This window comes from Hemiscyllium ocellatum, chromosome 35 (assembly GCF_020745735.1).
Source record: "Hemiscyllium ocellatum isolate sHemOce1 chromosome 35, sHemOce1.pat.X.cur, whole genome shotgun sequence".
NCBI lineage: Eukaryota > Metazoa > Chordata > Chondrichthyes > Orectolobiformes > Hemiscylliidae > Hemiscyllium > Hemiscyllium ocellatum.
This window is the reverse complement of record NC_083435.1, coordinates 9,161,434-9,233,522: the sequence shown is the minus strand read 5'-3', so window position 1 is coordinate 9,233,522 and position 72,089 is coordinate 9,161,434.

Genomic DNA, 72,089 nt, shown 5'->3' with positions numbered 1-72,089 from the left:
ATTTTCCAGGATGTTGCCAGGACTCAAAGGACTGGCTTATAGGGAGAGGTTGGAAAACTACAACATTATTCTTTAGAGACTAGGAGACTGAGGGGGGATCTTGTAGAAGTGTATAAGGTCATGAGAGGCATGGATAGGGTGAATATACTCAGTATTTTACCCAGGGTTGGGGAATTGAGGACTAGAGAGCATCAGTTTAAGTTAAGAGGGAAAAGAATAAAAGGGAACCTGAGGGGCAACTTTTTTATACAGAGGGTGGTGTGCATATGGAATGAGCTGCGAGCATAAGTCATTGAGCTGGTACGTTAACAACATTTAAGAGGCATTTGGACAAGTACATGGATAGGAAACGGTTAGAAGGAAATGGCCCGATTGCAGGGAAATGGGGTTAGTGTGGATTGTGGTCAGCATGGAGCAGTTTGGGCCAAAAGGCCTATCTCCATCTTGTAGGACTCTCTGACTCAGCTATTCAAGCTTGCTCCACCACTCAGTAAGAACGTGGTTGCTCTGATTTCAACATCAACTCTACATTCCAGCATATCCAAGAATCTTCCATGCCCTTAACAATCAAATATCTGTCTAACTCTGTCTTAACTTTACCTGAATGCTCATTGAAAAAAGGTAGATGAGTTAACAGCACAAATTGTTGGGAATGAATATAATTTAGTAGGCATGATTGAGACATGGTTACAGGGTGATCATGACTGGGAGTTAAATATCCAGGGTACCAGCCTATTCAGAAGGACATACAGGAAGGTAAGGAAGGTGGTGTAGCTCTGATATTCAAGGACAGCATCAGGGCGGTGATGAGAGATGATATTGGTTCTCTGGAGAATAAGGTTGAATCTATTTGGGCGAAAATGAGAAATTCTACAAAGAGAAAATCACTGAAAGGCATAGTCTGTAGGCCACCAAATAATAATATCACACTGGGGCGGACAATAAGCAAAAATATAACGAATGCCAATAAAAATAGTACAACAATTATAATGGGGAGTTTACCTACATGCCCCATGGGGTGGCACAGTGGTTAGCACTGCTGCCTCACAGCGCCAGGGACCCGGGTTCAATTCCCGCCTCAGGCGACTCTCTGTGTGGAGTTTGCACATTCTCCCTGTGTCTGCGTGGGTTTCCTCTGGGTGTTCCGGTTTCCTCCCATAATCCAAAAATGTGCAGGTTAGGTGAATTGGCCATGCTAAATTGCCCATAGTGTTAGATGAAGGGGTGAAATGTCGAGAGATGGGTCTGGGTGGGTTGTGCTTTGGCGGGTCGGTGTGGACTTGTTGGGCCCAAGGGCCTGTTTTCACTCAGTAAGTAATCTAATGCCGATTGGTCAAACCAGCTCGGTCAGGATAGCCTTGAGGAGGAGTTCGTTGAGTGTATCTGTGATAGTTTTCTTGAAGAGTATATAATGGGACTGACGAGGGAGCAAGCTATCCTAGATCTGGTCCTGTGCAATGAGACAGGAATAATTAATGATGTCATAGTCAGGGATCCCCTTGGAAGGAGCGATCACAGTCTGGTCGAATTTTGAATACTGATGGAAAGTGTGAAGATAAAATCCAATACCTGGGTCCTGTGCTCAAACAAAGGAGACTACAAGAAGATGAGGGAGGCCCTGGCTAAAGTAGACTGGAAGCAAATATTTTATGATGGAACAGTTGAAGGACAGTGGAAAACTTTCAAAGCAAATTTTCAAAGTGCTCAGCAAAAGTATATCCCACCAAAAAAGAAGTTCTGCACAAAAAGGGGTGATCTGCCATGGGTATCTAAGGAAATAAAGGAGGCTATCCAATTAAAAGAGAATGCATACAAAGTGGCCAAAAACAGTGGGGAACTAGATCAGTCTTCACAGTGGGGGACACGAATAACATGCCAGTGATTGACAAGGAGATGAAGGTAGGTAAGGACCTGGAAACAATCATTATCACAGAAGAGGTAGTGTTGATCAAGCTCATGGAGCTCAGGATAGACAAGTCTCCTGGCCCTGATGGAATGCATCCCAGGATACAAAAGGAGGTGGCAGGATAACGCACTTGTGGGAATTTTCCAAAATTCACCTGACTCTGGAGCAGTTCCAGCAGATTGGAAAACAGCAAATATAATGCCACTATTTAAAAAAGGAGGAAGACAGAAGATGGGATTTTATAGACTGGTTAGTTTAACTTTTGTAGTGGGGCAGATGCTTGAATCTATTATCAAGGGAGAAATAGCAAGGCATCTCGATAGGAATTGGCCCATTGGGTAAACACAACATGGGTCATGAAAAGCAGGTTGTGCTTAACTCATCTACTGGAATTCTATGAAGACATTGCAAGCACGATGGACAATGGGGACCCAGTAGATGTGCGGTATCTAAATTTCCAAAAGACATTTGACAAGGTGCTGCACAAAAGGCTGCTGCATAAGGTAATGATGCAAGGCACTACAGGCAATGGATTAGCGCGGATAGAGGATTGGTTAACTAACAGGAAGCAAAAAGTGGGGATGATTAGTGCTTTTCTGGTTGGCGATCAGTGACTAATGGTGTGCCTCAGGGATCAGTCTTAAGACTGTAGTTATACACAACTTATCTGGATGATTTGGAGTTGGGGACCATGTGTAGTGTGTCAAAGTTTGCGGATAACACTAAGATGAGTGGCAGAGCAAACTGAGCAGAGAACTGTGAAACTTTGCAAAGGGACATACATAGTTTAAATGAGTGAGCAAAGGTCTGGCAGATGGAGTGTAATGTTAATAAATGTGAAGTCATCCATTTTGTTAGGAGTAACAGTAAAATGATTATTATTTGAATGGTAAAGAATTGCAGCACGTTGCTGTGCAGAGGGACCTGAGTGTCCTTGTGCATGAATCACTGAAGGTTGGTCTGCAGGTATAAAAGGTCATTGAGAAGGCAAATGATATTTTGTCCTTCATTGCGAAAGAAGTCGAGTTTAAAAGCAGAGAGGGAATGTTACAGCTGTACGAGGTGCTGGTGAGGCCACACCTGGAGTACTGTGTGCAGTTTTGGGCTCCATACCTGGAGAGGGTGCAGAGGGGGTTCACTAGGTTGATTCCAGAGTTGAGGGGGTTGGCTTATGAGGAGAGACTGAGTAGACTGGGATTATGCACATTGGAATTTAGAAGAATAAGTGGTGATCTTATAGAAACATATAAAATTATGAAGGGAATAGATAAGATAGAAGTAGAGAGGATGTTTCCACTGGCAAGTAAAGCCGGGACAAGAGGGCATAGCCTCAAGATTAGGGAGAGCCGATTTCAGACTGAACTGAGAAGGAACTTCTTCACCCAGGGGGTTGTTAATCGATGGAATTCCTTGCCCAGGGATGGAGTTGATGCTACTTCACTTCAAGCTTTTAAGGCTAAGGTAGATTTTTCTTGAAAAATAAAGGAATTAAATGAAATGGTGAGAGGGTGGGTAAGTGGATCTGAGCCCATGAAAAGATCAGCCATGATCTAACTGAATGGCGGAGCAGGCTTGAGGGGCCAGATGGCCTACTCCTGCTCCTGGTTCTTATGTTCTTAAATAAAACACAATAAAGACAGCAGGGAGGTGTTGTGTTACAGCTGGAGTATGTGGGAACTGGTGAGTATGTGTGTGTTCCCCAACCATATCTGCAGGAAAGGCACAGAATCACACAATGGTGACAGTGTGGGAGCTTATTCCATACGTGTTGTTCTCCAGGGGAGAACTTTACCTGGTGCCAGCTCCATCTACCTTCCCCACAGTAAGGTTAATTCAACTTGTTTCCTGAATATTGTCAGGCAGTGAATTCCAGAACTAAACCACTCACTTGGTCAGAGCATGTTCCCTCGTGACATCAATGCTTCTTTTGCCAGTCACCTTCCATCTTTGCTCTCTTGTCCTCGATACATCCACCAATGAGAATAATTTCTTCTTATGATTCTGAAGACTTCCAAAAAATCTCCTCTCCTCCAGAGAAAACAGTCCAACTTCTCCAACCTGCCTCCATCGCTGAAATTTATTTTCCCATTTCCTCTGGAACCATTTTGATGAACTGCATCTGCACTCGCTCCAATGGTTTCACATCATTCCGAAAGGGAATGCCCAGAACGGGACACAAGACTCCAGGTGCACTCAGTGTTTGATCCATACTTGATGTCATTTCCTTGTCTTGATTCCCTCTGTCCCTCTGATGTGTTATGAATCACACTCTCAATCTGCCCTCCCAACTTCAATCATTGGTGGACACATACACACAGGACCCTCAGCACCTGCAGCAGCATCGAAAATGTACCTTTCATTAAATATTCCCTCTCTCTCAACATTCTTCATGGAGCATCAGCCCTTTGTGCAGAAAGGAATAGTTAGGTTCAGAGGCAATAAAAATTAGTGAGTATTTCAGACAATGAAATATGAAAACGTTGAAAATAGAAGAAGGTTATCTGGACAATTGAGCCTGCTCTGTGATTCTCTCTCACAATCTCTCCAAATTCAATTCTGTATTTAATGTCCAGAATTTGGTATGTTCCTTTTTAAAAATATGTTCAGTTACTCAATGCCCACAGCCTTTTGTGTAGAGAATTTCACAAGTTCACCATTAACTGAGTGAAGACATTTCCCCTCATCTCAGTCTTAAATGGCCTATTGCATATCCTTAATCATAGCCTCAAACAATCAACCTCCTGATGTACCCTGAGAGAGTGATTAGCAGGCTCTGGAGCTTCCAATCCCATTCATTTCTCCAGCACCATCCTTTCACCAACACTAATTTTCTTTAATTCCTCCCTCTCAGTAAACCCCTGGTTCTCCAGCATTTGTGAGAAGTGATTTGTTTCTTCCTCCATGGAGAGAGACCAAAGTAGTCATTGAATAGCACTGCCATTTCCTGTTTTTCATGATCAATTCTCCTTTTTCAGTCTGCAAGGACCTTTATTTGCCTTCACTAATATATTCCTTTTCGCAAAGTTATGGAAGCCCCAACAGTTCATTTTTATACTGCGTGGAGTTTTACTCTATCTCTCTCTGCTCCTTATCAACCTCTCAGTCTTCCTTTGCTGAATGCTTTCATGCTCCCAATCCTTAAGCTTGTTATTATTTCAAGGAACTTTATCTCACTCCTGTTGGGATCTATTAGCGTTAGTTTATTTGCTTGTCTTCCTTGGGTCAGATTTCCTGTTGTGTTTTTGCACCAGAAAGAAAAGTATAACTGCTGCAAGGAATAAACTTGTTCCTTTAAAATGGACCATTGCCTATTCACTGCTTCAGAAGCAATTGAAGCAGAGCTGGACCCAGGTAAAGTGGTGCAGGTGGATAGACGGTGATTTTGGTTATGGTCAGGATGTTTGGTCTGAAACTCTGCTCACGTTTAAATAGGATCCGGTGACTGGAGACAATCTGATTCAGAGTATGAGGAACAGAGTTGGTGGGAAGCAAATTAAATAACTTTGGCTTTTTTGTTGTTTAACAGTGAGAGTTTTAATTTACCCAAAAGTGTGTATTGCATACACAGCTTCACAGCTGCAGAGCTGGTGGTGAGGTAGAACTGGCTGTGCTCAGTGTTCACCAGGACCATGGTTTCTGATGACATTGTAATGGGACAGCAAGTGGATGGGGAAAACAAAGGGAACTTTCTGACCTTCCTCAAAACTGTGTGTTCCTGTTATTCTTCCCCCTAGGCTGCATATTCCAAAGGACCATTAATAAACAATCAGATCAAACATTAACCCGTAATTTCCTGTCAGTCTCCTCTTCCCCATTTCCCCAGTTTAGTTCCAGTGAACTGTTTCCAGTTCCACTTCCTAATTGCAGTTGGTGAATAAGTGGTGGAATATCATCACCAGCACCCCCATCCCCCCCCACCCCATTTATCTCTCCACCCTGGAGGCTTCCTGCCTCTATTCCTGATGAAAAGATTTTACCCGAAACGTCGATGTTCCTGCTCAGTCCTCACCTTCGCCTCCATCCCAGATCCACCTCCAGGCTTGTCTCCCCAGCTGGCCCTGGGCTTGCTCTGCTCCGACTCCCACTCAGCTCCAGTGAAGATGGTGCCAGACTGAGACCTTTCAGTCAGTGTCCCCCTGCTCACCAGCTCCTTTTCCTTCCCCCTTCCCTCACCAACTATTAACTTCAGAAAGTAGCCTACCTGGAGGGAATGCAGAATGGAGTGTGAGACTCTCCCACTGTGGGAGACAAGTCACGGCTGGAGCCTAGAGTGGGAGCAGGGTGAGCCCAGGCCGGCTGGGGAACAGTCCTGGAGGTGATTCGGGACACAGGTTAACGTGTGGAGATAGTGCTCTGAAGGCCAGCAGGAATGGACTCAGTGACAGAGGACTATAATGGGAGCATACAATTCCTATGGTTTTGAAAATGTCTGCAAAATTTCCTCTTAACTTTCTCTGCTCCAAGGAAAAAAGTTCCAACTTCTCCAGTCTGTCTCTATAACTGAGGTTCCTCTTTCCTGTTTCAGTGTATCCATTAGTGTGTGTTGAACAGACAGCTTCACAGGTGAAATTGACAGAGGTGGTGATAAGGTGGAACTAGCTGTCCTCAGTATTCACCAGGAGTTAGACTCATGTGATCAGATGATATTTTAATGGAGCAGTTAGTGTGTGAGAAAAATCAGAGGAGATTCCCAATTTTCCATTCTTCCCCTTAACAGTGTGACAGTTGTTCTTACGCAAAGCTGTAAATGTTAAAGGGTCAATGATGAGTATTTCAGATCAAATCTAAACCAATAATTTCCTGGTATCTCCCCTTCTCCAGTTCCAGTGAACCTTTTTCAGTGTAAACCAAGTTGATGAATAAATAGTGCAATACTACCACCTATTGGTGTTAAGCCGTATTGCAACCAATAATATGTTTCGCTGACGGTACATTTACATGGTACAATACTGCGATGGCTGGCAGCAAACGGTACTGCAGCCACATGAAATTAATTTCCATAATATACATGTAAAATACCGAGAATGGCAGAAAACTGAAATGCAAACAAAAAGTTCTGGAGAAATTCAGCAGGTCTGAAAGCGTCCATTTAATTCACTGCCACGGAAGGCTGTGGAGGCCAGGTCCATTGAGATCGGTAGGTTCTTGTATATCAAGGGATTCCAAGGGTTACATGGAAAATGCGGGAGAATAGAGATGAAAAACTTATCAATCATGATTGAATGGCGGAGCAGACGTGATGTGCTGAACGGCTTCATTTCTGCTCCTGTGTATTATGATGTGTGATGGGATGGAAGGGAGGACAGGTTAAATAGTGAAAAGGCTGGTGGTTGTTGTGGTTCTGCTCGCCGAGCAGAACCACAACAACGGATACCCGAGCTACAAATCTTCAATCAGATTTTAAAGGCTAGTGGTGCAAGACAAAACAACATGGCAATGGGACAAAGAAAAAAGGCCCATGCAAAGATGCGAATGGGAATCATGGAATCATCATTAATAACATAAAAACTGTACTCTAAAATTGATGTTCAGCCTGTAAGGATGATAAATGCCTGACCGAAAGATGAGATGCAGTACCTCAGGTTTCCGGTTCTTCCACGTTGACTGGAACACTGCAGAACGCCAGGCAGAGAAAGGTCAGGCCAAGACTGTGACAGAAATAAAATAAAATGCTCAAAGTCAGACGAACAATTTACCATTTGATAATCTGCATTTAGTCTCCTAAATGAGCCACGTTAAAAATCTCACAACACTCGGTTATAGTCCAACAGGTTTAATTGGAAGCACTAGCTTTCAGAGCGCTGCTCCTTCATCAGGCGGTTGACAACCTGCTGGAAGATAACCTGGGGATGTGTGATTTTTAAAAACTTTGTACACTCCAGTCCAACACCGGCACGTCCAAATCATAACTGAGCCACAGCAGCAGCGAATATAGAATACCAAATTAAAACGAGCACAGCAAATCACTGTTTTTTCTGGAAGCAGAATTTGGAATCTTGGAATTTAATTTTTAATTTGATTTGCTGTTTTACAGGAACCGGGAAATATGTTGCTGCAGTATCACTAGAGGCCTTTGGGTGGCGGTGCTGCACTACTTTGGAAAATAATCCTGCTTTATCCAGGTAATACTGTTTGCAACCACGTGGTGGTGATATTTCACCGTCCAGTTTTCATTCTCACTTATTGCCCAGATCTGACAGCTCGACATTCCAGAGTGCAGGATGTTCAGGGAAGACTGAATGGGTGTGGGTGCTGTAAAACGGGAGGTGCTGTCTCAATATTAAGTAAGAAGTGAATTACTGCAGCGAGAATGGCTGATGCTTCTGAAGATTCCGCGAATTATGCTATATGGGTGGAAGTGAAAAACTTAAGGGGGCAATCATTTTGCTGGGGATGTAGACCCCACGAACAGTCAGGGGAAGATAGAAAGACACATGATTTGGTCAGTCTCAGCATCACACCTCTTAGATTCACAACCTCGAATTCAGTCAATGGTTAGGGATAGGAGGGTGTGACGATGAGCGAGGCAGGTTTAGGGATCCAGGAGATAGTCCTGAAGGAGCTGCAGCCTTCAGCTTGTCGAACAGGTTTGAGATTCTTGCTCCGTGTGAGGATGAAAGTGGGGTCTGTAGGGAGGGTGAGAAAACTGACCCCAGCACTGTGGTACTGAATGAATGAATGAAAGAATGAATGATTTCATTGCCACATGTATTTGGGAAAATCAGTAACATGGAAAATTAATTGTCCCAAGGAACCATGAAAGTTGTGGAAAATTCAATAACACAACAAACTTAAAGTCTTTCCATTTTAATGGATGCAGCTTTTGGAATAAGGTAGACAAACTAATGGTACAAATCAAGGGAAATCAAAATAACCTCATAGCCATTACAGAAACACAGTCACAAGGAGAGTAAAGCTGGGAAATTAACATTCAGGGATACTTGACGTGTAGGAGAGAGTGCAGGGATGGAAAGAGAAGTGGGATAGCATTGTTGATAAGAGATGAAATGAGGACAGTTGTGAGAGACGATCTCGACTTGGATGATGTCAAGTTCATTTGAGTGAAAGTAAAAAACCGTGAGGGAAAGAAGACTTTGACTGGAATAGTCTACAGACCCCAAACAGGAGCCAGTCTGTGGGAAATCAATCAAATACCAGCAGCAAGGAAATGGAGTGTGTCATGGAAAATTATCCATTTACTGTGAAATTTAAAAGAGATGTTTTTCTTCAATTCAATGTTGTACTGAGCTTTGTAAATGATACTTTGCTGAAGGTCTGTAGTTAGCTTATCTCGGTTTGAGTTCTGTAAACATTCGACTCCACCTTGCGATAGTCTAACCCAGCGAAAGCTGAAGAGCTGTTCTGTCTAGGACCAGGGGATTAGAGAATAATAACTTGAGTTCTCCCAGTCTCTGCCCTTGAGAGTGTGATAAGAAACAGTATAAGGCCAGCGCCTGAATAATGCTCAGTACTCCTTACATTGAGGCATCTGGTTTACTGTAATGAGCCAATCCTGCAGGATTAAGAATAAAGCTCCTTTCTTTGCTCTTGCTAATAATTGAATCAAGTTGATTTAATTTCCACTACAGAGTGCAGCAATAATTATGGGTGCCTTTCATCTTCTTGTTGACTGGGTTACACACACTGGAAAAGGTAGCTACAGCATCAAATGTAGCGAGAGCAATGTATTCCTAAAGCCAATGAAGGAGCAGGCTACCTTGGATCTGGCAATGGGTAATGATGCAGGTTAATAAGTGAATTCCAAGTGAAGGAGCCCCTCAGAAGTCGTGATCACAACATGATGGAATTTCATATTCAGTTTGAGAGTGAGAAATTTGGATTGGAAACAACTCTGTTTAATTTAAATATAAGGAATTACAATGAAATCGCCATGGAGTTACTTAAAGTGAACTGGCAGATAGATTAGCAAGAGTGACAGGAAGCAAGCAGGGGCAGACATTGAAGGAGGTCATTGTTGACTCTCAGGTAAAATACATCCCAGTAAGGAAGAAAGATTCTAAGATTGATTTCTCAGCCTTTGGAAACATTCTGTTGCCTCTCCATAAACTGCATCGAGAGCTGAGTAACATTAGAAAGTTAGCAAATGGTGTAAAGACAGAGTGGGCTTGACACTGAGCTCCCACCCAGTCTAATCAGGGATGTATCTTTGATTTCCTGTCCTCCTGACCTGTCATACACCTTACCCTTGGGTATGGATATCACTGGCAAGTCATTTGGTGTCAGCCAGGCTTGCCCCTTGTTGAAATATTGGGAAAGGTTTGACAGAACTGGGTGGCTGAGAGAAAGTGAGGACTGCAGATGCTGGAGATCAGAGTGGAGAGCGTGATGCTGGAAAAGCACAGCAGGGGACCCTGGGGACAATTGTTACTTTCTCAAGGTGAGAAGCTCTGAGAGCAGCCGAACACCAACCCCCTGGAACCGAGGGAGCAGCACTCAGTGAGTGAACTATCACATTCTTAATGAAGGGCTTACAATCGAAATGTCGTCTCTCCTGCCCCTTGGATGCTGCCTGACTGGCTGTGCTTTTCCAGCACTGGGTGCCTGGTTAGACAAGTCATTCTCCAAGGCCCTGTTTTCAAATGAATCAGTAATCACTGACTGCCACACCTCTCCCCTCCTGATGGAAATTAGATTTCTCATCACCTGGAAGTGCTGCTTGCAAATAATGATTTAATAATAATTTTAACAAACTGATATTTCCATTACCTCTGTAGTGTTTGTCTCTCGTTAGGATGAGCTCAGAGAAAGTGAGATCAGTGAGAAACCACTGACTGCACTCAGTTAAAGACCTTATTGTGTTCTCAGAGAGAAACAGCGACATGAGTGTTTTTATATTGGAATAGTTTTCCAGTAAGTAGAAAAATAAAACTTTTCCATTTGGTAACTAGCCGCAGGTGAGTAAAGAATAATATGGCACAGAACAGCTCCAGGTGGTTTAGTTACAGGGACAGCTACTGTCAATGTAACGGTGGAATTTTAGTACCTTATTAAGTGGAAAGATTAACTACTTTATGTTATTAAAGCCTACTGCTGAGTAATTCTTCTGAACATGAAGCCTAATTGGTCACTGGGTCATAGAGCACAGAAGAGGCCCTTCGGCCAATTGAGTCCATGCTGACCTATCAACAGGAGTCCCATGAACCAGCAGCTGGCCCTGAAGGTGATGACATTCCACATTCTCATCCACATCCATTGGGAAGGTTGTGTTGGGGCAGCCTACCGCTGACAGCAGCACAAGATGGAGAGGAGAGGGGAGGAGAGGACAGGAGAGGGGAGGAAGGACATGGTGGTAAGAAAGGAGGAGGGAAGGGAGGAATTGGGGACTGGGGTAAGGTGGGGAAGTGGGAATGGGGTAAGGTGGGGAAATGAGAATGGGGTAAGGATGGGTGGGGAAGTGGGAATGGGGTAGGGTGGGGAAGTGGAAATGGGATAAGGATGGATGGGAAAGTGGGAATGGGTAAGGTGGGGAAATGAGAATGGGGTAAGGTGTGGAAATGGGAATGGGGTAAGGATGGGTGGGGAAGTGGGAATGGGGTGGGGTGGGGAAATGGGAATGAGGTAAAGATGGATGGGGTGGGGTGTTGAGAAAGGAGAGGGCTGTGGAAAGTGAAGGAAAGGGGGATGAGATGAGATGGGAGAGAAGGAAAGGGAGGGACATGGATTGTGAGGGACAGGGGAGTCTGAGACCCTTGTGGAGAGCCAGCACCACCCCCCAGGATGGCTTTCTGACCCTGGGGAGAATCGTTACTATCTCAAGGTCAGAGACTGCGGGTGGAGCCGAGCACCAAGCCCCGGGATCGGAGGGAGCAGCCCTCAGTGAGTGAACTCTGAAAGCTGAAAGTGAAAGCTCTCCGTGTGGGAGGGAGCTGTCACCTTCCACTTTACTCTTTACACATCTGTCGGGAAAAGGCGGAAAGTGTTCGATCAGATTGTGGGAAAGTAAGAGGTGATTCCCAAATCCTCTTTAATTTCAGGAAGGGGTCATTCCCAGTGGGATCGGGTGGATGTTATTCCCGCTGAAAGATCCCAATCAAATCCAAGGAGTTGAACGGGGAGCCGCTGGGAATTGTCCCGGGAAAAGGTGAGAACTTTCTCCAATGTCCCTGATCAGCTGAACAGAGCCTGGAGCTGGCTCCTGTCAGTATAAGGGAACAGGAGGGAGAGGCAATCTGCAACATTAAAGTCTCAGGGTCAAACACAGAGACTGGGAAGGGAGACGGGACATGAGCCGCTGGGTGTTGTAAAACAAAGAATTGATTCCTTTGAATAATTCCGTGTTTGTATCCCGGGGAACAAACCTTTAAAGCAGGAAGTTAATGTTCAGCATTCCTTCATCGACATGGATTGCAGTTTGCTGCTTTGTTTCGGTCGTGTCTTTAGAGAGTGTTGGTATAGTCACTTTCACTTGCAATGTGTAAATATTTAATTTGTACAGTTCAGAGTGATGGACAAAGGAAACAAGGTGAATGTGGGAAAAAACATCTTTCATACAACGAGCAGTTAGAGTCTGGAATGTGCTGCCTGGAAATGTGGTGGAGGCAGGTTCCATTGAGGAATTGAGGAGAATACAGGGATGATGGTTTGGATGGTAATGGTGAGCAGGAATATTGGGAAAGGGCAGGAGATAGGTCCTGGATAATTGAACCAGACTCGGGGATGGAGCTGGTGTGGAATGATGGGCAGAATGGCCTTCCTGTACACCGTCATCATTCTGTTATTCTGTGAAGCACGAGCAGATCTATCCCTCTGTTGTCCTTTTCCTGAATCCCATCAGCCAGGATGGGGGTATGTGAGGAGGGGAGGGGATGATCTCACATTGTGGAGACTCTGAGGTACAAACCTCCCAGGACATAGACATCATCATTATCTCCTGCTTGGATTCACTGTCAGTGTAAAGAGTGGTTTAACAGCTCTGACCAGTTCAAACTGGCCTCAGGATCCAAAACAGATCAAAGTAAGAGCGAGGGCCATGTCCTTTGGAAACTGGCCTGAGAGATTGTTATCCCGTTCACTGTTAGGGCAGACAACTTGAAGGTGCAGGGAGTTTTGTTGTTAGGAGGTGGGCTGTGTGCTAAAGCTGGAAGGAGTGAGGAGCTAACCTGACCATTAGGTGTGGGGTGCTCTCAGTGTTTCTGTCCTTGCAGCAGCTCTGGCCCATTCCTCACCCCTAGATCATGACAATCAGCCAGGCTGTCTTCCTTTTTATTTGGAGGACACAGATGGACTGTGTTCCCTGGATATGATGCAGATATGATGGGGAAGAATGGACCAACATTGTGGTCACCTTTATGTGTGGCTGCATCAAGGCATTTGCCTTCCACATAAACCTGGATGCCAGTTTCTTTTGTGACTGATGCAGAAGGACTCTTTGAATACGGTGTACTATCCTGGACACCCTTCTATAAGGAAAGATTTGTTAAATTTAAGAAGGTGCAGAAAAGATTTCCAAAGTTACGGATAGGACTGATGTGTTTGAGCTGTAGGGAGAGCCAATAGGCTGGGGCTGTTTTTCCTGGAGTGTCAGAGACTGAGAGGTGACCTCATGGAGGTTTATAAAATCATGAGGGGCAGAGGTAGGGTGAATAGTCAAAGTCTTTTTCCTATTGTGGGATAATCCAGAACTAAAGGGCAGAGGCTTAGGGTGAGAGGGGAAAGATTTAAAAAGGACGGAGGGGTAAGTTTTCATGCAGAGAATATGATTTGATTTATTTATTGTCATGTGTACAGTGAAAAGCTTTGTTTATGAGCAGTACAGGTAGATCATAGTAAAAAGGATGTATAGATCAGAAAGATGTAGACAGAGGCATACAAGTTACATTGTACAGGGTGTGCAGTAGGCAACAGCTTCGTTAGCAAGGTCAGCATTATTTGAGGCGAGAGAGTCTGTGGTGTGTGTATGGAATGAGCTGTCAGAGAAAGTGGTGGAGGCTGGTATAATTACAACATTTAAAATACATCTGGACAGGGGTATGAATAGGAAAGGTTTAGAGGGATGTGGACCAAATGCTAGCAAATGGGAGCAGGTCAGATTGGATGTATATGTAGCGCTGTTGAATTGGATTGAAGGGTCTGTTTCTGTGCTGTCAGATTCTGTGACTAGCAAATTCATTTATGGTGTGGCCCTTTGCAATTTTTCTCCATTAAATAAGATTCAGTTTATCTATTCTTCCTGCCAAAGTATAAACTTCACCACTTGCCATGATCTTGTCCATTCGCTAACCCTGTCTATGTCCATGTGTAGTTTCTGTGTCATCCACCTCACTCACTCCTATTTTTGTATCAGTCACAAACTTGGAGCATTACATTCACTTCCATCATCCAAGTCATTCATATTTATTGTGAATAACTTTGGCCCAAATATTGACTTTGTGGCACTCCATCCTGAAAATGGACCCCGTATTCCAACTCTGTGTTATATTAAATTGGCCAATCCTCTGTTCATGATCATATACAATCTCCAACAACATGGACTCTTAACTTGTTAAATAGCATTTTGTATATTACCTCATTAAATGTGTTCTGGAAAACCAAATGTATGACATCCACTGCTTCCCCTTGATCTATCCTGCTTGTTATCTCTTCAGAGAATTCCTATACATTTGTTCAGCATGATTCCTGCTTCATGAAGCCATTCTGATTGGTCATCCTATGTCTTTTAAATACTCTGATATCACTTGCTTTACCAATTTCCCAAAAACAATTGTTCAGTTAATTGACAATAACATGATTTTTGCATCCTTCTTATTTTGAATAAAAATGTTACTTTGGCAGTTTTCCAACCCTCTGGCACTTCTTCAGAATCAAAGAATTCCTGGAAGATGTGCATCCTGTGTCAGTGAGACGACTTCCTTTAATATCCTGCAATGCATCCTATCAGATCCATGGTACTTATCAGTCTTCAGTACCATTAGCTTCCCCCACATCTTCCCCCTTGTGATAGCTATTGTATATATTTCTTCTCTTTGTTTTTCCTCTTTAATATTCGATAATTTTGGAACACTCATAGTGTTTTCTATTGTGAAAACTGATGCAAAGTTTTTATTTATCTTGTCTGCCATTTCCTAAACCCCCAGCCTCATTTTCTAGAGAATTGCTTTAGAGAAGGTTTTGCTGTCCATTATGGTTTTACTTACAAGTTTACCCTAAAAGTTTATTTTCTTTTTTTTTAATCTTTCCAGCCCTCTGGCAGACCACCAATGTTTGCAGCATTTTGTGTTTTATCTTTGATTTGATTAGATTACTTACAGTGTGGAAACAGGCCCTTCGGCCCAACAAGTCCACACCGACCCACCGAAGCACAACCCACCCATACCCCTAACCTAACACTACGGGCAATTTAGCATGGCCAATTCACCTGACCCGCACATCTTTGGACTGTGGGAGGAAACCGGAACACCCGGAGGAAACCCACGCAGACACGGGGAGAATGTGCAAACTCCACACAGTAAGTTGCCTGAGGCGGGAATTGAACCCGGATCTCTGGCGCTGTGAGGCAGCAGTGCTAACCACTGTGCCACCATGCTATGTTTAACTTCTCCTTGTTAGAATCCTTTCTCATTGAGATACATCTTTCCCATGAGCCATGAACTACATTCTTCACTGCCTACCACTTTTCCTCAATTATCTTTGCTGTTGAATTCCTTTCCCACTCTCATCACCTCTTCCGTCATTCCTTTATAATTATCCTTATTTAAGTTTAATACTTTTGATTCTGACCCAACTTCCTCCGTGTGAACAGAATGCTATATTTTACAACATTATGGTCACTGTTTCCTGGGGGTTATTTTACTCTGCCATCATTTAGTCCACCTGCCTCATTAAACATCACCAAATCCAAAAGCCCTGATCCCTGGTTGGATTTGTAACATATTACGTGAGGAAACTACCCCGAATTCTTCATGGCAATCTGATATCACATTAAATGAAGGTTAAAGTTATCCATGATTAATGTACTGCCTTTGTTACATTCCCTCATTATCTCCTAATTTTCTCTGTCCTATCATATTGCTAGTTATGGGACCTATAAATTACTCCTGGCAGAGTAGTCTTACTGCATTTATTTCCTGTCCATATGGATCCTACATCTGTCGATCCAAGATTACTTCTTGTTATCGTGCTTATTACATCCCGTATAAACATTATTATCCACCCCCATCTTTTACTTCTCGTCTATCACTTTGAAAAGTCGCATTTCCTTGAATATTTAGTTGCCTTCCTTAATCTCCTTGTCTTCATAATGACAATAAAATCATCGCCATCAGCAGGTGTTTGTGCTGTTAATTCATTTGTTCTAAATACCATATGCATTCAAGAGTGACTAATTTGGCCTTTTTACCATTTTATTTCTCTCTCTGGCCCTGTTTACTGCTGTTTTTCTGTGTCTGTATGCTCTGTTCCTTCCTGTCCCACTCTGGGTATTGTTATCCAATAGGTGCCCCATCACGGTGCCATTTTCTTTTAATTCATAAACCTTTGTATCACATCACCCAAAGTCTTCCCCTGCCTCATTAGATTAGATTAGATTACTTACAGTGTGGAAACAGGCCCTTCGGCCCAACAAGTCCACACCGACCCACCGAAGCGCAACCCACCCATACCCCTATATTTACCCCTTACCTAACACTACGGGCAATTTAGCATGGTCAATTCACCTGACCCGCACATCTTTGGAATGTGGGAGGAAACCGGAGCACCCGGAGGAAACCCACGCAGACACGGGGAGAACGTGCAAACTCCACACAGTCAGTCACCTGAGGCGGGAATTGAACCCAGGTCCCTGGCGCTGTGAGGCAGCAGTGCTAACCACTGTGCCACCGTGCCGCCCTTTAGCTTAAAGCTCTCTCTCCAGCTCTCATTATTCAATTTACCAGGACATTGGTCCCAGCTCCCTCCTACCCCAGGACAGGTGCCAGTGCCCTACGAACTGAAAGCTATTCCAACATTCCACTCTAATGGAGCAACGTGGAAACAAGTTAATTTAATTCAATAAATTGAGAATGAAATACTGGTATCAATCTCCGTGATGAAATGATTCATTGATTTATTGTCACATCTGCCGAAGTATAGTGAAAAGCTTTGTGTATGAGCAGTACAGGCAGATCATAGTCAGCAAGGATGTACAGTACAGATCAGAGAGACTTAGACAGAGGCCTACAGGTTACATTGCTTATCGAGGTTAGAGAGTCCATTCATCAGTCTGATAATGGCCAGGAAGAAGCTGTTCCTGAACCTGATGGTGCGTGGGTTCAGGTACCTTTCGTTTTATTCCTGATGGAACAGGTTGTAGAAGATCATCACCGGGGTATGATGGGTCTTTGTTGGCAGCCTTTCTGCGGCAGCGAGCCATGTAGATGGAGTCCATGGATGGAAGGTTGGCTTCCGTGATGGTGTGGACTGCACACCACCGCTGTACCAGACCATTATGCACCTGGACAGTATGCTTTCAATGGTGCATCAGCAGAAGTTGGTGAGGATTATTATGGACATGCAGCATTTCCTGAGCTGCCTGAACAAGAAGAGGTGCTGATGTGCCACCTTGACCATTGCATCTACGTGTGAAGCCCAGAGCAGGTTATCAGTTATCATCACTCTGAGGAACATGACATTCTCCACCTTCTCAACCTCAGCTCCATTGATATAGATGTTGTGGGGAATCTCCTCCTTTTCTCTCTGAAGTCAGCGATCTGTTCTTTAGTTTTGCTGATGTTGAGAGAGGTTGTTCTCACTGCACTACGTCACCAAGCCCTCTATCTCCCTTCTGTATTTTGACTCATCATTATTAGAGATCTGTCCTACTATGGTGGTGTCGTCAGCGAACTTATAGATGGTGTTCATTCAGAATTTGTCTATACAGTTGTGGGTGTAAAGGAAGTACAGTAACCAACTGAGAACACATCCTTGTGGGGGTTGCAGTGCTGAAGGTTATTGTGGAAGAGATGCAGTTGCCTATCTTCACTGATTGCTGTCTGTGGGTTAGAAAGCTGAGGATTCAGTTGCTGAGGGCGGAGCTGAGACCAAGGTCTTGGAATTTTGAGATCAATCTGGAGGCAGAGCTGTAGTCAGTCAGCAGAAGTCTGACGTAGGTGTCCTTATTGTCCAGCTGTTCCAGGGATGAGTGCAGGGCTAGGGATATGGCATCCGCTGTGGACGTGATACATTGGTAGGCAAATTGTAGGGGATTGAGGCATGCTGGGAGACTGGAGTTGATATGGACTATGACCAGGCGCTCTAAGCACTTCATGAATAGTTAGGTCAGAGCCACTTGGCAATAATCATTAAGGCACATGAAATTTCTGGATGTTCATTTAAAAAACTCTTTTGGTTCACCAGTGTCCTTGCAGGAAAAAAACCTGGTGTTGTTATCTGGCCAGAACTAGGTCTCACTCCAGACCTCAGCAACAGGACTTGCATGCATTTGGAATAAGAAGGGCTGATTTGGGTAGACATGGCTCTATGCTTGGGAAATCATGTCCCACACACTTAAGATTGAGTCCTTTGAAGCAGTGACAAAGATGATGGAGAAAGGCATAGCAATGGACATTGTTTGTTTATGTGGACTTCAGCAAGGTGTTCAATAAGGTTCCACATGGTCAAGTGGTTAGCAAGATTAGAGCACATGGAATCCAGGGAGAGCTAATTATTTGGATACCAAATTGGCTTGACGGTAGGAAACAGAGGGTGATGGTGGAGGGTTGTTTGTTGGTTTGAAGGGCTGTGACCAGGGGTGTGCCACAAGGAATGGTGCTTGGGTCCGCTGCTTTTTCTCATTTATATAAATGATTTTAGATATGAATATAGAACGAATGGTTAATAAGTTTACAGAAGACACCAGAATAGATGGTGTCGTGAAACGTGGAGTTTATCTCCGACTACAACAGAACTGATCAGATGGACTGAGGAGTTTAATTTAGATAAATGTGAGATATTGCATTTTGGCAAGGTGAATCAAAGCACTTAATGGTAAGGTCCCACACAGTGTTACTGAACAAGGAGACCTTGGGGTGCAGGTTCATAGCTCCCTGAAGTACAATACAGATAGACAGGATAGTGAAGAAAGTGTTTTGCACAGTTGCCTTTATTGGTGAGGTCATGTTGTAGCTGTAGAAGACATCGTAGAACACAGTCTTGAAATACTGCATTCAATTCTGGTCTCTCTGCTATAGGAAAGATGGTGATATTCTTGAGAGGTGCAGAAAAGATTTGCAAAGACGTGCTGCGGTTGCAAGGTTTGCACTGTCAGGAGAGGCCAAATAGGCTGGGGCTGTTTGCCCTGGAGCATCAGAGGCTGAGGGCTGACCTTAGGAGGTTAATAAAATCATGAGATGCATGGATAGGATAAATGGCCAAGCTCTTTTTCCCAGGGTAAGGGAGTCCAAAACTACTGGGCATAGATTTAAGGTGAGAGGGGAAAGATTTGAAAGGGACCAAAGGGGCAATGTTTTCCCACAGATTGTGATGGATGAATGGGATGAGCTACCAGAGGAATTGATGGAGGCTGGTACAATGACAACATTTAAATGCTGTCTGGATGGGTATATGAACAGGAAGGGATATGGGTCAAATGCTGGCAAATGAGTCTAATTTAGGATATCTAGTTGGCATGGACGAGTTGGACCGAAGGGTCTGTTACCATGTTGCACAATCCCGTGACGGTGAGTCTATCAAAAGCGATGTGGTTAACCTGGATCCTCTAATCCACCCAGCTTTGTTCTACTTTCTCAAGGACAATTAGTGACAGGCAGTAAATGCTCACATTGCCAGCAATACCCACATTCTGTAAAGAAATGGCATCTGGATGGGTAAATGAATAGGAAGGATGAGTTGGACCGAAGGGTCTGTTTCCGGGTTATACATCTGTGACTCTGAATAAACAGCGCCTGCAGGCAGTGTCAGTTTTGCAACGAGCATGCTCAGTGTTTTACGGTAGCTGTAAAATTGAGCTGCTTTTGAGACAGTGATTTGTTCACAGCAGAAAATGATGTTTTGGTTGAAAGTCAATGTGCATCAGAGATTCATTGACCGGTTACAGCACAGTGAAGGCCATTCAGCTGTTCCTCTCTGTACCAGCTCTCTGCAAGACTAATTTACTGGGTACCACTCCCTGCTCTTTGCCCATTTCCCTGCAATTTATTTTTTAATCATGTTGCTTATCTAATTGCTTTTTATCGCCATGTCTAATTCTGTATTCCAATTCCTGCTGGCAGAAGCTGTGGTGTGACACAGCCCAGTGCCAGACAGCAACCTGTCAGTCCCCTTGTTGAGTCAGTGCTCCCCACTGTAACAAGCTGCCTACCTCACCCTCTGTGCTGATCAACAATACGAACAAGTTAGCATAAAGTGAGCGAGCATTAAGGAAACAACATAAGGGCCAGAAGATGCATCCCATATAGATACAAGAGATGTGTGTGTTCCTGAATGCAGAGTGAGCTGGCAGATGCAATGCCAGTCAAAATTGTCCCCAAATTGTTTGCATTGAATTTCATCTGCCATTGGCCATTCAATAAGTCTGCTTCTAACCCCTTGAAATCTGTTGCTATTGTCCTCCCAGTTTCCTGTACTTTCAAGTGTTTTGTCCCCTGCATATTTGGAAATTATACATACTACCAGATTTTGTCAAAGTCATTGATCCATTCCAGGAATAAGAATGGTTTGTTGAACTTTGGGCTTCCCTCACTCCAGTTTGTAAAATGTCTATTTCCTCAAACTTAAATGTATACTAACCCTTAACTAATGTTGTATTTCTGCTGTCCTGCCATTACTTTAATGATTTGTCCGTGTGATGGCGGGGATGGGAGGGATGGTAGTGGGATGGGGTGTCCCTGTCTGGGCCAGCAGACCTATCACCCATTCCGGATTGGCCTGGAGCAGTTGGTGGTGAGCTACCTTCTTGGAACCACTGCAGTCCTTGGAGAGCAGTTACACCCACAATGCTGTTCAGGAGGGAATTCCACGTTTGTGACCCAGCCAAAAGGAAAGAATAGTGAAATAGTTCATCGTCAGAATTATTTTGAGCTTCGAGGAGACCTATAAGCCATCGTACATTCATAGTTTTTGAGAAGAACATTATTCAGTTTTAAGTAATTGTTTGAATGTTGACAGACAGCTTAAGTACATTATCCCCACCCACCTCCATGAGCCCTCATTAAAAATATCTCTTCTGTTGAACCATTACAAGTCCATACTCTCTCTTTATTAGGCCAGGCTTCAGCAGTGGCCATGAAGTCTTCAACCAGATGTAAGAACCATATTGTTTTTTTAATTTTCTGTATTTTTGATTGTGGCTTTAAATGGAAAAAAGAACTGATTGAGAAACAAGGATTTTTGATAGATTGTTGCATTTTTTAAAAGCAAGCAAAGTGTAACTCATTGGCAATACTGTTTACACAGCTACTCGTTCAAGTAGAACAAGAAGTCTAGTTTGCAGATGAACTGGAGCCAATGGTTTTGGACGAACGAACCTTTGGCTGACAACAAGTAGCTGATTGGTCTGTGGACGAGTGAGTTCTTGTTGACAAAGGCCTTCTGCCTGTCAATGACAGGAAAGCTGAACAGCTTGGGAGGTGTGAACGATGTGGCAGAAGCAATCGGATTTCCACACAAGCAGGAACTGTCTCTTTTCTCTGTTGTGAAAACTAACATAAGCCTGAAGAAAGTTGGTTTGTTTTTGTTATGACACGGGATAAACCCCTCTGCTAATGTAAACCAGACACACAGAGAAGCTCACCTTGCGCTGTAATCTGTTAAATTTTGAGAGGCAAAGAACTATCCCAGTGGTCACTATTTTAAATTTACAAGTTTGTTATTAAAGTCCAACAGAGAATATTAGAACCAACACTTATTAACAACTCCTTTTCTCTTAAACCTATCTTTTACCTCCCACTCTAAAATTCTGGTCTGATTTAAAAACAAATTCAAGTTTCCAAACCAGCCAGCTGTTCAATCCCCTTATTGTATCTTTCTCTGTAGATTTCCCGCTATCTGTATTAAGTATTTTGCTTCACAGGTCTTTCATATGAACAAGTACCTTTCAGAGAGTTATTCAGCTAGCAGTCTATAATTGTTGATTTTCTTGTTAGTTCTCCCCTAAATGTTCAAAATGTCCAATTGTAAACCCTAAATATTGGATCATACCATTCATTTGATATCAAATTAGATTGGATTTTGGTATCTGGGGCATAATTTAAACTAGTTTGAACTCAGATTTCTCCAGTTTCCTCATTTCCCCTCCCCCCACCTTATCTCAGTCGGTTCCCTCAACTCAGCACCGCCCTCCTAACCTGCAATCTTCTTCCTAACCTCTCCGCCCCCACCCCACTCCGGCCTATCACCCTCACCTTGACCTCCTTCCACCTATCACATCTCCATCGCCCCTCCCCCAAGTCCCTCCTCCCTACCTTTTATCTTAGCCTGCCTGGCACCCTCTCCTCATTCCTGATGAAGGGCTTATGCCCAAAACGTTGAATTTCCTATTCCTTGGATGCTGCCTGACCTGCTGTGCTTTAACCAGCAACACATTTTCAACTGTGATCTCCAGCATCTGCAGACCTCATTTTTTTTTACCCATAATTTAAACTAATTGGCTAAACTTGAATTTGTTTTTGTTTCATGGCAATGCAACTTCAGCTATTTATTTCAACCAAGTTTTACATTTTTACCATGTTCAGGATACTCTGTGCTTTCAGTCAGTCCTTGATAGCATCCTCTCTCTCTCAAAGCTACAATACACACCTACATCTTCATAACATTTTCTTGTCAGTTGTTGCTGTAAGAATTGACTCTTAACCAGTCAATCAGAGGCTTTGAGTGTGAACCAGCCACCCTGTACCTTCTCCAAACAAGTGAATTTGAATGGCACAACATCTACAAGCATCCATTCCCTGCCCCACCGACACTGAGTAGCAGCATGGTGTCCTATCTACAAGATGCACTGCAGAAATTCACCTATTTTCCTCACACAGCACTTTCCAAATCCACAACTTTTGCTCTCTAGAAGGACAAAGGGCAAGCAGATAAATGGGAACATCACCATCTTCAAGTCCCCCTCCAAACCATTTACCATCCAGACTTGGAAATATATCACCGTTCCTTCACTGTCACTGAGTCAAAATCCCGGAATTCCCTCTCTAAGGGCATTGTGGGCTCATAGCAGTGGTTCAAAAAGACTGTTCATTACTATTTTCTCAGCCAGGGGCACCCATGTTCTGTTGTGAAATGAAAAATCAGGGAAGAATATTCTGTCCTTAGGCATCAGGTTTATATCTAACAAGGTTTGGAAAACTGTGACCAACAACCCTCCAATTTCCAAATTTTGTCCCTGAGCAACATGGAATGGCCCTCCTCTTGACTGGGTTACTTTTCCTTTTACATATATTACTTTACCACTGCTCCATTTTCGTTAATGTTCTCTTGTCCAACACAGGAAAAATCCTTTATTTTCATCTGGTGTTGCTAAATCCCACTTTTAGAATGAACAATGCCAGAGAATACTCAGTTAGAGTCTCAACCTTATCTTTTCCTTCACCAACAGTTCTCCATTTTGACCCTTTATCAGTCTCACCACTCCTCTTTTATAACCTGTTTATTGTTAATACACCGACTAAAACCTTGCGATTCTCGTTTATCTTTGCCAGACCTTTGGACTTTTTACTATGTTCTAGTTTCTGAAAAACAAAAGCGATACTATGGAACACAGAAGTCTATAAGCACGAGGATGGGAATGGTTCAATCTTGATTATTGATTGGAAATGTAAAAATGGGACATTGGACTCAGTCTTGAAACAGTCAAATGTGAGTCTAAAATCCTATATGACCTTCACGGTTCTCTACTCACACGGACAGTGGAAACAAACAACTGCCCATCATTATTGCAAGGTAATTGTTTGTCTCTACTGCCTTGCCTTTTCTCAGTTCAGAATATTTAAAGTATGAAATGGAGTGAATGACAAGCTTATGAAGAATGATCTTTTATTGAACACACAAATAGAATCAAACCAATCAGCTGCTCAAACCTGTCTATTCTATTTGATCATGGCTGATCTGTAACTCAACTTCTTACCTTTTTATCCATATTGATCAATACTTACACCAAGCAAACAAAAACTCAGCCAAGAAATTTTATTTTTCCCGATAAGAAGCTTTGAGGGAAAGTTCCAGAAATTCATTGCCCTTTGTGTGAAAAACAACTCCAGATTTCAGACCAAACTGTCAACTCTATATTGCTGAGAGATCATATCTACTTCTGGATTCTGATTTCCCAATGTTTATGAAATCCTTATTATTTTAAACATAATTGTGGATCAATCGTCAATCTATTGAATTCAAGATATTGCAAGTCACATACATGTAACCTTTTACTTGGGATGTCTCGCTCCGTGCACTGACTTCATTCCACAGAAAAACCAAAACATATTCAAAAAAAGGAGGGAGGCGAACGTCCGCTGATTAGTCAAACATCTATTGTTGGAAAATGGGAGAATCAATGATTAAGTAACAGCAGCACAGTTGGAAATGATAATATAATCAAACAGAGTCAGGGTTCGCGAAAGGAAAATTGTGTCTGTCTAATTCATTCGTCTCAACCAGAGTGGCTAGAGGGGAAACCAATTAATGTTGTTTTTGGACTTGGAGAAGGTATTTGACACGGTAGCTCACAAAGGGTTAAGTGATAAAATAAAGCCCCTTGATATTGGAGGCAGTATATTGGCATGGACAGAGACTTGGCTCATGGGCAAGAAGCAGTAAGTGGGGATAAGGGATTCTTTTTCAGGTTGATGACCAGTGATCAGTGAGATTCCACAACATTCGGTGCTGAGAACCCAATTGCTTATAATTGATATTAATGACTTGGAGGTAGGATGCAAACATACTGTAGCCAAGTTTGCTGATGACACGAAGTTAGATGGAAATGCAAGTTAAGAGAGGGATGTAAACAGTTTGCAGAGAGTAGTTGATAGGTTAAGCAAATGAGCAAAAGCAAATCAAGTCATAAAGATATACACAACAGAAACAGACCCCGTGGTCCAACCAGTCCATGCCACCCATAATCCCAAACTAACCTAGTCCCATCTTCCTGTGCTTGGTCTATATCCCTCCAAACATTTCCTATTCATGTACTTACCTCAATGTCTTTTAAACATTGTAACTGCACCCGTCTCCACCACTTTCTCTGGGGGTTCATTCTACACATGAACCACTTGAAGTAGAATTACAGCACATTAACAGGAAAGCAAATGGAATGTTGGCCCTCGTTTCAAAGGAGTTGGAGTGTAACAGGAGGGAGGTCTTACTGTAAATGTAGAAGATGCTTGTGAGACCACACCTGGAGCGCTATGAGCAATTTTGGTCCCTTATTTAAGGAAAGGCAGCTTAGAGAAGGTTCTCTCATTTGGTCTCTGATATTGTGGGATTATCTTATCAGCAAAGATTCAACAGTCCAGGACCCAGATCACTGGAATTTCCAAAAACAATTGGTGATGTCACAGGAACATATCACCCTCTTAAAGGGTTTGACAGGGTAAATGATGAGAGGATGTTTCCCTCATGGGAGAGTCTAGGACCAGAGACCATAGTCTCACATAAACAGGGCACCAATTGAACATTGAGATGAGGAGGAATTTCTTCACTTAGAGAGAGTTGTGAGTCTTTCAAACTCCTTGCCACAGGGAGTTGTGAGGGGGCGGAGTCTTTGTGTATATTTAAGGCTGTGATAGATAGATAGATTCTTAATCAGCCAGGGAATCATGGGAATGGGAAAAGGGCAGGAATGTGAACATGAGGAATATTGGATCAGCCATGATTCCATATTGAATGGCTAAAGGCTTGAACGACCTATTCCTTGTTTATTTTTCAGGTTTTATCATGGATTGTGAAACTCTGAAATAATAGAAAATGTTGGGAATACTCAGCAGGTTAGGCTGCATCTGTGGAAAGAAGAACAATATATATTTTGAGTTGACATTCCACTTCAAGCAAGGCTAAAACCTTGAGAATTTAGAAATGTAAGAGGCATTTCCATTACATACCTCACACTGATACAGGGGAAAACAATGGAGTAAATTAGGATTACCTGTTTCCCTTGTTTGGGAGTAAAGGATTTGGGAACATAATCTGTTGGGATATTGAATAGATCAGTCTCTGTTTCTCCATGAAATGGAGTCAGTGTTCAGTCCGTTTTGTGTACATCATGTACAGTAATATCATGGACAGAAAATGTTGATATTATTCTCCATTCCTGAAACATGAGAGTTTTGGGGATTGTGGCTTCTTTTAAAGGTTTGTGCTAAACTTTGGCATGACAGCTGTGCCTTGAACAGATTTATTATAAAAATAGATGAAGACAATCTGCTCAAAAGAGTGTAAAACAGCTTTAAAAAAGCTGAAGGTCATCCTAATGAATGTCCCAGTGTTGGCTACCGCTAAAGTGGTAGTTGATGCCAGTAACTTGGGGCAGGCTGCAATTTCACTGAAGAAGATGGAACAGGTATACAAGATGCTTTTCTGAGAAACCTAATCAGTATTGAAATCAATTTGTGACAGTAGGAAAGGGAATTCTGACATAATTACTGTCTCATAAATATTTTGAAGTTTCGATCTGTCATGACTTCAAAGAAAATATACACTGATTATCATTCTCTCCCCTTGTAGAGAAATCCAACTCTCAATTGTTCTCATCACAAGAAACAAAATCATTATCAAGAATGTAATGATTTCAGAATAGCTTGGAGATTGAGAAAGGGACAATATAATATAGAAATAATGTGGGATGAAGGTGAATAAATGTAAGTCTGGATGTTTTCTTGGAATTTTCTTTGTATGTTTCTCATTTCTACATTCTAATGAAATGTATTTGGAATTGGTGGACTCTTTTCCAAAGGTGAAGGCAGGCTGGGAATACGTAATTCTTAAATAAAAAATACTATGGGCTCAATTTTACCAGAAATCAGCAAACCCCCCTGTTACTGGTGACTTCCATGGAGGGGTTCTAACCATGAGTTCTCGTGGGTTTTCTCATGTTATCCTCTGCCGCTCACCTCATTACACACCATCCTCAATGGTGCCGCACTCTCTCAATCTTTTACTCAGCAATGGAGGAAGTACTTCACAGTTGTTTTAATCTGAATGATGTTAGTGTGAGACAAGTCAGATCCGATACTGAAACACTAATAGATGGTATTTGGCCATAAGACTCTAAGACATAGGAGCAGAATTAGGCCATTCTGCCCATTAATCTGCTCTGCCATTCAATCACAGCTGATAGGTTTCTCAACCTCTTTCTCCTGCCTTCTCCCCATAACCTTTGATCCCCTTATTAATCAAGAGCCTTATTAATCTCTGAGTTAAATACACTCAATGACTTGGGCTCCACAGCCTGCTACGGCAATGAGTTCCACAGATTCATCATCCTCTGGTTGAAGTAATTCCTCCTGATGGCAGTTCTAAATGGTCATTCCTTCACTCTGAAGCTGAACCCCCAAGTCTTGGTCACTCCTACCAATGGAAGAATCTTCTCCATGTCCACTCTACCCAGGCCTCCCAGTATCCTGTAAGTTTCAATCAAATCCCCTTCATCTTTCTAAACTCACCAAGTACAGACCTAAAGACTGCAACCACTCCTCATGTGACAAGTCCTTCATCCCTAGGATCATTCTTGTAAACCTCCTCTGGATCTCCTCCAATGCCATTACGTTTTTTTTCCTGAGATAGAGGGGCATAAACTGCTCACAATGTTCCAAATGCAGCCTGACCAGATCCTTGTACAACCTCAGCAGTACATCTCTGCTCTTGTATTCTAGCCCTCTTGAAATGAATTACATCTTCCTTCTTAACCACTGACTGAACCAACATGTTACATTTTAGAAAATCCTGAACTCGAATTCTCAAGTCTCTTTGCGCTTCAGATTTCCAAAGCCTTTTCCCATTTAGAAAATAGTTCATTTGTCTATTATTCCCACCAAAATGTATAATGTCACACTTTGCCACATTGTATTCCATCTGTGGCTTCTGTCCCCACTTGCCTCGCATGTCCAAATCCTTCCGCAGCTTCCTCACTTCTTCAACACTACGTGTCCTTCCACCTAGGTTTGTGTCATCTGCAAACTTAGTAACAATGCCCTTAGTTCCTTCATCCAGTTCATAAATGTACAATATGAACAGTTATGGTCCCAATTAGTCACTGTGGTCACTAGTCACCAGCTGCCATCCTGAAAAGGACATCTTTTATCCTCTCTCGCTGCCTTCTACCAGTCAACCAAGCCTCGATTCATAAGATCATAAGACGATAAGACATAGGAGTGGAAGTAAGGCCATTTGGCCTATCGGGTCCACTCCACCATTTCATCATGGCTGAGAGGCATTTCAACTCCACTTACCTGCACTCTCCCTGTAGCCCTTAATTCCTTGCGAGATTAAGAATTTATCAATCTCTGCTTTGAAGACATTTAATGTCCCGGCCTCCACTGTGCTCCGTGGCAATGAATTCCACAGGCCCACCACTCTCTGGCTGAGGAAATGTTTCCTCATTTCTGTTCTAAATTGACTTCCTCTAATTCTAAAGTTATGCCCCCAGGTCCTAGTCTTTCGCCCCGCCCACCTCCCCACACCCCCCAACCCTCCTCACAGAATTCCCAGTGTCCACCCTTTCTAAGTCATGCATTACCTTGTAAGTTTATCTATTAGATCTTCCCTCAACCTTCTAAACGTTAATGAATACCATTGCAGAATCCTCATCCATTCATCGTATGTTAGGCCTACCATTCCAGGGATCATCCGTGTGAATCTCCAATGGACACGCTCCCGTGCCAGTATGTCCTTGCTGAGGTGCAGGTCCCAAAATTGGACACAGTGTTCTAAATGGGGCCCAACTAGAGCTTTATAAAGTATCAGAAGCACACCTTTTTGAGATAAATGACAACATTACATTTGCTTTCTTAATCACAGACTCAAACTCTAAGTCAACCTTGAGACAATCCTGGACTAGCACTCCCAGATCCCTTTGTACTTTGGCTTTATGAATTTTCTCATTGTTTAGAAAATAGTCCATGCCTGTATTCTTTTTTCCGAAGTATAAGACTTCACATTTGCTCACATTGAATTTAATCAGCAATTTCCTGGACCACTCTCCTAAACTGTCTAGATCTTTCTGCAGCCTCCCCACCTCCTCAGTACTACCTGCCTGTCTGCCTAATTTCATATCATTGACTAACTTCACCAGAATGCCCCCAGTCCCTTCATCCAGGTTATTAATATATAAAGTGAACAGCTGCGGCCGAACACTGAACCCTCTCGGACACCACTTCTCACCAGCTGCCATTCTGAAAAAGAACCTTTTATTCCAACACCCTGCCTTTTGTCAGACAGCCAATCCTCAATCCATACCAGTAACTCACCTCGAACACCATGGGCCCTCACCTTACTCAGCAGCCTCCTGTGAGGCACCTTATCAAAGGCCTTTTCGAAGTCTAGATAGATAACATCCACTGGGTTTCCATATCAGTATCTTGTCCCTAACACCTTGGCTCTTACCTTATTTAGTTGCCTCCTGTGTGGCACTTTGTCAAATGCTGTTTGATGATCCATGTAGACAGACTCTCCTTTGTCTAACTTACTCATTATCTCATCAAAGAATTCCATTAAATTTGTCATATATGACCTCCCCTTGACTAAGCCATGCTGAATCCATCCTATTTTACGTCTCACTTCTAAGGACTACACAATCTCATCCTTGGCAGTAGAATCTAAAATCTTACCAATGACGAGGTCAGGCTAACTGACTTGCTGCACACTCCTCCCAGTCTGTTACACAGTGGCACTGACCTGACGCACACTCCACCCAGTCTGTTACACAGTGACACTGACCTGACGCACACTCCACCCAGTCTGTTACACAGTGACACTGACCTGCCGCTCACTCCTCCCAGTCTGTTACACAGTGATACTGACCTGCCGCACACTCCTCCCAGTCTGTTACACAGTGACACTGGCCTGCCGCACACTCCTCCCAGTCTGTAACACAGTGATACTGACCTGCCGCACACTCCTCCCAGTCTGTTACACAGTGACACTGACCTGCCGCACACTCCTCCCGGTCTGTTACACAGTGATACTGACCTGCTGCACACTCCTCCCAGTCTGTAACACAGTGATACTGACCTGCCGCACACTCCTCCCAGTCTGTTACACAGTGACACTGACCTGCCGCACAATCCTCCCAGTCTGTTACACAGTGACACTGATCTGCTGCACACTCCTCCCAGTGTGTTACACAGTGATACTGACCTGCCGCACACCACTCCAAGTCTGTTACACAGTGATACTGACCTGCCGCACACTCCCCCCAGTCTGTTACACAGTGATACTGACCTGCCGCACACTCCTCCCAGTCTGTTACACAGTGACACTGACCTGCTGCACACTCCTCCCAGTCTGTTACACAGTGACACTGACCTGTCATACACTCCTCTCAGTCTGTTACACAGTGGCACTGACCTGCCGCACACTCCTCCCAGTCTGTTACACAGTGACACTGACCGGCCTCACACTTCTCCCAGTCTGTTATACAGTGACACTGACCTGCGCAGACTGTTCCCAGTGACATTCCTGGTGTTATTCCAACAACTGTAGCAGAGTAGGTTTCTTTTTGGAATTCTCTCTCCTGTTAACCCATCGCAGATCTCTTCAAAGGGTATGAAGAACTTATGGACGATTGGGGTCAGTCAGAAAACTCTTAGATAATATACTTTGATCCATTGCCATGGCCACTGCAGATTCTAAAGGCCCAGTGACTGATCTTCATTCCTCAGTTTCTCAGGTCTTTGTGGGCACCCAACCCTGAGGGTAACAATGACAACCCAATGAGTAACATTAGTATCAATCCTCATGTCTTGGCTCATCTTAATCCAGGATTGTTATTCAGGTGCTTGTCAATCATGGTAGTTTCTAGAAGATTCCAGAGACATCACTCACAGTATTTAAAGAATTAGAAAGGACAGGAACAATAATGCACAAATATTAGCAAACATAGAATTGATGGAAGTGTTGTACGAATCAGTTAACAATCATCTGAGTGCAATGTTGATGTAACATGAGAATGATGACAAATAAAGAGACAATCACTTCTCTCCCTCTCAGGCGATTCTTCTTCTGTTGAGATCTGAAGATGAGAGATGTTCACCACATAGTGCTGTTACTGCTTGCGATTCAGGACTCAGTGAACGGTAAGGGTCATTGTAACCTGACCAATAAAATTCCCAGTCACCCTCCAGTGCTGTTACTTGCACTGATTCAGAGTGTCCGTTCTGTTTTTAATGTCCAGGTTTTCAATAAGTCACAGAACAATGTCCTCATCACTGATTTACAGCCATTCTGAGTCATTGTCGTTTTTATTAAATAATGCTGGAGATTTGAGATTTCCACTTCCTAATTCTGGTCATTTTTCTGAGAATTATTGGACGGGATTTGCATCAAGAGACAATTTCATTTTTGCAATACTGGGGTGTTTGTCGTGATACCAGTACAGGAGTAACGAACATTAACATTATTTTCTCATTTGATAGATATAATAAACATCGTGTAAATTGAAGTTATATTCTCTTTAGATGATTCACCCACATTGAGTTTTCATCAAAGATGCACATCAATACTTGACTTTCAGAAATGTACCAGCTTGATTCTATCCTCAGGTGACTGGCCTGGGTGGAGTTTGCACATTCTCCCCTTGTCTGTATGGGTTTCCTCCAGGTGCTGCACTTCCTCCCACAGTCCAAAGATGTGCAGGCTGGGTGGACTCACCATGAGAACTGCAGGGTTACAGGGAGAGGGAAGGGAGATAGGTCAGGGTGGGATGCTCTTCAGAGGGGCAGTGTGGGTATGATGAACCAAATGGCCTGCTTCCACACTGTAAAATTTTGTAATTCATGAGAAAGCAACTGAAACAAACAATCCGACAGGAAAATAATGTGATCCTTGTTCATAAGTCACTCAAAGTCTACATACAGGTGCAGCAAGCACTTAGGAAAGCAAATAGTATGTTGGCTTTCATCACAAGGGGATTTGAGTTCTAAAGTAAAGATATCTTGCTGCAGTTGAATAAAGCCTTGCTGTGACCTCGCCTGGATTACTGTATCCAGCTTTGGTCCTTTATCCTACGATGGACATAATTGTCATAGAGGGTATTCACTTGGTAGCCAGTTTAGTGAGGAAGGAGGAAGTAGTGTACTCTGAGTCATTTACAAAAGTTGCCGCAAAACTGAAGTAGTCTGAAGAAAATTGGCCTTTGTTCACCCAGAGTTTGTTCAAGGTGTAGTCATGTCTTTCAGAGGAGCAGTTGTGACAGAGTAAAGACAGCTGTTCCCAATGTCAGTAAGGTGATTCTTGCAGATAAACGTTCGGAAAATTGTGAAGACAACAGGGACAAATTTTCTTGTAAGGAGCAGTATTTCAATTTTTTTTCTTCAGTCAGTGGACTAATGAGCATGTTTAATAAAAATAAAGCTTAGCACAATATTCATTGTTTGTTCAGAAAAATAATTCAGAGTTAAAGACGCACCTTTTGTCTGTGTACAATCGAGGCAGAGCATGAGAGAGAGAGAGCGAGAGAGAGAGAGAGAAGGACAGGAAAGGCCCCAAGTCCTGGTCACTAGGACAGGAGAACGGGGCTCCGCTAAGGTGTTGCATTGAGCTAACATTGAATTTGTATTTGTGTCTCCTGGAACATTTTCAGACATCACCTCAGCTGAATTAATATCGAAGTAGGTGTCAGTTCCGGTGTAAGACGGCGGTAGTGTTACAGGGCTGTGTCCAGGTCTTGCCCTGCTGTCATCTGCTTTCCCCCTTTGAGTTACTTTTACTTCTGCTCTTTTCTTTTACTTTATTCTCCTTTTGTTTTGGTCTTTTTTTTCTTCTTTTCTGTGGTGGTTGGTTGGGAGCACTGGCACAGCTGCGAGAGTGGGCTATATGTGGAGTAGCAGACCTCCTGGAGATAGGGTGTAATGGCAGGGAGGATGTTCTCCCAGTGAGAGGAGGCCAGCAGCTTTGACTGCATTCGTCTGCCATTCAGAGCCAATGGCAGCAACAATGAGGTCATTCTCCAGGGGTTCGGGGCCAATGGCAGCAGCAATGAGGTCATTCTCCAGGGGTTCGGGGCCAATGGCAGTAACAGCAGCAGCAAAACTCCTCCAGTGATTGGGGAGGGCAGTGTTGGTGGTAGCAGACTGTTCAAGATGACAGAGCTAGGGACTCTTTGTTGTTGGGTGAGTCTGGGTTCAGCTGTATCAGTGAAGTGGGCCTGTTGGGGGAAGAGATGGTTCCTAAAGTGGGCCGACTCCTCAGTTGGTGGGTCCAGCAAAGGCAGCAAGACAGTGGGGGTCTCCCCTGAGGCTGGGTGCTGGCATGGACTGGGTCAGAAAGACTGATGTTCTGAACTTTTTATTTCTTCATTTTTCTCATGTATTGCTATGATTGAAATGCTGGACTGTTTATCTCCTTACTTTGCTGAAAATGTGTTGCTGGAAAAGCGCAGCAGGTCAGGCAGCATCCAAGGAACAGGAAATTCGACGTTTCGGGCATAAGCCCTTGATCAGGAATCCAGCATCTGCAGACCTCACTTTCTCCTCGAAGATATCTCCTTACTTTACTGATTTATTTTCTAAAATTTTAATCTTAAATATCTGTACCTAGGCACCTTTGTACCTAAGATGGTGCTATAATGCAGTGACAGTAAACTTTTCATTGCACACATTTGAGTACACGTGACAATAAAGTTAATTCAAATTCAGTTTAGAAGCAAGTTGCCTCATGACCTGTGTTTTCCTCCTCACCCAGCCTGGTGTTGGGGTAGGTTTTTGCGGAAGAAGGAGAAGGGGAGGGTAGAGCTTTGGGTAGGCAGTGTTATTGACCAGACCAAACACCCTCAAATTACTTTAAGAAGGTAGCCTAGACCCTAACTGTTTCTTATTTTAAAGGCAGATGTGGAGTGAGTATTCCAGATGTGATGCAACTGGTCACACAACTCGATGTTAAGCAAAATGCAATTTACTTAAACAGTGTAGTTAAAATGCAAAAGAAGTTTTAATTTAGAACAACAACAATTGTGTGGGAGGTGGGGGTGGGAAGTATATCTGGGCTTCATTTGTTTGGGGTGAAGCAGAACTCCGGTGTTGTAGGGGAGGGAGGAGGAGCCAGGGCCAGTATGTTGGATGGGGGTAAGCCAGGCCTGAGTGTTGGATGGGGGTAAGCCAGACCTGTGTGTTGTCCAGTTGGTAAGGAGGAGATACAATTGCTCTTCCCAAAGGATCTGTAAATTTTAGGAAAATAAGAGGTAGCTGTGATATTTCACATTCATGTTTTGTTCCAAACCCCTTTGGAAAGTGCACTGACCCTCAAGCCCCACTATGGCTGGTGGGGGTGGTGTGGGGTGGAGGGGGTTGTCACTAAAATAAAATCAAAATGCTCCAAGTGCCCAGCTTTCCTTCCTGATGGACTCAGGCTAACGGTTAATACTGACCGGGTTCCTGTTCTTCACAAGGGCTACTACTTATTACAAATAACTAAGTATTAATCACAAGCAGAATAAAACTAAAATTGTCAACAAGTTGAAACTCTATGCACCTTTTAAACCCCCACACACACAAACAGACAGACACAGGCAAACCAAAACAGAGTGAGTTCTTGATGGGAGAGTTGTTATCTCTGGTTTGTTACCCATGCACGTCACAGCGAGACAAGGAATAGGGAAAAACACGTGGCTGCAAGGATGGTGCAGGAGGGAGGGTTTCAGGTACTTGGATAATTGGGGGTCATTCTGGGGAAGGTAGGACCTGTACAAACAGGACAGTCTTCACTTGAACCAGAGGGGTACTAATATCCTGGGTAGGAAATTTGTGGTGCTTTTCGGATGGGTTTAAACTAGCTTAGCAGGGGGGTGGGAACTGGAGGTGTAGTTACAGTGCAGAGGAGGATTAGAGTAGGAAGGGCATGGACAGGATTTCATGGTCACAGGAACGTGCTGGCAAAAGGCAAGCTGGTTTGAAGTCTGTCTACTTCAATGCCAGAAGTATCCGAAATAAAGTAGGTGAGCTTGCAGCATGAATAGGTACCTGGGACTTCGATGTTGTGGCCATTTCGGAGACGTGGATACAGCAAGGTCTGGAATGGATGTTACAGGTTCCAGGGTTTAAATCTTTCGTTAAGAACAGGCAAGGCAGTCAAAGAGGGGAGGTGTGGCCTTGTTAGTCAAGGACAGTATAAGGTGGCTGAAAGAACGTTTGACAAGGACTCGTCTACGGAGGTAGTGTGGGCTGAGGTTAAAAACAGGAGAGGAGAGGTCACACTGCTTAGAGTTTTTTATAGGCCTCTGCAGAGATCCAGGGAGGTGGAGGAGAGAATTAGCAAAATGATTCTGGGTAGGACTGAAAGAACCAGGGTGGTCATTATGGGGGACTTTAACTTCCCCAATATTGACTGGAAATGCTATAACTCTAGTATGTCAGATGGATCAGTTTTTGGCTAATGTGTGCAGGAGGGTTCCTGACACAGTATTTCAAAGGGCTGACAAGAGTGGGGACCACGCTGGATCTGATACTTGGTAATGAACCAGGCCAGGTGTTTGATTTAGTGAGAGTGACCAACATTCAGTTATGTTTAGTTTCAAGAGTTTTCAATGGGCAAGGACAATTATAATGCAATTAGGCGAGACTTGGGATGCATAGAATGGGGTAGCAAAATTGAGGGGATGGGGACAATCAAAATGTGGAGCTGGTTTAAGGAACAGAGATTGTGTGTCCTTGATAGGTGTGTCCTTGTCAGGCAGGGAGGAAATGATAAGGTAAGGGAACCAGGGTTTACAAAAGACATTGCATCTCTTGTTAAGTGGAAGAGGAGGTTTTTGTGAAGTTGAGAAGAGACGGTTCAGATGAGGCGATGGAGTTACAAATCAGCTGGGGAGGATTTTAAGAAGAGCAAGGGGAGGATATGAGCAATCTTTAACAGGTAGAATAAAGGAGAACCCTAAAGCTTTCTACAGGTAAGTGAGGAATAAAAGGACGACAAGAGTAGGAATAGGGCCAGTCAAAGGCAGAAGTGGGAATTTGTGTGTGGACCCTGTGGAGATCGGAAAGGTGCTAAACAAACATTTCTCATTGCTTTTCACTCAGGAAAAGGAGAGTATTGGAGAGGAGAAGAATGAGATAAAGGATATTACACTAGAAAGGATTGAGGTTAGTAAGGAAGAGGTGCTATCAATTCTAGAAGGAGTGAAAGCAGACAAGTTCCCTAGGCTGGATGAGATTTATCTGAGGATTCTCTGGGAAGCTAGGGAGGAGATGTTGGAGCCTTTGGCCTTGATCCTTGAGTCGTCATTGTAGACAGGTTTAGTACCAGAGGAATGGAGGATTGCAAATGTTGTGCCCTTGTTCAAGAAGGATATAGAGATGACCCAGATAATTATAGACCAGTGAGCCTTACGTTTGCTGTAGAAAAAGTTTTGGAAACGATTATAAGAGATAGGATTTATAATCATCCAGCAAGCAACAATTTGATTGCAGATAGTCAACATGGATTCATCAAGGATAGGTCATGTCTCACAAACCTCATTGAGTTGTTTGAGAAGGTGACCAAGCAGTTGGATGAGGATTGGGCAATTGACGTGGACTTCAATAAAGCCTTTGATAAGGTTCCACATGGTAGGCTGTTGAAGAAAATGCAGAGGCATTGGGTTGTGTGTGATTGAGCAGTTTGGATTAGGAACTGGCTTTCTGTAAGAGGGCGAGTGGTGTTTGATGGAAAATATTCAGCCTGGAGTCCAGTTACTGGTGGTGTGCCACAAGGATCTGTTTTGGGACCACTGCTGTTTGTCATTTTTATAAATGACTTGTATGCAGGCATGGGTCAGTAAGTTTGCAGATCACACTAAAGTCAGTGGAGTGGTGGACAGTGTGGAAGAATGTATGTTGCAGGGGGACCTGGATAAACTGCAGAATTGGGGCTGAGAGGTGGCAAATGGAGTTCAATTCAGATAAATGTAAGCTGGTTCACTTGGGAAGAAAAACAGGAAGGCAAAAAACTGGGTCAATGGAAAAATTCTTGGTAATGTGGACATGCAAAGGGATCTTGGAGTCCATGTACAAAGAAATGGAAGGTTGCCACCCAGGTTGATAGTGCTGTTAAGAAGGCAAATGGTGCGTGAGGTCTTATTGGTCGAGGGATTGTGTTCCGGAGCCGAAATGCTGCAACTGTACAAAACACTCACGCGGCCATGCTTGGAATATTTTGTACAGTTTTGGTCGCCCATTACAGAAAGGATGGGGAAGTATTGGAAAAGGTGCAAAGGGGATTTACCAGGATGTTGCCTGGTCCGGAGGGAAGGCCTTATGAGAAAAGGCTGAGAGATTTGGGTCTATTCACATTGGAGCGAAAAAGGCTAAGAGGGGATTTGATAGAGACATAGAAGATGACTAGAGATTAGATAGGGTAGATAGTGAAAGCCTTTTTCCTAGGATGATGGTGTTACATTGTACAAGGGGGCATAGCTACAGATGTCAGAGACAGATTCTTTACTCAGAGAGTGGTAAGGGCGTGGAATGGCCTGCCTGCCAATGTAGTTAGCTCAGCCACATTAGGGGCATTCAAACAGTCCTTGGATAAGCACAAGGATGATGATGGGATAGTGTAGGGGGGTGGGCTTAGATCAGTTCACAGGTTGGCCCAACATTGAGGGCCGAAGGGCCTGTTCTGCGCTGTATTATTCTATGTTCTAAGAAATGAGAATGGGGAAACATAGTCCAATAGCACCAATCTACAGGATTTGATGAGATTTTCCTTTGATTTCCAAGATCTTCTTTTCTCTGATCTACTTTTTGGATTCTTTCATTTCTTTCTAAGTGCTGTAGGGCCAGATCAGGTAAGGATGGCAAATTTCCTCCCTTAAAGGAGATTAGTGATTCCAATGGAGTTACAGAACAGTAAGCAATTGCTGAACCCAGACAAGAAGAGGTAATACGATGGGGAATATCTTCCTGGGTTTCAGCTCATAATGGCAAGTACACAGAAGCCACGCAATTGCCAGTGATGTTCCTGACAAGGGGAACGAGGTGTTACAGACAGAATTGGTGAGGTGTCTTTAAATCTGTGAACAAGATGTTTCTAGGAAATGGTGGAATCGTTTCAATACCTCTTGTTATAGTTGTCCTAATTTATCTAATTTAGCAGCTGGCTTTCATAAATTAAAATAAAAGCATTAATTCAGGTGAAGTGTATGAAGTAAATATCGTAATATTACACACATGGTCTCACTGTCACACACTCACACACATTGGGTACAAATAATAATGGAACGATCACAGATACAATTGAAAGAGTCTGAATATTGTAATGGTCACTGGTTTTCCATGTAGCAGGCCTATAATTTCCCACAATGGGTTCCATGTGTAATACTGGAGTCAGATGTTTGCAGAACTTCACCGCAGGTTGTGAAGTTTTTTGATGTTGTATCAGGACGTAATATTGTTAATTATATATCACATGTATATCAGATTGTATATAGCCTTTAGTAACATCAACAAGTTGGCCAGGTTACCTTTGTAACAAACAAAGAGCTAGGCTAATGCAAACAAACCTAACTAAGTGATGATGATAAGCAACAGCTTGAACATTGCAATAAGTATCACTACCCATTGACTCACACATGCGCGTACATACACATACACACACACACACACACACACACACACAAATGCACATGTGCACACGCACACACATGCACACACGCACACACATGCACACAAGTGCACACACATGCACACAAGCGCACACACATGCACACAAACACACACACATACATTGCAACGATTAACTCACTGTCTGAATCCCCAGAGCCTGTCTTCCATCAGCAAGGCACAAGTTAGGAATGTGATGGAATACCCCCCAGCCTGCCAGGATGATAGCAGCTCCAACAGCAGTCAAGAAAATTGACCCCATTCAGGATAAGGCACTATCGCAGCTGAATGCATTCGCTTCCTTCACCATCAACATTTAGTAAGCAGTTGTATACATCATCTACAAGATGCATTGCAGAAACTCACCAAAGCTCCTCAGACAGTACTTTCCAAACCCACATCTAAAAAGACAAAGATAGGAAATAAATGGGACCACCATCATCTGCAAATTCCCCTCCAAGAAACTTCCTATCCTGACTTGGAAACATATTGCTCTTCTGTCACTGTCACTGAGTCAAAGTCCTGGGACGTTCTCTCCAGTGGCATTGGAGGACTGCTGTAGCATGTCGACATGGTTCAAGAAGGCAACTCACTACCACCACCACCTTCTCAAGGACAACTAGCGATGGACCATAAATACTGGCCCAGCCAGCAATGCTCACATCCTATAAATGATTTATTTAAACGTCAGGATAAAAATATGAACACTCTGCAGAGTATTTCTTGGCCACATACAGCTAAATTTTGAAAACTGAATTACACACAGATTGTCCCAAATGCTGATCTGTTGTCAAAGTCACTGTTAGCATTGGGATTTCTTTCTCAGCCAATCATTACTTCTGGCTTTTAACTGCAGACAATACAAGTGGCTCTGAACTCTTCCTGAGAACCTTCCACTTGCAGTGCTGTGGGCTTTCAGTGGGTTCTCAACTCACACAGTTTCATTAGGTGCTTCAGAGATTGAGTGAGGAAAGGCTGTTGTTATCATGGCCAGTCATCTCAGACTCTGTGAAAAACCCAGTAGCTTCATTACGCCCACAAACTGGGTTCTATGATCTTTGAAACTCCAGTCTAGCAGCTCATGTACTTTCATGTAAAGTGCAACACTTTATCCCACTGCATCCAGTCTGCTCTACTGCAGAGAAAGTTCTTTCCAAGATTGTCCAGGATGTGTTTTTATTTTCTCCAGTCAATGATAATTAATATTTCAGATAATAAATTACAGAACATTTACAATATCATCAATTTAATGTATGATACGTTGCCAAGCTAGATGAGAGTATTGTTCCGTGGGTCTGCTGATATCCTCAGGTCCAGTTATACCTCCACAGGCGTGTCGATGGGTTGTGAATACACGTGACCCAGATTCAGGAATACTCTGATCCTGGGGATTCTCAGAGGTGGCTGGATGATATTGCTGTGGAAAGTCTGATAAACCAAACAGTGGCACTGTAGACAGGATTGGCGGGGTCACTAACGCTTTTTGGGAAAAGGTTACGAGTGTTGAAGTAGCAACTGTGGCTGCATGCAGCTTGGAAAGAAATAGCTTTTGGGATTGTGGTGACTTTGTCTGACCCACCAATGATCAAAGGCGCTCACACAAGAACGGATAAAGCTAAAGTTAGACTCAGTAATGGTGACTATGAAATGATTGCTGATGCTTTAAAAATCTGTCTCATTCACAAATGCCCTGGAAAACCAAGTGAATAAAATAGGAATAATTGGAGAAACTCAGCAGGTCTGGCTGATCTGTGGGGAGTAAAAACATGTTTCAAGTCCAGTGACCTTTGCTCAGAACTGGTGAATACTGAATCATCAAGAGGCAAAAGTGAGGGTAGGTGGAAATAAACACAAAAAAATACCACCAGAGGAAAAGTACCAGTGAAACTCGAAGGAGTGAAGGCCTGTTACTGAGCGGCTGCATCCGAGGATATTAAAGAAAGTAGTTACAGAGATAGAAAGTGCACTGGCAGTAATCTTTCAAATATCCTTAGACTTGGAAAAGTTCTGGAATATTGTAATACTGCAAATTTAACAGCCTTATTCAAAAAAGGAAAGAGACCGAAAGTGATAACTTTAGCCAGCTAGCGCAACATTTGTTACTGAGAAAATATTAGAGTCTCCTGTAAAGAGTGTGATAGTGAAACAATTAGAAATACATAAGATGACCTAGCAGAGTTAGCATGGCTTCATGAAGGGGAAATCATACCTGAGGAATTTATTAGACTTCATTGAGGATATATCAAGCAGAAGAGATAAAGGGGAAGGAGTGGATGTGATATATTTGGATTTCCAAAAGGAATTCAAAAAGCTGTTGCAGGGAGATAGATTATTGAGGATTCTTACACCTTCACACAAGTCATTTTTATTTTGAGCTCTACTACCACATGTGTAGGAGAAGCCAGAGACCACCCCGAATTTGGTCTTCACACGGGGCACAGTTGCCCTGTTCATAGCCAGCTGAAATCAGAGGTCAGTGATGCTCTGAGTTCCCCAGTGAAATACAACAGTTATACCCTTTGTGTTACAATAATTTCATGCAGAATTGATGTCATTGTTTGCCACGTCTTCCTCATCTATACACCCAATCCAGTAAACACGCAATCAATGATTGACAACTCTATGGATAGCTCTAGGTCCTCCCATAATTTCATGATGTCTACCAGATGTCTTTGGGATCTTACAGTGCTTCTGGAAGTTATAGTCCTCCCTAGACATTTGCCAACTACAATACATTATTTACCAATAACCTGAATAGTTGCTTTTCACAAAGAACTCTTCTAAATTCTGTACTAACTTTAGTATGGCAGATTAGGAAATACGTTAATTTCTACCAATTGTTATGAAGTCTTTAAAATCAACTCTAATTTAAAGTTACTGTGACACAGCTGACAAATTGAGAACAACCCCTTTCTCACTTCGGCCTGAGAGATCAAACACCAGTCCCTCTGACTTGCAACAGCAGGTTATGACCTTTACATGCTAATTTGGTCTTTTTTCTCATTCTCCAGTTGCCTGAACAGATAAAAATACTATCAGATATTTGTCTGTTGATCTAAGAATGCAGTGCAACTTCAGTTTGAGCATGTGTTCATTTCTAAGCTCTGGTGTGGTGGTTTTACTTTCTGGGTGAGCTATTGTACCTGTCAACACCCTTCAAGAAAACATTACGACAGAAGTCAAGAGGCAGGACTCCTTTATTGGGGTTCATATCTGGGAGAGCAAGAGAGGATGAAAAATGTAATTTTTAGTCAAACCATGTTTAGCTTTTCTTTCTTTCAAGATGGAGAATTGCAAATGTGTATCCATATGCTTCCATTACAGTTGTCTGGGTGATGTGCTTTTCTGCCAGAGTTTCTCTACATACTCGTGTAACAGAGACAGGTTAAGTATCATATGATCAGGAGGAAGCTATTCAGCCCATTTGGACTTGCTCCACTATTTAATATGATCGTATCTGATCAAACATTTTAATGCTTTTTATCCACACAATCTCCATAACAATTTTCACGATTGATAATCAAAGTTTAGCAACCAGAAATCTGATTAACAACACTATTGTTTCTTCCGATAGTATATCTGCATACCTAGTATATCTGAACAGAGACTACAAGGCTAGCTGTGAGAATCTGCTGTGTATAACTGTCAAACCATTTCAACCATGTAGTATTATCGAAAAAAGTCCCTGGCAGCCATCTTTTCAGCCAAGTTATGATCTACTACACGCATAAGGCTGTTCATGACCATAAGACCATAAGACATAGGAGTGGAAGTAAGGCCATTCGGCCCATCGAGTCCACTCCGCCATTCAATCATGGCTGATGGGCATTTCAACTCCACTTACCCGCATTCTCCCCATAGCCATTAATTCCTTGTGACATCAAGAATCTATCAATCTCTGCCTTGAAAACATTTAGCATCCCAGCCTCCACTGCACTCTGCGGCAATGAATTCCACAGGCCCACCACTCTCTGGCTGAAGAAATGTCTCTGCATTTCTGTTCTGAATTGACCCCCTCTAATTCTAAGGCTGTGTCCACGGGTGATCGTCTCCTCGCCTAACGGAAAACATTTCCTAGTGTCCACCCTTTCCAAGCCATGTATTATCTTGTAAGTTTCTCTTAAGTCTCCCTTTAATCTTCTAAACTCCAATGAGTACAATCCCAGTTCCTCGTATGTTAGACCAACCATTCCAGGGATCATCCGTGTGAATCTCCGCTGGACATGTTCCAGTGCCAGTATGTCCTTCCTGAGGTGTGGGGACCAAAACTGGACACAGTACTCCAAATGGGGCCTAACCAGAGCTTTATAAAGCCTTAGTAGCACAACGGTGCTTTTATATTCCTACCCTCTTGAGATAAGTGACAAAATTGCATTCGCTTTCTTAATCACGGACTCAACCTGCATGTTTACCTTTAGAGAATCCTCGACTAGCACTCCCAGATCCCTTTGTACTTTGGCTTTATGAATTTTCTCACTGTTTAGAAAGTAGTCTATGCTTTTATTCTTTTTGCCAAAGTGCAAGACCTCGCATTTGCTCACGTTGAATTTCATCAGCCATTTCCTGGGCCACTCTCCCAAACTGCCTAGATCCTTCTGCAGCCTCCCTACATCCTCAGTACTACCTGCCTGTCCACCTAACTTTGTATCATCAGCAAACATCGCTAGAATGTCCCCAGTCCCTTCATCCAGATCATCAATATATAATGTGAACAGCTGCGGCCCCAATACTGAACCCTGCGGGACACCGCTTGTCACCGGCTGCCATTCTGAAAAAGAACCTTTTATCCCAACTCTCTGCCTTCTGTCAGACAGCCAATCCTCAATCCATACCAGTAGCTCACCTCGAACACCATGGGCCCTCATCTTGCTCAGCAGCCTCCCGTGTGGCACCTTATCAAAGGCCTTTTGGAAGTATAGATAGACCACATCCACTGGGTTTCCCTGGTCTAACCTACTTGTCACCTCCTCAAAGAATTCCAACAGGTTTGTCAGGCATGACCTCCCCTTACTAAATCCATGTTGACTTGTTCTAATCAGACTCTGTTCTTCCAAGAATTTAGAAACCTCATCCTTAATGATGGATTTTAGAATTTTACCAACAACCGAGGTTAGGCTAATTGGCCTATAATTTTCCATCTATTGTCTTGATCCTTTCTTGAACAAGTGGGTTACAACAGCGATCTTCCAATCATCCGGGACTTTTCCTGACTCCAGTGACTCTTGAAAGATCTCAACCAATGCCTCCGCTATTTCCTCAGCCACATCTCCCAGAACTCTAGAATGTATCGCATGGGGGCCAGGAGATTTATCAATTTTAAGACCTTTTAGCTTTCCTAGCTTTTCGAGATAAGAGCCCATAGTGTTGGGGTTAGTACATTAGAATGGATAGAGAATTGCTTGTCCCACCTTTTTGACACAGTCCTCCAACCATGAAATTGGATATGTATCAGTCTTTGTAACTGTATTGACTTTGTGACAGTCCACACATAACTGCTGGGTACATCTGGTTTTGGCACCATGACTATGGGTGAGCTCCAGTCACTGTAACTCATTTTGATTATGTCACCTTGGAGCATGCATTCAATCTCCTTCTGAACCTGTGCCAATTTCACAGGGTTATGCCAATAAGAATGTTGCTTAATTGGAACAGCATCTTCAAATCTACATCATGCACAATTAGGTTAGTATTTCCCAGTTTATGTCTGTAAATCTCCCCATGTGACAGTAGTAACTCTTTCAGGTCATTTTGATTTTCCTCAGGAAGATAACTTAATAATATATCCCAATCTTTGCCAACTTCCTCATTGTCCAATTTGTTTTGAGGAATGTCCATTTCAGAATCCTCTGAGCTTGGTTCTTCCTGCAGTGTTGGAATCATTAATAGCTTCTCCTCTTGCTTTCCTTCCCCGTCAAAATACCTTTTGAGCAGATTCACATGGCACACTCTGTGAAATTTCTTCTTGTCTGGAGTTCTTATCCAGTAGTTCACCACATTCAATTTCCTTTTGATTTGATAAGGTCCACTAAACCTTGCTTTTCAGTGTTCACCTGTTACTCGAAATAACACCAATACCTTATCCCCAATGACAAAATTGTGAGTTTTTGATTTCTTGTCTGCTTCCTGTTTCATTGCATGCTGTGATACTTTTAAATACTGTCTATGCAAACTCCCCAACTCTCTTTAATCATTCTCTAAAATTTGACACATAGTCCAAATGTGTGGTCTCTGAATTCTCACTTCGTAATTTCTCCTGAATCAATTTTAACGGTCCTCTTACTTCATGCCCTAAAAACGAATTCAAATGGACTGAATTTGGTCGATTCATTTGCGGCATCTCTGATCGCAAAAAGCACAAATGGAATTCTCTTATCCCAACAATCTGGATAATCCAGACCATCAGCCCTCAACATGGTCTTTAACGTTTGGTGCCATCTCTCTAGCGCTCCCTGCGATTCTGGATGGTTCACATTCAGTTTGAACTGTTTTATTCCAAATCTGTCCATGACTTCCTTGATCCTTGTTTGATCCTTGATCTGACTGTATCTCCATTGGTAGTCAGTATCAAGGAAAAAAATTGATTAATTCCTCGACAATCCTTTAGCTGTGATAATGAGATGGTCTCTGGAATTCTGGTTGATACATCATTATTGTTAATAACAACAGATTCCCACTTTTTGTTTGAGGTTGGGGACCTATGCAATCAATCAAGACTCTTGTAAAACATTCCTCAAATGCTGAATAGGTATTAAAGATGCACATTTTATTATTGCCTGTGGTTTTCCGGTTACCTGACGTGTATCAATCCCACCACCATACGGCCCAACATTTCAACTCCCCCTGTGCCGAGGACATGCAGGTCCTGGGCCTCCTCCACTGCCACTCCCCCACCACCCAACGCCTGGAAGAAGAACGTCTCATCTTCCACCTCAGAACACTTCAACCCCAGGGCATTAATGTAGACTTCACCAGTTTCCTCATTTCCCCATCCCCCACCTCACCCCAGTTCCAACCTTCCAGCTCAGCACCATCCTCATGACCTGTCCTACCTGCCATTCTCCCTTCCTACCTATCCAATCCACCCTCCTCTCTGACCTATCACCTTCATCCCCACCCCCAACCACCTATTGTACTCTTTGCTACCTTCTCCCCAGCCTCACCCACCCTTCCATTTATCTGTCCACCCTGGAGGCACCCTGCCTTCAGTCCTGATGAAGGGCTTTTGCCCGAAATGTCAGGTTTCCTACTCTTCAGATGCCACCTGACCTGCTGTGCTTTTCCAGCACCACTCTAATCGAGACTGACATGTATGACATGTCGGGCAAAATTCAACTACATCCTTGTGCAGTCCGGGCCAGTAAAAATGTATTTGTATTTTAGCCTGTGTTTTCCTCACTCTTAAAAGGCATCCAAGTGGTAGCTTAGATTACCTACACAGGCCATTTGGCATAACAAATCCACATTGACCCTCCGAAGAGTAACCCTCCCAGACCCATTTCCATGCATTTACCCCTGACTAATACACCTAACACTATGGGCAATTTCGCATGGCCAATTCACCTGACCTGCACATCTTTGGACTGTTGGAGGAAATCAGAGGAAACCCACGCAGATACAGGGAGAATGTGCAAACTCCACACAGACAGTCACCTGAGGTGGGAATTGAACCCAGGTCCCTGGCACTATGAGTTTCAATGCTAACCACTGAGCCCCCGTGCCACCACTCATGTGACACTTGCAATACCTTTCTATACCCCACTGGCAAAACAATCTGATGAATGTCTGCCCATTTCTCATCTGCTTGAATATGTGATGGTCTCCATTTCCACATTATGACATCATTTTGCAGGTAATAACTTGCAGGGATACATTCCGACTATTTCATGATATATGCACAGCAGGTCAGGCAGCATCCGAGGAACAGGAGAATCGACCTTTCGAGCAAAAGTTCTTGATTCCTGATGAAGAGTTTATGCTCAAAACATCGATTCTTCTGCTCCTCGGATGCTGCCTGACCTGTTGTGCTTTTCCAGCATCACACTCTTGACTGTGATATCTCCAGCACCTGCAGTCCTCACTTTCTCCTCCTTTATGGTATATGCCTTTTTACACAACTGCTTTAAATTTTCATCTTTTCTGCCGTCACTCAATGAGCTCAGCAGAGTCAGAGCTAAAGATACTTGCATGTTTACCTGTTTGCTCCTGTTCTGAACCACTTATTTAATCGAAAACAGTCTCTGCTAGTGAACTTCAGCTTCCTGATCTGTGCCCTTTGACCTCACCTGCTTCAGCTTGTGACGCTGTGATCTTGTCACTACACAATCAGGGGAGATTCCTGCATAAACATCCTGCATTGCTTCAGTTGCCTGCATCTCCACCAGCTTTTCAACTAGAGTAGGCAGCACGCCTACTGGTGAATCAGCGATATCATTCGCAAGAACAAATTGTACTCCTGGAGCTGAGAGTTTGTCCAGTACTCCTACCACAAATTCTACACTCTTCTGGAAGCGTCCAGGAGAGTTTTCTAGAGCTGTATGCCAACAATCCAATCATATTGGACCTGGTATGGGGAATGAGCCAGGACAGGTGGTAGATGTTGTGGTGGGGGATTTATTTGGAAACAGTGACCACAATTCTGTAAGTTTTAGAATTCTCATAGATGAAGATGAGAGTGATCCTAAGGGAAGAGTACTAAACTGAGCCAAGGCCAATTATAGCAAAATTAGGCAGGAGCTGGGAAATGTGGATTGGACACAGCTATTTGAAGAGAAGTCCACATTTGAGATGTGAGAGGCTTTCAAAGATAGGTTAACAGTAGTGCAAGATAGGCATATCCTGTTGAAGGCAAAGGATAGGAAAGGCAAGATTTATGAACCGTGGATGACAGGAGAAATTGTACGACTAGACAAGAGGAAAAGGGAAGCGTACATAAGGTCTAGGCAGCTAAGAACAGAAATGGCCCTGGAGGAATATTGGAAGAGTAGGACAAGTCTTAAACAAGGAATCAAGCGGGCTAAAAGGGGTCATGAGATAACTTTAGCGAGCAGAATTAAGGAAAATCCCAAGGCCTTTTATTCTTATATAAGAAGCAAGCGGGTAACTAGAGAAAGGATTGGTTCACTAAAGGATAATGAAGGAAGTCTGTGTGCCGAACCTGAGAGAATGGGTGAGATTCTGAATGATTACTTTGCATCAGTATTTACTGTGGAGAGGAACATGATAAATCTTGAGATTAGAGATAGCAGTTTGATTAGTCTGGATCACATTTACATAAATAGGGAAAGCGCGTAGGGTCGGCTAGAGGTTATGAAGGTGAACAAATCCCCAGGACTAAATGGGATCTATCCCAGGTTGCTGAGGGAGGTGAAAGAGGAAATAGCTGGGGCCCTGACAGATATATTTGTGGCATTCTTAAATACAGGTGAGGTGCCGGAGGACTGGAAGGTTGCTCATGTTGTCGCCCTGTACAAGAAGGGTAGTAGGGATATTCCAGGTAAGCACAGACCAGTGAACCTGACGACAGTGGTGGGAAAGTTGCTGGAGAAGGTGCTGAGGGATAGGATCTATTTATATTTAGAAAATAATGGCCTTATCAGTGATAGGCAACATAGTTTTATGAGGGGGAGATCATGCCTTACCAACTTGATAGAGTTCTTTGAGGAAGTGACCAAGTTGATGTCATATACATGAACTTTAGGAAGGCATTTGATAAGGTTCCCCATGGTAAACTAATGGAGAAAGTGAAGTCACATGGTGTGCAGGGTGTTCTAGCTAGGTGGATAAAGAACTAGTTGAGCAACAGGAGACAGAGAGTAGTAGTTGAAGGGAGTTTCTTGAAATGGAGAAAGGTGACCAGTGGTGTTCCACAGGGATCAGTGCTGAGGCCTCTGTTGTTCATAATATACACAAATGATGTGGAGGAGGGACTATTTGTCTGATCAGCAAGTTTGCAGATGACACAAAGATCGGTGGAGTAGCAGAAAGCATAAGGGACTGTCAGGGAATATGGGAGAATATAGATAGACTGGAGAGTTGGGCAGAGAAGTGGCAGATGACTTTCAATCCAGACAAATGTGAGGTGATGCATTTAGAGAAGACTAATTCCAGAGCGAATTATACAATGAATAGAAGAGCCTTGGGAAAAGTTGATGGGCAGAGAGATCTAGGAGTGCAGGTCCATTGTACCCTGAAGGTTGCTGCATAGATGGATAGAGTGGTCAAGAAGGCATAAGTATGCTTGCCTTCATTGGACGGGGTATTGAGTATAAGAGCTGGCAAGTCATGTTAACATTGTACAAGACATTGGTTTGGCCACATTTAGAATACTATGTACAGTTCTGGTCACCACATTACCAAAAGGATGTGGACGCTTTGGAGAGAGTGCAGAGAGGATTTGAGGATATTGCCTGGTATGGAAGGTGCTAGCTGTGAAGAGAGGTTGAGTAGGTTAGCTTTGTTTTCATTAGAAAAAAGGAGATTGCGGGGGGACCTGACTGAAATTTACAAAATCATAAAGGGTGTAGATAGGGTAGATAGAGACAAGCTTTTTCCCAGGATGAAGGATTCAATAACGAGAGGTCACGCTTTCAAGGTGAGAGGTGAAAAGTTTAAGGGGGACACACGCGGTAAGTACTTCACACAGAGGGTGGTGGGCGTATGGAACGCGTTGCCAGCAGAGGTAGTAGAAGCAGGCATGGTAGATTAATTTAAGATGCGTCTGGACAGATGCATGAGTAGGTGGGGAGCAGAGGGATACAGATGCTTAGGAATTGGGTGACAGGTTTAGACAGTACATTTGAATTGGTTCAGGCTTGGAGGGTCGAAGGGCCTGTTCCTGGGCTGTAAATTTTCTTTGTTCTTTTGCTCTTTGTTCTCTGGACACTCTAGCCTCACTTTACATAACTGAGCACTTTTGTCTCACCATCAATTCCTGTTACTACCTTTTCTGGCAATAGTCCTTCAGGAATACATATCTCCTCATCCTTCAGCATCACAGATTGAGAGGATCCTGTGACCCTAAATATCGTAATCTGTTACCTGCTACTTCTGGCTTATGTGAATAAGCTTTCCCTTTGCAGGTATGTTTTTTAAGCAGATCTGGCACTTTCCCCTGAACACTCTCTGATCAGCTTGTACACTCTGAGGCAGGTTTCTAGCTTCCACTGTGCTTTCTGTTACTAGTCCAACAAAACTCCCAGGCTTGACCTATTCTCCTACATCTAACCTTTTCTGAGGCCACCAACACTGTCATTTCATGTGGCCTACTTTATTGCAATGGAAATAGCAGAGCTTTTTACCTTCACTGTCCCCTTCAAGGGTTTCCTTTTTACCCTGTGGTAAGCTATCCTTATGATCTTCACTGAGACCTACCTTTCCCTTTACACGTGAGAATTTCTCTTTGTCCCAATTCCTATCCCTCACGGACTGAAATTGATTCTGAAAGCCAAACCGTGTTTTATGGACCAACTCATAGTCATCAGCCACTCCAGCTGCTACCCTTACTGTTTTATCTCTCTGCTCTCCCACATGAGTTCGCCCTACTTCCTCACTAGACTTCCCTTCAGCCTTCATCTCCATCCTTTTAAGCTGACCTTCTTTTCTCAGTGTCCTTTTCTGAAGTTCAAACTCTTTTTCTTTCTCTTCTGCTTTCAATCGTAATGTAAATTGTTTCATTTCTGCTGCCCTTTTCTTCTTTCTTACCTCTAACTCAAGCTGTTTCAATTATCATACACATTTTGTCATCTCCACAGATCCCAATGGTTTTTCCAGTGAATCTAAATGCTGAGCTATTGCTGTAACCAGCTCATCCTTCCTGGAGGTAGTTTCTACTCCAGCCTGTCTACCAATTCCAGCCGCTTGGCCTTAACCACCTTTTGTAATACCCCCAAGGTCACTTCTCCCAACCCCAGAAATCTCTTGGCGATTGAAAGAACCATTGCCATCCCAAACTCTGTCTACCTGACCAAATTAAAACCCAGAATAAAGGACACTCACACCTCCCACTCACTGCTTAAATCCCACAAAGAGCCCCCAATCAGTTATGGACCAGGCCAGTCCCCTCAAAACATTTTTAAGCAGGCAGCCCGGACCGTAACTTTGCTATTTGTTTCGCTCGGTGTACAGTGGATATTCCCAGAGTAAGTTAGCTGGCTCAACTGCCACATTTTAAACAAACAAAAATTATTTACAAAATTACAGAATTAAACACAAAGAAAGAAAACAGAATTCCAGATAACTTATCCTATCCAAACCGGACTTAATGCTGTTGATCCGAAAATACTTGCAAACAGTCCCAGTGCACACACCCCTGAGCACAAACAGGACACCATGGCACAGGCAACTTACAGTTCGAACTCAGAAGGGCAGAAGGAGAAAGAGAAGTTCTACTCTCAACTGTGACACTTACTCAACCAGCACTGACCTCAAAACCAGCACACAGCCAGTTGGCCACACCACCCGCCCGCCTGCACCCACCCCCTGCCATTATGCAAGGTTCCTTTTTAAAATAGTGGCTCAGTGGTTAGCACTGCTGCCTCCCAGTGCCAGAGATCCGGGTTCAATTCCTGCCTCAGGCAACTGTCTGTGTGGAGTTTGCACATTCTCCCTATGTCTGCATGTGTTCCCTCCAGGTGCTCCGGTTTCCCCCCACAGTTCAAACATGTGCAGGCCAGGGGGATTGGCCATGCTAAATTGCCCATAGTGTTAGGTGAAGGGGTAAATGTAGGGGAATGTGTCTGGCGGTGGGGAGGGGGGGTTGTTGCTCTTCGGAGGTTTGGTGTGGACTTGTTGGGCCGAAGGGCCTGTTTCACACTGTAAGTAATCTAATCTAAATCTAAAAAAAACATGAAAGCCTAAGGCCTGAGGTATTATCTGTTATGAGGTAAATAAAAAGGCCTCCAATAAGTCATTCACCCTTCACCAACTCAGACCCTCTGGAACCTGGGCTATTTTACAACCTCTCTGAAAAAAATGAAGGGCGCAGTAACTTTGTGAAAATCAAGGACCAGCTCTAAGGAAAAGGACCAGCTCTGAGAAAAAGGAGCAGGTTCATGACAAAAGGAATCATGGGATATGGTGATGTTGTGAGAAAGAGGCATTGATGTAGAATATATTCCATGATCTAGTGAAATAGTTGAGCTGCCGAATGGCTGCCTTAAGTTCCTGGTTCATTAGTTCTTATTGATGCAAGTTTTAACTTTGATTGCTGCAGTAATGAGTTAAAATGTAAAATCTTGTCCATTTGTTCATTCTTTTGAGGTAATTTGTGGATTTTTCTTCAAGATTATTTACCTTGACAGGAATCATGACGTGGGACTTTACATGGAATATTGACATGTAAATCTATAAGTTCATAGAATAGAATCATAGAATCCCTACAGTGTGGAAACAGGCCCTTTGGCCCAACAGGTCCACACTAACAGAGTAAGCCACCTAGACCCATTCCCCCACCTGAATATCCTATATTTACCCCTGATTAATGCACCTAACTTACACACCCCTGAACACTTTGGCAATTTAGCATGGCCAATTCACCTAACTTGCACATCTTTGGACTGGGGGAGGAAACCGAGACACGGGGAGAATGTGCAAACTCCACGCAGACAGTTGCCCAAGGCTAGAATTGAACTCGGGTCCCTGGTGCTGTGAGGCAGCAGTGCTAACCACTGAGCCACCATGCCGTAAAAGTTACAAATTAAAACATTCCGCAGAAATATTCCAAATTAATTACTACGTGATGGTTTAAAATCAGAATCGAAAATTTAATGAATTCAAATTCATTCGCAAATGCAGTTCTGAAAGAATTTTATATTGTAGGGCAGTTTATATTTTTAGAAAATCAGCTGTTTTCAATGTAATTTTGTTCTGAGTACAGAATTTTATGTTTTATTGTTGTTGTTCACTAGGTCAATTCCTTGTTGTTGGACCTGATGAACCTATTGGAACCACTGTGGGTGAAGATGCTCTGTTGGAATGTCAGCTTGTGCCAGATATATCTGCCAGCAACATGTTGGTGCAGTGGTTTAAATCAGGCCTTGATTCCCCAGTTCACGTGTACAGCCATGGGGAAGATGATGCTGCTGTTCAGCACAGGAAATACAGAGGGAGGACTGAACTGTTGAAAAATGAACTGACCAAAGGAGCCATTTCTCTTCGAATAAAGAATACAACAGTTTTTGATGGAGGGAAATACAGATGTCTAGTTGATAGCGGAACCTTTTCTGAAGAAACTGCAGTCAGACTGAATGTCAGAGGTTTGTATATTCAGTAACATTTCTGTCTTCTAAAACCCAGTTTAAATAATTTCATATTTTAACATTCAACAATAAAATTAACATTAGTTATACATAAATATCTAGACATTCTAATTTGTCTATGGGTATTTGTCATGGTTGAGAGAGGTAGGTCTTTGAGATCTTGCTGTCCAGCTATTGTACAGGAACCAGTTTCAAAGAAGCAGGGCTGGTTGCACATGCAGGGCCAAATTATGTGTGATTATCTGTCAAAGACACTTTTGAAAAGCAATTCATACTGAAACCTGAGCTTTATACAGGCTTTATAAAATGAAGAATACAAGGTCAAGGTGTTTTGTTAAACCCATCCAGGACTGTTCAACCCCACCATGATGTTGATACCCAATATTCTGACCACCCAAAGATTGTTTATTAGATTAGATTAGATTCCCTACAGTATGAAAACAGGCCCTTTGGCCCAACAAGTCCACACCGACCCTCTGAAGAGTTCACCCAGACCCATTCCTCTACATTTGCCCCTGACTAACGTACCTAACAAACCCACAAATCAATCAACACACTAAAACAGCAGCTAATGAACCTGAAAGACCCCATACAGACAACAAGCAAAACTAATGTCATTTACAAAATACTGTGCAAGAACTGTAACAAACACTACATTGGACAAACAGGCAGAAAACTAGCCACCAGGATACATGAACATCAACTAGCCACAAAATGACATGACCCTCTCTCACTAGTATCCTTACATACAGATAAGGAAGGACACCACTTGACTGGGACAACACATCCATCCCAGGACAAGCCAAACAGAGACACGCACGAGGATTCCTAGAAGCATGGCATTCCAACCAGAACTCTATCAACAAACACATTAAGTTTGACTCCACCTGCAACAACTTAAGAAAAAGATCAGGAAGTGACATCACCACCGGAAGTGACATCACCAACCCAAAGAAACCCAAACATATAAATAGAAAGCAGGAATGATGGACAGTGCTTGGCCTGGAGGCCCACTAAAGGTGTTACCTCATCAGTGAGGAAATGTCTGGAAATGAACCTTCCAGCTCAGTGAGCAAACCTACATGCAGAATCTCAACCTGAGCTACAAATCTTCCAAAACTCCCTGTGACCATTCTTAATGTCTGTTCTTCCACAGGCCCTGGGGTAGAATGTTTCAGACTCTCACTACCCTCTGAGTGCAGATATTCCTCTTCATTACAGTCTTAAGTGGAATCCTGCTTATCCTGAGGACGTAAATGAGCCAGATGAATTTTTACCATGACTGACAGTCATTTCATGGTCGCCATTAAATGTTCGAGGACAGCTGATTAAGGCACCAACAACTGATGCGTCCTTTTATTTTTATTTGTGGCAGATATGTTTCATGTTCAGTTAATACACAAAAAATGATGATGCTGTTCTCAGACAACTAACTAAACAGAATGTCCCTGAACTCCATGTCTTGAAAAGTAGTGAACATCCCTGCTTGGTGTACTGGTCGTATTAGCCCTTCTAGGTATGACACTTATACTTGCAATTCACATAAATGATATGATGAAAATTGGCCTGATTAGAACATTTGCTGATGACACAAAAATCAATGGAGTTGCGGAATGATATTATCGGATACAGCAGGCTACAGATCAGCTGGAAAGATGGACGGAGAAATGGCAGATGCTGTTTAATCCTGACAAGTGTGAGGTGATGCATTTTGGGAGGTCAAATGTGATACAAGATGAAAGTATAATGTAAATGGCAGGACCTTGATATACAGAGGGATCTTGAAGTGTTGATCTATAGTTCCCTGAAAGGGGATAACCAAGTGGATAAGGTAGTAATGAAGGCGTACTGAATGCTTACCTTCATTGGTCATGGTATTGAGAATAAACATTGGCAAGTAATTTGCTTTACAAGACTTTAAATAGGCCCCATTTGGCATATTGTTTACAGTTCGGGTCACCTCGCTATAGGAAGGATTTGGAGGCTATTGAGAGGGTGCAAAAGTGGTTGACCAGGATGTTTCCTGGATTGCTGTGTATTAGCTATTAGGTGAGGTTGTTTTCCCCAGAAGCTGAGGAGTGACCTGATAAAAGGACATAAAGTTCTGAGAGGCTTGGATCTGGTGGACAGTCGGAGTCTTTTTTTTCCCTGGTGGAAATGTCAAATTTGAGGAGTGTATGTTAAAGGTGAGATGGGAGTGGTTTAAAGGAGATGTGCAAGGCAAGTTCAACACAGGGGGTGGGAGGTGCATGGCATTGTCTGCTGGGTGGTGGGAGTAATGTTTAAGAGATATTTTGAAAGACACATGAACAGGCAGAAAATAGAGGCATCGAGGCCAAATATGAGCAGATGGGATTAGTTTAGAATGGCATCATGGCCAACACAAACACGATGGGCTGAAGGGTGTGAACCTGTAATGGACCATGAATCCTGATCATAGAATCCCGACAGTGTGGAAACAGGCCATTCGGCCCACCGACCCTCTGAAGAGTAACCCATCCAGACCCAGTTCAGCAACTGGGAGAGGAACAGCATGTGATTGGAGGAGCATTGAGCAGTTGGGTGAGCATGGGAAAATGGAAGCCTTTTGCCGAGAGGTCCCGGTTGAAGAGAGTTTTGCCAAGGGACTGGCCAAGGGTGTCCTTCTGTATCCAGGGTGATAAAGCAACTTCAAAGGAGTGGGTGGGAAGTAAGAGAAAGAGGTTCCATGGTGGGGGCCGTGGATGAGAGAGGCTCAGATGGAGACAGGGTGGTGATGAATGTAGTCATGAGGAGGATTGTGGGGTAAACAAATGCTTAAAAGAAGACAGAGGAGGAGATGGAAGCTGTAAGCAGAATAGTAGGCTGGGGAGAGAAAAAGAAGCTGCAAACATGGATGGAGAGAAGATGGTAGTAAAGGGGGAGGAGGGATAGAAATTGTAAGAGGGTCAAGAGAGTGAAGTGGGAGTGTGCATTGGAGAGAAAGCCTACATTGGGCAGAGGGGGAGGGAGGCAGCAGGGGAGTGGAGGAAGGTAGGCTGTGCACAGAAGGAGAGAGAGGCTGCTAGGTAAGAGGAAGGCTGCAGAGGAGAGGGAGCAATTTTAAACCTGTCAGCAGGGGAATACTCAGCTGAATGGGATCCAGGACAATTTCAAATCATTGAGGTCATGAATTCCTTGAAAATGATTGTGGGATTATAGCTGAAAGCAGCAAATATTTCGGAGCTAACATGTGGGGAAATGTAGTGGGAGCCATTGTAATGAACCCTGTGTCAAATGTGAAATTTAAACCTCAGATTGAGATCTACATTGCAGTAAAAAGAGTTGCAACTGCCTTAAAATCTTCCAGTTTTGTGCATATGTTACAGAAACGCATTAGTTGTGATCTCATCAGTGTGTGGAAGGTACATTTCTTTTCAATGTAGTTGTGGTGTCGATGTTTGTGGAAAAAAGTTGAAGTCTTGTTTCAGTTAACACTATCGTGTCTCAGACATAAATAATTTCCTTGTATGTTGCAACTTTAAGTTTCACAGAGGGTTGATAATTATTGAGGAAATTGAAAATTCTTCTAATTCTTCTGTGAAAGTTCAAATTCCCCATAAATACCAAGAGACAAAAAATGTGAAGAAATCAGATTGACTTATGGGGAATAAAGAGTTATTGTTGATGAGAATGAAAAAGAGCTGCCTGAAAACCAATAGATTTCCTTTAAAGAATTCTCAAACGTAAAGTGATTTTGTTCCCTATGGTATTCAGTATCTAATTATTAATATTGTGTACCAGAGGTGAAACTGTAGGTGCCCTTGTGATCAGGGTCAGGGGGACGAATCATGGGCCGTGGTGCATCACCTGTTTCTGGGCCCTTTCTCTTCCTCCCCTTCTCCAACATCCTTTGGGTAACCAGAATATTGGGCAGTATCATCTCAGTGGGGTTGAACTGTTCTATAAGGGGTTTAACAAAACACCTTGAGTTTGTACTTTTCCTTTTATAAAGCCTGTGTAAAGCTTAGGTTTCAGTATGAAATGCTTTACAAACATGCCTTTGACAGATAATGAGATTAGATCAGATTACTTACAGTGTGGAAACAGGCCCTTCGGCCCAACAAGTCCACACTGACCCACCGAAGAGTAACCCATCCAGACCCATTTTCCACTGACTAATGCACCTAACACTATGGGCAATTTAACATGGTCAATTCATGTAACCTGCACATCTTTGGATTGTGGGAGGAAACCGGAGCACCCGGAGGAAACCCACATAGACACAGGGAGAATGTGAAAACTCCAAACAGACAGTCACCCGAGGCTAAAATCATACATAATTTGGCAGTTCATATCCTGCAACCAGCCCTGCTTCTTTGAAACTGGTTCCTGTGCAGTAGCTAGACGGCAAAATCTCAAAGAGCTAATTCTCACAACCATGACAAATAACAATACCCATGGACAAATGAGAATATCTAGAACTGGAATGGAGTTAGGACAAATGAGAATATCTAGAACTGGAATGGAGATAGTCTATTGACACATGATTTCTGGTTTCTGCTCCAAGTTTAAAATTGGAAAAGTTCCTGTAACTTACAGCCAACCCATCCACATGCAATATTGTGTTTTCCATCCACACAACTGGGCTCTGCTCCCCACAGGATGGAAGTGCAAATTTCACCTCAGCAATGTGAGAACTTTAAGTTCCAATTTAAATACCAAGAGACAAAAAACATGAAGAAATCCAACTGTTTTTCATTATCCTTCAGAGAAAAAAAACCTGCTGTACCTACCCAGGCTGGGCCAGTACATCCCACACCAACACGATTGGGTAAACCACCTGCTCAAGTGGCTGCGACATTCAGTAACATCCAACCTGGTATCTGGTTTCAGGAGAAGACTCACCACCACGTGGGCCGATAGTGTCTTTCCATGTTGCTTTGACTGTGTAAAGCTACCTTCCAACCTGAGGAAGGGGGTAAATGATGGCCTTGCTTGCAATGCCTCAATGTGAATAATAGATCAAAGCACATTCTCCCTCAGCAGCTTTCCCTTCCTCCCACTCACTCACAGACTGTCACCTCAAATCCCATCCAAATGCCCCTGAACAATGGGAGGTGAGTTTTTGCCCTGCTGGGATCCTGTCCTCCTGCTTCTCCAACTTAATATCTTCTGCTTCCAAAAATAAGTCCTAATTTCAATCCAGTTCTAGAGACAATGTTCAAAGATGAATAGGATGGATTTGGCAGCAGTTTTGTTATTTGACAACCTGCAACTGGTTCCTGTGCAGTATGCCTTCCTGCTGAGCTTTTCTCCAATTTACATACCCATCCAGATGCCCTTTAAATGTTGTAATTATACCAGCATCTACCACTTTCTCCTACTCATATACCCGTACAGTATTGTAATTATTCCAGCCTCTACCACTTCAACTGGCAGCTCATTCCATATGCGCGTGAAAATATTGCCCCACAAGTCCCTTTTAAATCTTTCCCCTCTCACCTTAAAACTTAGCTCTCTAGTTTTTGACTCCCCCAGCCCAGGGAAAAGACCATGTCTAATTATCCTTGCCCCTCATGATCTTGTAAACCTTTTTAAGGTCATCCCTCAGCCTCTGACGATCCAGGGAAAACAGCCCCAGCCTGTTCAGCCTCTCTCTATTATTCAAACCGGCCAATCCTGGCAACATACTCGAAAATATTTTCTGAACTCTTTAAATTTTACAAATTTCTTCCTATAGCAGGGAAGCCAGAATTGCACACAATATTCCAGAAATGGCCTAACCAATGTCCTGGACAGCCGCACCATCACCTCTCAACTCCTATACTCAATGCACTGACTAATGAGGCAAACATATCAAACATCTTCTTCGCTATCCTATCTACCTGCGATTCAGTTTTCAAGGAATGAATGTTATCTGATTTATAACAAATGTTGTTTTGTCACAGTTCTATCTGGACATATTCTGAGATAAAATGTGGTTCATAGTCTCATTAAAGCTCGCAAAAAGCAATAATTATATACCTCTCAATAACATGAAATGAGCAGTTCCAACAAACTACAGCATGTGTTCCTAATGTTTGCTATTGTTCTGTTGATTCCAGGTTTGGGTCATCAGCCCTGGATCCAGATGAAGGGATATCATGAAAATGGAATCCAGGTTGTGTGTAAATCCAGTGGATGGTTCCCAAGGCCAGAAATACAGTGGATCAGTGAAGATGGACTTATTTTATCACAAGCTGAGCCAAGTTATGAGCAGGACTCTGACGGTCTTGTAAATGTCCAGAGTATCATCATCGTTCCAAAACAATCAACAAACAGATTTATTTGTGTTGTACAAAATGAGCTTTTGGGAATTGCACGAGAAGTCCCTATCAGGATATCAGGTTTGTAAATGAGAATGTGTAATCAAGAAAGTTAAAGGTGATTTAAAATCTACCATAGATCACATTGTGCATTTAACTGTCCCCAAGGTGCCCTCACACGGTAATCCATTCCTTCTGTATAGGAAAATAAGCCACTTCGCCACAGTAGGAGATACTAAATCAGAGACTAAATGCTTGGTTAAAGAGATAGGTTTAAGAAATGGTTTCTAAAGCCTGGGCCCTTGGCAACATTAAGTGCTCCACATTTGTGGTACCATCTTAAGCTGGGGTTGGGTCTGGGGGCCAATATTAACAAGTGGAGATGCCTTGGAGGGTTTGGGGGTGGAAGGGATAGAGAAGGCAAGGGCATGGAGGAACTTGCAAACAAAAATGAGAATTTTAAAATTAAGATGTTGTTTGACCAATGGAAGCCAATTCTTCCTAATATCTCTTCATTTGACCTAGTATCCATTATTATCAGATAATTGCTTTGTGAAGCACTTTAGAATTCGTTAAATGTAGCCTGGAAAAGGATAATATACAAAATTAGAACCCCCCAGAATTTGCCAGCTGCCTTATGTGTCTCTGTCAGTGTTGTAATACACCAGCCCCTGATCTCTGCTGCTGACTCCATCAGAATTCACAGCATCAGGGGATGGACTCACAAATTAAATGTGGCTCAGGACACACTAGAGATAAACACAGGAAATGCTGGAAAACCTCACAGTTGCTGGCAGTGTCTGTGGAGTTTCTCTCTTCACAGATGCTGACACATTGACTGAGTTTCTCCAGCACTTTCTGTGCTTCTTTGTTTCAGATTTCCAGCATTCACAGTATTTTGCTTTTGTTTGACACTTTTGAGACACTTTCCCACACAGAGAGGTCAAGTTTGGTTCGATTGTTGGCCCTATGATTTCTGGAATACAAATTTAGAGATGGAACTTAAATAATTTATTCATAAAATAATTTATTTTCAGAGATCATAGAATTCCTACCGAGTGGAAAATAGCCATTCGGCCCAACAAGTCTACACTGACCCTCCGAAGAGTAACCCACCCAGACCCATTGTCCTACCCTATTACTCTACATTTCCCCCTGACTAATGCACCTAACCTACACATTCCTGAACACTGTGGGAAATTAACATGGCCAATTCACCGAATTCATCTTTGGACTGTGGGAGGAAACAGGAGCAGCCAGAAGAAACCCACACAGACACGGGAAGAATGTGCAAACTCCACACAGATAGTCACCCAAGGTTGGAATCAAACCCAGGTCCCTGGTGCTGTGAGGCAGCAGTGCTAACCACTGAGCCACCATGCCGCCCATTTGATTTTCACATGTTATGCCAGTGCCAATGTTAAATTCCTTGCCCTTATAGAGAGAAGCATAATAATCATTGGGCAGCATGGTGGCTCAGTGGTTAGCACTGCTGCCTCACAGCAAGAGGGTCCCAGGTTCAATTCCAGCGTCGGGTGACTGTCTGTGTGGAGTTTGCACATTCTCCCTGTGTCTGCGTGGGTTTCCTCCGGGTGCTCTGGTTTCCTCCCACAGTCCAAACATCACAAATTAAATTGGCCATGCTAAATTGCCCACCGTGTTAGTGTTAGAAGGGAGGTGGTTCTGGGTGGGTTGCTCTTCGGAGGATCGGTGTGGACTGGTTGGGCCGAAGGGCCTGATTCCATATTGTAAGGAATCTAATCATCAGTAGCAATGATTGAAATGATTAGGGGCTCCACCCTCACTTGGTTATTTAATAACTTCAGTATTGGTGTTTCTGGGTATCCCAGTGGATCCCACTGATATTATATCAGGAGATTCCTGCAAGGACTCTGCATATCTCATGCACAGTCACAAAGAGTTTTGTGATAATAAAGATAATAAAGATTTTTTAATAATAATGCCCATGCTGCAGAAAATACAGTTGTCTAACTCCGTGGCACTGACTTTACAGATGAGATCTTCCCTGGTGTCCCTGACTGGCTGGCTCCATTGCTCGTGACCATCCTTTGTGTAATTATTAGCATTGCAGCTGTGGGTTACTGGAGTGTGAAAAACCATCGACGCATTAAAGGTACAGTCTCAGTGTAACACTGACTAAGGACAATGAAGACAACAAGCCTGGAAATCCACAGGGGATTTCCCAGCCTCTGTCAGTTAATTTGTGAGACATAAACAACCCAGTGGAATTTCTGGACCACAGCATTACTCTGGTTCAATGTGTGTGTTTCAGTGTTAAATGTTTGGGGAACGGTGGTGTGAAGACCTGGTCACATTGAAATGAAGAACCAAGGAATAAATGTGATTCTCAGTCTCCAGCTGAATAGAAAACGTTCCTTTAATGATTCTTAATCAGATGCTCCTGTTGAATATTAAATTATTACGTTCTCCTTGTAAATAAGCGTAACATTATTTTGGGCAAATGTGAAGCAGAAATAATCCAGGACAGCACCAACAAATGGAGCAGCATTTCACTGTTTCAGCTGGAAGATAAAACCCACGGTGCTAGAAAAACTCAACAACTCTGACAGCAGCTGTGGAGAGAAACACAGAGTTAGTGTTCTGAGTTGTTTGGAACTGAATAGCGGTGGAAATGTGAAGGCTTTTATGCTGTTTTAAAATTGGGAAGTGTTGATGCAACTAAAGGGAAGGTTGGAGAAATGTTAGAGAGTGACAGGGATTCAACATTCAAGATGTCACATAAGAGAGTTACGATAATTTCCTGATGAAGGGCTTATGTCCAAAGCATCAATTCTCCTGCGGCTTGGATGCTGCCTGAGCTGCTGTGCTTTTTCTGCACCACACTCTCAAAGTGAAAAAAACAAACCAGGGGAGACTTAGAGTCAGCTCTGACTGAAAGCAAATACATGAGAGCATAATACAGCCACTGGAGGAACAATATCCTCAATGGAAGACAGAGTTCCTGATTGGATCATTAAACTCAGTGTTCAGGCAGGGGCTGTCAGGTACCTAAATGGAAAATAAGGTGCTGTTTTTCCAGTTGTGTTGGACTTCACTGGAAACAGCATTAGGCCGAGGCAGGAACGTGAGCAATGAGAGGATGATGAGGTCTGTAAACGACAAACAGCCAAAATCTCAGGGTCATGTATGTGGACTGAGCAGAGGTACTCTGCTAAGCAGGTACCCAATCTCCCAGTGTGGAGGTGATGGACTGAGATCAGTGAATACAGTCGGCTCAGTTAAAAGATGTTCAGGGGAATAGCTGCTTCACCTGGAAGAAATATTTGGTACCTTGGATAGTGAGGCAGGGAGAGGTAGAAAGGGAGATGTTACACGTATGGGAAACCATGGGAGAGAGACAGGGTATTGGGGATGATAACAGAGTGTACCAGAGAGAGAACAATCCCTGCAGATCAGGGCGTCAAGGGGAAGATGTGTTTGGTCGTGGCATCATGTTGGAGCTGGTGGAAATGATGGAGGAAGATCCTTGAACCTTTGGAATGGATCATGAGGACACAGTGCAACCTGTTGTTATTCTGGGAGGGAGGGGTAGGGGACAGTGTAGAAATGTCTGAAATGGGTTAGACACTGTGAAGGGCCTCAGTGGGGAGGGGGTTGATCCTCGGTTGAGGGAAAAGTAAGACATATTGAATGCACCAGAGTGGAAGGTGTCATATACAGATGTGATAGGGAAACTGGAAGCAGGGTGAGAGGTTATGTATTCAAGGTAGATGTGAGAATCTGTGGACTTGTGATAGATATTAGTAAACAGGATAATCCCAGAAATAGAGATGGAGAAGTCAAGGAAGAGAAGGGAAGAATCTGAGATTGTCAAATGAAGGTGAGGGAAAGGTGGAAATTGGAAGCAAAGTTGATGACTGTTTCCAGTGCTGGACCAGGGCAAGAAATGACACCAATACAGTTATTGACAAACTGGAGAAAGAGTTGTGGAAGGGGGGTCTGAGTCAGACTGGAACAAAGAATGTTCCAGATTCCCCAGAAAAAGACAGACCTCACTCAGTACTTATACCTTCACTGCTGTCATTTTAATTCATGATGTGGTGGAGCCAGTGTTTAACTGGAATGGACAAAGAAAAAAATCACAAACATCAGGTAATAGTCCAACAGGTTTATTTGAAACCACAAGCTTTCAAAGCTCCTGCTCCTGCTCTTGCTCTTTCCTCAGGCAGCTCGTGAGAGAGAATACATTGGACACAGAATTGATAGTAAAAGGTCAAAAGTTTGTACAATTTATATGAAAGCCATCTTGCTTTTTTTAAGTCTTTAATCAGTTAGAATGGAGGTGCAGGTTTTGATTGATTAATATGTAAATCCCTGCCCCAAGCTAACTTCTGGTTTTATCAGAACTGAGGTGACACCTTTGGTCAGACAATGCATTTTAGGTGGGATGCCATGTTTCAAATCTATTTGTATCTCATCCTGAAGCCAGACTGGTTTTATTCCCAAAGTGGGAATTTATTAATCATTGGGGTGAGTGTGCATTTGCAGATTTGCATTTGTTTTGTTCAAAAAGTGCACAATCTATAGACATTCAGTTAATGTGGCACTTTATAAATTCCTACTTTGGGAATAAAACCTTGAAAGACTTGAAACATGGCGTCACACCTAAAATGTATTGTCTGACCGAACGTGTCACCTTTATTCTGATAAAGCCGAAAGTTATCTTGAGGCAGGGATTTACATATTAATTAATTGAAACCTGCAGATCCACTCTAACTGATTAAAGAGTTAATAGCCATCTAGGCTTCTTGAATACATTCACATAAATTGTATGACCCTTTGATCTTTTACTATAAATCCTGTGTCCCATGTATTCTCTCTCACTAGCTGCCTGAGGAAGGAGTGGGGGCACTGAAAGCTTGTGGTTTCAAATAAACCTATTGGACTCTAACCTGGCGTTGTGCGATTTAAAAATTTTAATTCATGATATTCCTGTTACAGTTCTCCCTGTATTGAGTCAGGAATCAAGACAATTCATGGATTTCATGTGCCATTTGCTAATCTTTACATTCTTTCATCCTTTTTACAAAAGGTGTATAAGATTTGAAATTTTCATTTTACCACAAAGATACAAACTTCTTAATGTGCAAATTCTCATCTGTTATCCTCATCTGACTCCCTTACAACTCCCAGTTCTGGTGACATTTTGTCACCCTGGTGCCTCAGTATCATGTTCAGAAACATTCCCCTCGAGTGAATGGCACACACGCTGATTTCTTTCTGTCACATTTTTATTGCAGCTCAGGTTTTTTTGTGTATATAAAAATAATTGAGCTACAATGGCTCAGGAGTGATATTTTCTTTTTATCAGGATTTTTTTCCCCACGTTTCTTCAACCAGTTCGAGAAAATTTATGATGTTTAAATTCAGTTTTCCATCTCCCACTTCATCCTCCTTGTTACACAAACCATCTACACAGTAAAACCCTACAGTACATGGTGCACAACACAGTTTATTAGTCACTGAAGGATAGTAAATTAAATTATTTTTCTGAATACTCATGATAATATTTCTGTATCTTTGTAGGACTGAAACTTCAGAAAATATTCATAGAATGTGGTAAGAATTTATTATTAACATATTGACAAGACATAAGAAATGTAGACTTTGGAATGATTATAAGTATAATTGAACATGTTACATTTTAAACCTTTTATTATCAGTTGTTAACATATTTCGATGATGTGACTAATACAATGTGAGACTAAGTATGTAAGTTAGCTCACTGAGCTGGAAGGTTTGTTTTCAGACGTTTTGTCACCATGACTAGGTAACATCACCAGTGAGGGTCTCTGGTGAAGCGCTGGTGGTATGACCCGCCTCTATTTATAGCTCTTGGTTTCTAAAGGTGGATGATGTCATTTCCAGTTCTTTTTTTCAAGAGAAGGTGGATGGGACCTGAGTCAATGTGTTTATTGATTTTGAGTTCTGGTTAGAATTCCATGCCTCTAAGAATTCTCGTGCGTGTCTTTGTTTCGCCTGTCCTGGATGTGTGTGTTGTCCCAGTCTGTCTTTGTCTGTATGTATAGAATCTAGTGATAGAGGGTTGTGTCTTTTGGTGGCCAGTTGGTGTTCACGTATCCTGGTGGCAAGTTTCCTGCTAGTTTGTTCGATGTTGTGTTTTTTTTACAATTCTTGCATGGTATCTTGTAAATGACATTAGCTTTGCTGGTGGTATCTAATGGATCCTTTAGGTTCATTAGTTGCTGTTTAAGTATGTTGGTAGGTTTGTGGGCTACCATGATGCCAAGGGGTCTGAGTAGTCTGGAAGTCATTTCTGATATGTCTTTGATGTGAGGTAATGTGGCGATAGTTTTTGGATGCATTGTGTCTGATAGTTTGGGCTTCTGAGGAATCAGTGGATTGTGTTTATTGGGTATCCGTTACATACTTATCATCAACCTGAGCTTCAAATCTTCTCAAACGTCGCTAACAATGTGAGGCTCTTCACTTTAAGATACTCACTCAGGCTTAGTTTATTTTGACCCAATAATTACAGGAAGAAACAATTATGACTTATTTAAAAATGTTTTATCCTGAAAGAGGTAGTTTATTTTTATCTATAAAGTGATTGAAATTAGACATGGATTGAAAATGATCATGGAAGAAAATTTACAGAATTAATATGTAAAAGGAAAATGAGAAATTAATTTTAAAAGATTTCTATTATTTGAATTCCAGCAAATAAATGCTTCAACAATATTTACATCAGAATACACAAACATGTTTCCAATAATTAGTATCTTGTGTGATTGAGATAATACATGAACCTACATCTGAGGTTGAAAAAATTGTGTACCATGATGACAATCAATATCGGAAAAAACTGAATTCTAAGGATGTAAAGTTTTGTCAGAGATTTCTTTGAAACAAAGTATATCCAAAAGATATTTTGAAATGTGATTATTAATTTCAGTCTGTTTCAATTTATTTTCAACTGAAATGTCAACTGTGGATTTCAGCAAAACTTTTGACAAGGTTCTACATGGGAGACAGATCAAGATGGTAAAAGCACACGGGATCCAGGGTAACTTGGCACAATGGGCCTAAAATTAGTGGGAGGAGAGAGAGGGTGGTGGTAGACGGCTGTTCACATGACTGGGGTCTGCTGTCCAGTGGTGTACAACTGGATCAGTACTGTGTCCATTATTGTTTGCGATTTCTGTAAATAATACAGATGAGAATGTTGGGGGTTGGTGGGAGTGCTGATGCGAAGTAAGTTTGCATATGGTACAGAGATTGGCTGGTTGGTTAATATTGAGGTTGCAGTTTACAGGAGGATATAGAGATGTTGGGCAGATGGGCAGATCATTGGCAGAGGGGATTTAATCCTGAAAAGTGTGAGCTGTTGCATTTCAGAAGAAGCAACAAGGCAAGGGAGTATTCACTGAATAGTGAACACTCGGAAGCTGAGAGGAACAGAGGGAACCTAGGGAGCTGGTTCACAGATCCCTGAAGGCAGCAGGACAGGTTAATAGGGTGATTAAGGCAGCACATGGATCGCTTGTCTTCAACAGTTGGAGCATAAATTATAAGAGCAGGGAGGTCATGTTGAAGTTATACATGACTGAAGAAGGGCTTATGCCCGAAACGTGGATTCTCCTGCTCCTTTGATGTTGCCTGACCTGATGCGCTTTTCCAGCAACACATTTTCAAGCTCTGATCTCCAGCATCTGCAGTCCTCACTTTCTCCCATGACTGGCTAGGAGTACTGCAGTTAAGTAGTTCTGGTCAGCTCACCATCGGAAGGATGTGAGTGCCCTGGAGTGGGTACAGAGGTGGTTCACCAGGATGGTGTCTGGGATGGAGCATTACAGCTATGAAGAGAGGCTGGGTAGGTTTGAGTCGTCCTCTTCAAAACAGAAAAGGCTGAGGTGGGGACCTGTTAGAGGTGTATAAGGTTATGAGGGCACAGGCAGGGTGGGAGGGAAACAATAACAAGGGGGATAATTTTAGGTGAGGGGCAGTAGGTTTTCGGTGTCTTTGAGGAAGTCCCTTTTCACCAGAGGGTGGTGGGAATCTGGGAAACACTGCCTGGGAGGGCAGGAGAGGAGGAACCTCACAACCTTTAAAAACTATGTCATAACATTCAAGGCTATGGGCCAAGAGCTGGAATGTGGGATCAGTGTAGATAGGATGGTGCAGAATCCATAGGCTGAAAGGACTGTATTACTCAATAACCAATACATGGACTACATTTACTTTTTTCTGCAGCTTTCCCATTCCCCCAGGTCCTGTGACAGTGTGTGGTGGCTCTGTGGCTAGCACTGCGGCCTCACAGGATCAGGGACCCTCGGGTGAATGTGTGAAGTTTGCATGTTCTCCCAGCGTCTGTAGGGAGTTTGCATGTTCTCCCCGGGTTTTGTCTGGATGCTCCAATTTCCTCCTAAAGTCCAAAGATGTGCAGGTTCGGTGGATTGGCTAATCTAAATTGCTCACAGTGTCCAGGGATGTGCAGTCTCAGGAGATTAACTGTGGGAAATGCAGGGTTACAGGGAGAATATGGGGTGGTGGGTCTGGGTGGGATGCTCTGCACGGGGTTGGAGTGGACCCAGATGGCCTGCTTTCACACCAGAGGGATTCCATGGTTCAATGATTGAAAGTGCATTTGGCTGGGAAATGCTTAATTCTCACCTTGTGGCTTGATTTATTTTGTATTTCTTGAGAAGAACATTTATTTTGAGTTTTGAAAAGATTTGTAGCTCAGGTTGAGGTTCTGTGCATGTAGGTTTGCTCACTGAGCTGGGAGGTTCATTTCCAGACATTCCATCACCATACTCGGTAACATCTTCTGTGGGCCTCCGAGCCAAGCACTGTCCATCATTCCTGCTTTCTACTTATATGTTTGGGTTTCTTTGGGTTGGTTGTGTCACTTCCTGTGGTGATGTCACTTCCTGTTCTTTTTCTTCAGGGGTGGTAGGTGGAGTCAAACTCGATGTGTTTGTTGATAGAGTTCTGGTTGGAATGCCATGCTTCTAGGAATTCTCATGCATGTCTGTTTGACTTGTCCTGGGATTGATGTGTTGTCCTAGTCAAAGTGGTGTCCTTCCTTGTCTGTATGTAAGGATAGTAGTGAGAGAGGCTCATGTTGTTTTGTGGCTAGTTGATGTTCATGTATCCTGGTGGCTAGTTTTCTGCCTGTTTGCCCAATGTAGTGTTTGTTACTGTTCTTGCACGGTATTTTGTAAATGACAATTAGTTTTGCTTGTTGTCTGTATAGGGTTGTTCAAATTCATTAGTCAGATAAGTTTTTAATATTTATTCACTGATGCAACAGACCATGAATGGACACACTGTACAACAAGCCATAGATATTAGACTGCAACAAACACACAAAATGAAGAAACTAGACCTGCAGAAGAAACTAGACAAACACAAACTGACAACACAGAAGCATGGATAAAAAACTTATCTGACTGATCCCTAACAGACACTGAAAAAGCCGTCTTGGTAAGAGAATTAAATTACAATTGCCAGGATGTTGACAAGAAAGATTTCTTAGCAGCGTTAGAAACTAAAAGACAACCAACTCACAGAAGGAACCCAACAAACCATCAGACAGGTAGTCGCACAAACATTAAGCAGAAAAAAAAGGAAGGAAACACACTCAATACACAAGAAAGGAAAGCACTGGAAAGACTAAAAATAGATAAACACATTGTTCTCCTACCTGCAGACAAAGGATGCTTGACAGCCATTCTAAATCGAAGAGACTACATTGAAAAAGTGAACGCACTACATTACAGATACCAACACTAACCAACAAATGGCAATAGACGCAACCCCACAACTAGAGAACCAAATCACAGCCTTACTCAAAAAACTTCAGAAATCTGGAGAAATAAATAAGACCAACTTCCAAAACATGAAACCAGACGGATCCAACACACCACGCTTCTACGGATTACCTAAAGTTCACAAACCAGGAGCACCACCACAAACCTATAGACCTATCTGGAACACCAACTTACAAATTAGCCAAGGAGCTACACAAAAGACTAAAATATTTAGTAGAAGGCTCACACCACTCCACCTACTCCACCCAAGAATTCCTGAAGACCATCAAAGACATTAAAGGTAGAAGAGGATGAAATAATGGTCTCCTTTGATGTAACAGCCCTGTTTACATCCATCAATGGTAACCTGGCCAAGGAAACACAGACTACACCATTAGAAGACCCAAAAACACATATTCCAAATACCACTAACTTCATCAACAAGGACAGTATTGTTAGGCTACAACTTCACCTTTAACAACAAAACCTACAGACAAACCAACAGAACATACATGGGTTCTTAGCAGAGGTAGTAATGCAGACGTTCAGACAAATAGCTCTGCCAACCATCCAACCCAAGCTTTGGATTCGCTACATGGATGACACCTTTGTCATCATTAAACGAAACAAATTAGAGGAAACCTTCAAGACCATCAATAATAATAATTGGCATAAAATTCCCTGAAGAGGCAGAAAGCAACAACAAACTACGATTCCTAGATGTCGAGCGAACAGTCAATGGGCAACTTCAAACCAGCGACTACAGGAAAACAACACCATCGGATCAAATACTGAACTACAGAAGCAATTATCCTAACACTCACAAATGAAGCTGCAGCAGAACATTATTTCAATGAGCCAACCCACACTGCAGCATAGAGGAATGACGCAGAGCAGAGAAAAATCACCTATACCATGTATTCAAAAAGAATGGGTACCCAATGAACACAGTCTGCCAATTTCTCAGCAACAAACCCAACCAAGCAGACAAAACATGTCCAGAAACCCTAGCCACTCTCCCCTACATCAAAGACATCTCGGAAATAACTGCCAGACTACTCAGACCCCTTGGCATCATGGTAACCCACAAACAAATAAACACATTGAGTTAGACCCCATCTACCATCCTTGAGAAAAGGAAAAGGAAACTTGTCAGGCTTACCAAAATCAATAAGACGAATGTAATAGTCACTAAAAGAGAAAGAAGGTGGTCAGAACTAGTGTTCACCCACTGAAGACTGAAAGTGGCGATATTGTGGGAAAATGTTGAATAATTACTCTGCCTCAATATTTACAGTGAAGGAGGATAGCTTGCCAGAAGTTTTGAGGAAATTCAGAGTGAATTACGAACAGGGACTGAATGAAATTAATGGAAGTAAAACATTGCAAATGACGAAATTAATTGAATTAAAATCCCTGGGAGCTGATGGTTTCTACCTGAGGGTGTTAAAGGAATTAATTGGCTTACTGGTCTATAATTCCTTAGTTTTCCTATTTTACCCTGCTTAAAAAGCAGAATAATGTGCGATTTTCCAATCCAGATGGACAACTATGATGGAACAGGGTGGGAAAGAATATGACCGAGACGGGAGGGGTCTTTGATGATGTTGGCTGCTTTCCCGAGGCACTGGGAAGCATAGGGAAAATGCTGGAGATCAGAGTTGAAAATGTGCTGCTGGAAAAGCACAGCCGGTCAGGCAGCATCTGAGGAGCAAGAGAGTTGTTTCAGGCATAAAGCTGTTGATGAAGGGCTTATGCTCGAAACATCGATTCTCCTGCTCCTCAGATGCTGCTTGACCTGCTGTGTTTTTCCTGCACTGCACTTTTTCACTGGGAAGAATAGGCAGAGTCAATAGGAGGAAGGTTGGTTTTTGTGAGGGACTGGGCTGCGCTCAGAACCTTCTGTAGTTCCTTGTGATCTTGGGCAGAGCAGTTGCCGTACCGAGCTGTGATGTATCTAGATAGGGTGGTTTTTGTGGTGTATTGATAAAAATAGGTAAAAGTCATTGCAGATATGCTGAATGTCATCAGGCTTCTGAGAAAGTAGAGACACTGGTGTGTCGATGTGTATGGATCAGGATTGATTGCTGATGGTAATTACTCCTCGGAACTTAAAGCTGTCTCCAACCTTTGCCTCAGCACCATTGATACAGACAGGGCTGTGTCTGCCACTCGACTTCTTGAAGTCAATGACGAGCTGTTTCACTTTGCTGACATTCAGGGAGAAATAGTTGGCTTTACACCATACAGCTAAGATGTCTGACTCTTTCCTGTACTCTCTCTTGCAGTGGTTTGAGATCTGACCCACTATGGTGGTATCATCAGTAAATTTGTGAATGGAGTTAGTGCTGAATTTGGCCCCACAGTTGTGAATGTATAAGGGGGTACAGTAAGGGGCTGAGCATGCAGCCAGTGTTCGGGATTATCGTGGAGGAGATGCTGTCACCTATCCTTACTGATTGGGGTCTGTGGATCAGTAAGTCAAGGATCCAGTTGCAGAGGCGGGAGCAGGGTCCTAGGTCTCAGAGTTTGTGGATTAATTTTGTTGGAATTATAGTGTTGAAAGTGAATCTAAAGTACATGGTTAGGAGTCTGGAATAGATGGATTCTGGATTATGGATTACCCACTGTACTACATCCTCAGGAGAATTCATATTCTCAACAAACAGTATTTCAACTCCATCTCAAACATCAAAAACTGTAAGTACAACAAACTTTTAGCTACCCACCTCCATAACCAGAGCTCCTCAAACATTCCAGTAGATTCCCCTGATCTCTGGAACAGCTTGGACGCCATTAGCCATGCAGCTGGTGCAGCTACCACCCCCACGCTGATTGATGATGTCACTTCCACCCCCATCATGGCCACTTCCACAGCCACTTCCACCCCTCACAATCCTCATGCACCATGCATGACATCACTTCCGCCCCTCACATCATCGCTGATGTCACACGCTCAGTGACTTCAGTCCCCCCTACTGCTGTGTCTGCCACCACTTCTACCCCCACCATTTTCACTCACCTGCATTCTGCTGACATGCCCCCCACAGATCCCACTTTCACTATCCCCCAGAGGGGAACACCACCTCTGGTCATGGCTCCAACCCCATTCCCCCCAC